This window comes from Carcharodon carcharias, chromosome 15 (assembly GCF_017639515.1).
Source record: "Carcharodon carcharias isolate sCarCar2 chromosome 15, sCarCar2.pri, whole genome shotgun sequence".
Lineage (NCBI taxonomy): Eukaryota > Metazoa > Chordata > Chondrichthyes > Lamniformes > Lamnidae > Carcharodon > Carcharodon carcharias.
The window spans coordinates 26,698,487-26,762,585 of record NC_054481.1 but is presented as its reverse complement, the minus strand read 5'-3'; the positions used below and the strand labels follow the sequence as shown (position 1 = coordinate 26,762,585).

At 42.3% G+C, this 64,099-nt stretch overlaps 1 protein-coding gene across 4 annotated transcripts; it reads right to left on the bottom strand.

The window, feature by feature from the left end:
- Positions 1 to 4,239: 4,239 nt before the first annotated feature.
- On the bottom strand, positions 4,240 to 54,320 carry ccz1 (CCZ1 homolog, vacuolar protein trafficking and biogenesis associated). 4 transcript variants are annotated; one of them, XM_041206547.1, is made up of 17 exons: positions 54,201 to 54,320; positions 46,964 to 47,046; positions 42,811 to 42,904; positions 42,011 to 42,108; positions 40,409 to 40,502; positions 39,580 to 39,657; positions 38,602 to 38,649; positions 38,415 to 38,498; positions 35,060 to 35,235; positions 33,241 to 33,322; positions 31,960 to 32,021; positions 27,709 to 27,820; positions 24,549 to 24,582; positions 23,815 to 23,932; positions 16,210 to 16,368; positions 15,979 to 16,106; positions 4,240 to 5,673 (listed from the first exon to the last, which is right to left on the bottom strand). In XM_041206547.1, exons 2-17 carry the CDS (start codon positions 46,975 to 46,977, stop codon positions 5,618 to 5,620), a joined length of 1,437 nt encoding a protein of 478 aa, XP_041062481.1. In that variant the 5' UTR covers positions 46,978 to 47,046; positions 54,201 to 54,320; the 3' UTR covers positions 4,240 to 5,617. The 4 variants fall into 4 exon arrangements, with proteins under 4 accessions (XP_041062481.1, XP_041062483.1, XP_041062482.1 ...); XM_041206549.1 differs by having other exon boundaries at positions 42,816 to 42,904; positions 54,201 to 54,305; XM_041206548.1 differs by lacking the exon at positions 46,964 to 47,046 and having other exon boundaries at positions 54,201 to 54,305.
- Between the last annotated feature and the right edge of the window lie 9,779 nt (positions 54,321 to 64,099).

Genomic DNA, 64,099 nt, shown 5'->3' with positions numbered 1-64,099 from the left:
AAGGTGTGTTGTGATCAATAACTATTTGTTCTCAAATCTCTTCACAGCCTCATCGCTTTCCTTTTCTGCAAACTCCTCCAGCTCTACAATCTTCAGAGATATCTGTCCTCCCACAGTTCTGTCTTCTTGTGCATCTCCGATTTTAATCTCTTCACCATTGGCAGTCATGGTTTTAGCTGCCTTGGCCTTAAGCTCTCACTAAATCTATTCATCTCTCTCCCTCCTCCTATAAGACAGTCCTTTAAAACTTACCTCCTTGACCATACTTTTGGTTACCTGTCTTAATATCTCATGAGGCTCAGTTTCACATTTTATTTGATAACGTTCATTTTTTATAGGTGTTATATAAATACAAGTTGTTGTTGATAGATTGCAATTGTTTGTCACTATAGAAAGGTTCATTTATTGCAAAATAAAATATTTGAGGATTGACAGGAACATCAAACTGAAGGTACCTCATTGTCTTCACTCTTCCCCCTCCCCCCACCCACCTCACTCTCCCGCTTGCCCAACACAAATGGGGCCTGAGAGGGGTTAAAATTTGAAAATTTACCTCCCAGCTCCTTAATATACAGAAGCTATTGACAGTGCGATGTAACACTAACCTCACATCACTGCACCTCCTTCAGCCTAGGAGCACAGCCATAGCAGGAGCAGCCCACTAATCAGCAGAGAGCCAGATTCGTCTTCTAAAATTAGTTTTGTTAGAATAACTTGTGGCCTATGAAGAACAGGAGTGCTCTCCTCAGATAGTTCAAGGGGCCCTTGGGCCCTCCAGTTCCCCCCACCTGCCCTGATCTGCCTTTGAACTCATGCACACTATAGTGTTCAATCTCTATTCAAGATGGCATACAAAGCTCAGATTTATTAATATGATAGAAGTTTTAAAAATCTGTTTTTTTAAATTTCTCCTTGTGACTATCAATTATTTTTCATTTCACTAAGTTCTACAATACATTTTATTACACATTCATTTTAGAGCATTCATGTTGCCCAGACTGTTGTAATACAGAAATGAACACTAGAGATCACTCTTACTACTTAGATACCAAAAAGGAGTACCATTTTTGGGACTGATCTATAATTAAGTCAACTTCCTCTTAATTCACAAGATCAAAAGTTAAACAGGTGACAAAGACCATTTGGCATTCTAACTTGGCAATTGAGAAAAAAAAAAGTCACACTGTATTCACACACCCCCCACCTCCCCCCACCAACTCATTCTGTATTAGAGTATCTATTGCTTCCACACCGTCTAAAAATTAGAACCAAACCTTCCAGTAGTGCAATTAGGAAACACTTCTAAATATAGAGGGTGGTAGAACTTTGGAACTCTTCCACAAACAGCAATTGATGCTGGATCAAGTGCTACTTTTAAATCTGAGACTAATATGTTTGATTAATAAAAATCTACCAAGTCAGTGCAGTCTCGATGGGCCAAAGGGCTTCTTCTGCACTGTGTTATTCTGTGATATGGGACAAAGTCAGGTGTATGGAATTAGATCACAGATCAGTCATGGTCGAGTTAAACTCCTACAACATACCTTCAAGATATGGGTGAGAGACTGAGAAAAATAGTGGAAATCCATGAATGTCAGTTCAGATTCATGCCTGGAAAAGCACCCCCAATGCCATTTTCATTTTGAGACGTAATATAGAAATATCGGGAAGGTCAATGCAGCATGAAGATTATTCATCAATCTAGAGGCTTACGACTGGGTGCCTAGGAAGGTAGAATAGAGATGTGCTAGAATTTGTAAAGTCTCTTGAGAAGTATGCACAGCCATTACAGGACATGTACATGGAGTGCCAGACAAGGGTAAAAAGCAATGTGCGGAGTGTGAGAATTTGCAAGTTAAAATTGGATTCCATCAAGAATTGGCACTGAGCCCCTTCCTCCTCCTGAAATGAAAGTTCTAACTGAGCAACTGAGACAGGAAGTGCCAAGGTCAATGATGTTTGCAGATGACATTGAGTTAAGTGATGGGTATGATGGGAACATTACTGAAGAAAGTTACTAGAAGACTTGGGTACGAAGATGAATAGACCTAAATATCCATTATATGGACTGTCAGTGAGCCTAGGGAAAAGATTGGAGATAAGGTATGAAGTTTAAGGGTGAAACCTGGAGAAAGTGAGTAGCTTCAAGTACCTGGAGTTGGTGACAAAAGATGAAAGTATGGCAATGGAAATTACCGTATATTGTGGCTTATAAATTTACCTGGCATATAAGACCAGAAACTGAACTGGACTAGCCACATACTGTGGCTACAAGAGCAGGTCAGAGGCTAGGAATCCTGCAGCAAGTAACACACCTCCTGACTCCCCAAAGCCTTTCCACCATCTATAAGGCACAAGTCAGAAGTGTGATGGAATACTCTCCGCTTGCTTGGATGAGCATGGCTTCAACAACACTCAAGAAGCTTGACACCATCCAGGACACAGCAGCCCGCTTAATTGGTACCTCATCCACAAACATTCACTCCCTCCACCACCGACGCACAGTGACAGCAGTGTATACCATCTACAAGATGCACTGCAGGAACTCACCAAGGTTCCTTAGACAGCACCTTCCAAACACATGACTGCTACCATCTAGAAGTACAAGATGAGCAGACACATGAGACCACCACCTGAAAGACCCCTCACTTGGAAATATATCGCCGTTCCTTCACTGTCACTGGATCAAAATCCTGGAACCCCCTTCCTAACAGCACTGTGGGTGTACCTACGTCAGGTGGACTGCGGCAGTTTAAGGCGGCAGCTCACCATCACCTTCTCAAGGGCAATTAGGGATAGGCAATAAAATGCTGGCTTAGCCAGCAGCACCCATATCTCATGAATAAATAATAAAAACATTTTTCCAAACCTAAAAATCAAGTTTTTGCACCTACTCAGCATATAAGTTGACCCCCTTTTCAGCCATGATATGCTATACTCACATTAGTAGTCTGCCTCAATTTTTCTCCTCACAAATGCATGTTTTACTTACTGGTATCTTATAACTGGGTGTAGGGGATCAAGCTCTTTGTGTCATTAGCAAAATGGCAACCACCAACACCCATGCCAGGGTTCAGTTATATACACGGCGTGTAAGTATATTTATTATACAACATATCACCTGCTGGATCATGAGCACATACAGTGTCCTGAAATACAAGCAAAGATTTACTTTATGAAAGGACTGCAGCAAGAGAATTACATAGAATTTACAGCACATAAACAAGTGCATTCAACCTGATTAGTCCATTCCTGATTTTATGATCCGCACGTGTCTACCTCTTCATCTCGCCCTATCAACATATGCTCTTCTGCTGAAACATAGCTTTTTGAAAGACAACTTTTGGGCTTCTTTCATGGCTGTGGGGGGTGTCCCTGGTGTGCCAGTCTATTATCTAACCCTTAAAGGAAAATTTACTGAGTACTGAACTTTTTGTCAAAGCTAACCAATACAAATGTGCATAATGCACAGACTTTACACAATACTTATGGAGTATAGAACTGTCAGAGCTGTAATTTTTTTGGAGGCCTCATCTGCCCTCTTAGGTGGATGTAAAAGATTCCAAGGCACCATTTTGAAGAAAAGCAGGGTAGTTTTCCCTGGTGTCCTGACCAATATTTATCTGGCAACCAACATCACTTAAGAAACAAATTTAGCTGGTCATTGCTGTTTGTGGGATGTCGTTGTGTGTAAACTGGACGATTCCTACATTATAATTGTGACTGCACTTCTAAAGTACTTCGTTGTAATGTACTTTGAGACATCATGAGGCTGTGAAAGGCACTATAAAAACAAAAAGTTCTGTCCGTTATTCTATTCAAATTATCTGATAATGCACTTTTTAAGCACTGAATTAACATTTTGCTCTGATATTTCCACTGTATAACTCTAATTGTTAATACCAAATGTTTGAATTATAATATATATTTATAAATGCAAGTTTGTTCTTTTATATAACTTTGATTAAACCTGATAGTATCATTAAATTGTCCTGCTTGCAAGTTCAGTAAAGTCCATTGAGCAGAAATTCAATTGTAATTTACAAACTGCAATCAATAACCATAAAACCAGAAGCATCAGCAGATGAGGATATAAAATCTCACTGCAAGTGAAATCAAACTCAGCGCTGATTTTATTTCCCAGAAGCTAAACGGTGTCACATTAAAATTAATTTTCTCTCTGGTATCTTGAATTTGCACAACTTTAGGTACAGTGTAGAAACACAACAGAGTCTTGTGTTAGAGCAGATAGATTTTATTTTATTTTTTAAAAAATATGCATAATTACATGGATAGATCAGCACCTTTTCTCAGAAAACCCGTTTTGTTTTAAGTTGAAGTAGCAGGAAAAACGAGGTGGCAGAATTCTTGAACACTAAAATACAGCCGGGTATACGCCTGTACTTGTCTGATGTGAAAAATGTAAGTTTGAGGTACAAAAGTTGTGCTAACTTTTTTTCTAACAAAAAATTGAGAATTTACAGCATGCAACATACAAGATCAGACATCTAAAGAGGTAACATTTGAGGATTAGACCGCATTTTGAAGATAAGGTATTGCAATTAGGACTAGGAGGTTATGTAAATTTGTAACTAGCGCTGAGGAAGGGGAGGCAAAATCCTACGAGCGTGACTTAACTGGGCACCACTAAGACCAACACAAGAGAAGCCATCGATATGTGACAATGGATCATTCCTTTTCCATTATCTTAAAAGAGGCTCCATTGTGTTAGGTTAGCTGTCCATTCCATGTACAAAATGTTTACATAATGCAAATATTTCCTGCGTCTAGTTTCTGAAACAATTTCTTTAATAAAAGGTATAACTACAAATGTAGGATCTATGTCCAAGTGACAGTTTCATTACTTAACTCGATTTTCTTAAAAAATAAATGAATTCTTCAAATTATAATTACACTTTGCTCCAAGCGTTCATGTCCGCAAATATTACAGAGTATGTAGTCTTACTCGAAGGCCAAGTTACACAGTACATAGCTGTATTCTAACCTTTATGACAATAACCCACATTTCGTATTGCTGAGCCAGAACACTCCTTCATAAATACAGCTTTTACTTCAGGCATAAACCCACAATTTTAAAGTGTAAAAAAGGCCCATATTATATAGGAAGATCATTTGCCTTACATTAGAGAATATAATTTTCTACAAAATATCCAATGATCAACCCTCCTAACTGAGGGTTAATATATAAATAAAGCAAAAATACACAGACACAATTGGAAAGAAGTTAAAATCTCACTCAAATGTTACTGTTAATTTATTTTTTTTTTACAATACAGGCTTGCCATATATTACAGACTGGAATGATAAAGTTGACATCCTTTTAATTCAGTTATCATAAATATTTAAAATCTAATTATCTTACATTCCATGGAACTTTCCTATAACAGTGACTGCTCTCTGTGAGTTGAGGTGGGGCTTTGCCTTTTGAGGACAAGCAGCATCAGTGAGGATGCTGGACTAGCCATTGGCAGAGTGGAGCATGAGTTACTTGCTGCATACGGCATCGTACGGTTACTTCCTGTGCTGGCAGGGTCACCAATGCTCACCCACATGTCTGTGCCACACCCGAAACCACAATGGGCGGTGAGCTTGATGGTTAATCTAAGAAGAAGATGTTGTTAAACTGCATTGTGCAGAGTTTCTTAACTTCCTCTGGAGGGAGACAAACAGTTGGAAAAAGAACAAGGTAATTGTTAGACATGTTTGGGATTTCATCATTACCAATGCCATCCTCCCACAGTTAGAACCTTCCAGCACCTCATTTAAAAACTGCCCAGCAGTGCTCAAACTGCTTAAATAGCACCAAACTTCACCATTCTCTGCAGCCTGATGCATCCCTGATCTGTGTGCACTTCTGGAACATGGCTGCAAAAGGAGGCCATTCAGCTACTTCATAGAATCATAGTACAGTTACAGAAGGCCATTTGATCCATCATGTCTGTGCTGGCTCCCTGAAGGAGCAATTCACTAGAGACATGACCTGCCCTTTCTCCTTGCAGCCCTATATGCTTTTCATTTTCAGGTAATAATCCAATTCGCTCTTGAATGCCTTGATTAAACCTGCCTCCACCACACTCCCAGGCAGTGCATTCCAGATCCTAACCACTCGTTGTGTGAAAAAGTTTTCCTCATGCCACCATTGCTTCTTTTGCCCATTACCTTAAATCTGCACCGTCTGGTTCTTGACCCTTCCACCAGTTGGAACAGTTTCTCCCTATCTACTCTGTCCAGACCCCTCATGACTTTGAATATCTCTATCAAATCTCCTCTAACCTTCTCTTGTCCAAGGAAAACCATCACAGCTTCTCCAAATTTCTAACAAACTGAAGACCTGTTCTTCGTTGAATCAGGTCTCCATTATCACATCATATTTCCGCATGGCTATCTGAGCCTACAACTCACCCATCTTATTTACCACACATTCACATTCACGCACGGTGACCTTAATTTAGACTTTATTACTCTCTCCCTTATGCAGGACCTACCTACCACCTTACTATTTCCTACTGTGGGGTTCTCTGTCTCTCCCAGTATTTGTGCACCTCGGTATTCCTCTCTAGTATTACCTCCTGGTGCCAAGTTAGTTTAAACCTTCCCCAAAAGGACGAGCAGATCACCCTGCAAGGAAATTGACCCCGGGGCTCTGTTTGGGTGCAACATATCCAGCCTGTACAGGTCCCATCTCCCCCACAGCTGGTCCTAATGTCCTAGGAACCTAAAGCCTGGTACCAGGGTCACAAATTTACTGAATGGCTGCACAGCACCCTGAGTATGGGGTGGGGTAGGTGGGTGAATCTGTGGGTGGTCTTGGTCCACTCCTGCACCATCTCTCTTACCATACATTCATTTGCTTTATCTTCCTCTTTCAGTACTCATTTGCGCATGATGTTGGAAGCAGTTCCAAAAATGCTACTTTTGAGTCCAGGTTGCTAATTTCCTACCTAGCTGCCTAAATTCTGACTGAAGGGCCACATCCTACTTTCTACTTACATTGTTGGTACCGATGTGGTTCCCGACTGCTGACTGTTCACCCTCCCCCACTCAGGATGCCCAGCAGCCGTTCAGTGAACCAGTGACCCTGGCACCAGGAAGGTGACAAACCATCCTGGGTTCACATCTGCGGCTGCAGAAACACCTGTCTGCTCCCCTAACTATCGAATCTCCTATCACTATTGCTCTTTCAGGCTTCTTATTGCCCCCCTGTATGGCTGAGCCAGCCTTGGTGCCATGGATTTGGCTCTGACCAAGTCCCAGAAGGTGAACCATCACTCTCCTCAGTATTCAGAACTGAATACTGGTTGGAGAGCGAGATGAACTCAGGGGATTCCTGCACTATCTGCCTGTCTGCCTGCTAGGTGGTCACCCATTCCCTTTCTCCCTGCAGACTCTTAAGCTGCAGAGTGACAACATCTATAAATGTGCTACCTGTTCCACTATTTTGTTAGATCATGGCTGATCTGTATGCGTTTCTCAGTTTGACTTGAGCTAGAGTTTCAACTGCAACCATCACACCACTGAACATGTTCTAAATCAGAACACCAGGTTCTGGTAGTATCAACAACTCGACAGGTATGTACATTAGTGGGAACAGTGATGAGAACGTTAACCTGTGGCTCCCAGGCCTTTCAGCCCCTCTAACTTGTTCCACAATTCAACTGGTTCATGGCTGATCTGTACTTTAACTCTACCCATCCTTGGTTCTGTGATCCTGAATACCCATGGCAGCATCAATCTCAGTTTTCAAATTTTCACTTGAACCCTGGCCTCAAAAGCTTTTTGGGGAGAGAGTGTTCCAGATTTCTGCTACCTTTTTTGTGAGGAAGTACGTCATGACTTCACCCCTAAAATGTCTAATTTTAAGATTATGCCACACCTTGTTCTGGGCTTCCCTCACCAGAGGAAATAGTTCCTCTCTGTCTGCCTCATCCAATCCTTCGATCATTTTAAACACCTCAATTAGATCATCCTCTAATCATTGACACTCCAGGGATTACTAGTCCAGTCTATGCAACTTGTCACCAAAAATTAATATTTTTAACCTCGGTATCATTTCATTCCCATTCATAATTGGAATAGGATGGATTCTCTTCCTCCTCCTGGGTGTAGTACATTGCCGTGAACTAGTCTGGCAGTGGGATGGGAACCTGAGGGAAAATTCAGAGTGCGGAGGAGAAAAACTGGCAGTGGGAAGTAGTGAAGTTTAACTGATAATGAGGATATATCAGATAGTTGCATCAAGGTAGATAGAATATTTGGGAGAGTTTGATAGAATTAGAGAAGGCAACAGTAGGTCAGTAGATTGAGTCAGAATAAGGGGGAAAGTAAAAAAGCCTAAATCAGGGTTGATGTGGATGTGTGTGAATGCACGGAGTGTGATTAATGAGATTGGTGAACTGCAGGCACAGATTGACAAATAGAATTATGATATTTTGCTATAACAGAGACCTGGTTCAAAGAAGGGCAGGACTGAGCGATAAATATTCCTGGGTACAAGATATTTAGGAGAGACAGGAAAGGAAGAAAAGGGGGAGGGAGTGGGAGTGGCAATATTGATTGAAGATGGCATTACAGTACTGGAGAGAGAGGATGTTCAAGAGGGCTCAAGGACAGAATCTCTCAGTATAGAGGTATGGAATGGGAAAGGTGCAATACATTGATTGGTGTAGTACATAGACCATCAACTAGTGGAAGGAATGTGGAGAAGCAAATTTGCAAATAAATTACGGAGAGGTGCAAGAGTTATAGAGCAATCATAATGGGTGACTTCAATTATGTAAATATAGATTGGGATAGGAATAGTACAAAAGGACAAGAGGGGCGAGAGTTCCTGGAATGTGTTCAAGATAATTTTCTACAGCAGTATGTTTCCAGTCCAACGAGAGGACATGCACTTTTGAACCTGGTTCTGGGGAATGAGTTGGCCCAAGTGGATCAAATATCCAAGTGGGAGAGTCTCTAGGGGACAGTGACCATTGTTTTATGAGGTTTAGGTTAATCATGGAAAAGGACAGGGAACAATCCAGAGCAGGGATAATTTATTGGGGGAAAGCCAACTTCGATGGGATGAGAATGCATTTGAGTCGAGTGAGTTGGAATCAAATGATGGCAGAAAAGACGGTGGCTGAACAACAGGCCACCTTCAAAGAAAAAGTATTGCAGGCAATGTCAAGGTATATTCCCTTGAAGGGAAAAGGTAGGACAAATAAATCCAGAACACCCTGATGACGAGAGAGATAGAGGTTAAGATAAAAAGGAGGAACAGTGCATACGACAGATGTCAGGTAGAAAATACAATGGAGAATCAGGCTGAATACAGAAGGACCAAAGGGGAAGTGAAGAATCTAATAAGAAAGCAAAGAGGGACCATGAAAAGAGGCTGGCAGCAAACATAAAATAATTCCAAGGTCTACTATAAGCATGTAAATAATAAAAGGGTAGTAAAAGAGAGAGTAGGGCCAATTAGGGATAAAAAAGGGGACTTGCATGTGGAGGCTGGAGAAATAGCGGAGGTATGGAATGAGTACTTTGCATCTGTCTTTATAAAGGAAGAACTTGCTACCCAGGCCGAGGTGAGAGAGGAAGTAACCGGTATACTAGAAGAACTTACAATCGAGAGGAAGGTGGTGTTGGAAAGGCTATCTTTATTTAAAATAGATAAGGTACCAGGACCGGATGAGATGCAACCAAGGGTACTGAGGAAGTGAGAGTGGAAATTGCAGAGGCACTAGTGATAATCTTTCAGTCTTCCTTAGACACAGGGATGGTGCCAGAGGCCTGGAGAATTGTGAATGTTACACCCTTGTGCAAAAAGAGGTGCAAGGATAAAGCCTGCAACTACAAGCCAGTCAGTTTGATCCCAGTGGAAGAGAAACTTCTGGATAAAAATCAATAATCACTTAGACAAGTGGAAGATAATTAGGAAAGCCAGCATGGATTCATTAAGGCAAAATCATCTTTAACTAACTTGTTGCAGTTTTATGAGGTGGTAACAGGGAAGCTTGATAAAGGAAACGCTGTTGATGTGGCGTATGTGGATTTTCAATAGGCATTTGGTACAGCGCCACACAACAGACTTGTGAGAAAAATTCTAGCTCATGGAATAAAAGAAAAAGTAAACACTTCAATAAGAAATTGGCTGAGTGACAGGAAACAGAGAGTAGTGATAAATGGTTATTTTTCAGACTGGAGGAAGGTTTGTAGTGGAGTTCCCCTGGGGTCAGTGTTGGGACCCTTGCTCTTCCCGATATATATTAATGACCAAGGCTGTGGTGTGCAGGGCATGATTTCAAAATTTTGCAAATGATATGAAGACGGGAAATGTTGTCAGGTGTGATGGGGATAGTCTTAAACTTCAAAAGGACATAGACATGTTGATGGATTGGGCAGACAAGTGGCAGATGAAATTCAATGCAGAGTGTGAGGTGATTTGTTTTGGCAGGAAAGATATGGTGAGACAGTATAAAATAAAGTGAGAAACTCTAAAGGATATGTAGGAACAGAGGGACCTCAGTGTATACGTACATAGGTCATTGAAGATGGGAGGGCATGTTACAAGAGCAGTTAATAAAGCATATGGTATCTTAGGTTTTATAAGTTGGGGCATTGAGTACAAGAGTAAGGAGGTCATGTTGAACTTGTATAAGACACTAGTTAGGTCTCATCCAGTTCTGGGCACCATACTTGAGGAAGGATGTGAAGACATTGGAGAGAGTACACAGGAGATTCACAAGAATGATTCCCAGGATGAAGAATTGTAGCTATGAAGATAGATTAGAGAGGTTGGGACTGTTTTCCTTGGAGAAAAGAAGGCTGAGAGGAGACTGAAGGGTGTGGACAGGTAATTAATGAGAAATGATTCCCACTCAAGGGAGCATCAAGAACTAGAGGGCACAGATTCAAAATAATTGGCAAAAGGAGTAAATGTGAGATGAGGAAACTTTTTTTTCACCCAGAGGGTGGTTGGAGTCTGGAACAAGCTTCCTGAAAGGGTGGTGGAGGCAGGTTCGATCAAGGTATTCAAAAGAGAATTGGACTGATATCAGAAAAGAGAGAATGTGCAAGGTTATGGGGATAAGGCAAGGGAGTGGGATTAGGTGGAATGCTCTTTCAGAGAGCCAGTGCAGTCTCAAAGGGCCATATAGCCTCCTTCTGCATTGTAAAGATACTGTGATACCATGAATACAAAGCATGGAGAAGAATCAGGTGGAGAAGGTCATGTGCTATAAGGGAGCAAAGATTCCACCCCCCATCCCGACCCCAGTTAAATTAGTGGCTGAAAAATAGTCCAAGCTCCCTGACAAGTATGATCCTTCCAACCTGAATTTCCTCTATTTATTATACAATTACAACTATATAAACCTGCATTTATAAAGCACCTTTAATGTAGTAAAATGCCCCAAAGTATTAGGAAGCAAATTTGGACACAAAGCCACATGAGATGTTGGGACAGGTGATCAAAAGCTTGGTTAAAGAGGTAGATTTTAGGCATTATCTTAAAGGAGGGAGAGGCAGAGAGATTTTCAGAGGAAATTGCAGAGCTCAAGTCCAAATTTATTCCTGGTTTTCTCAACAGAAAAAACAGCAAGGTTAAAAAAAAATACAAGTCATGAAGCACGAATGTTGAGTTGTGAGCACACTGTGGTGTTTTAAGAAACCAAAACCAAGAAATGATACAATCTCGGTATGCATCCATAGTTAATGCAGGAGTCTGCCATTTCACTTAGTCCTTGTTACCTGAAACCTACCCTATATGTAAATGACAAACACAATCTGCACATACCAAAGGACAGCCAATTTCCTCTCAAGCGATTGACTCAGGCCAAGTCCCATTTATCCATCACCCCTGTGCTCGCTGACCTACATTAACTCCAGCAATGCATCAATCTCTAAAATTCTCATCCTTATTTTCAGATCCCTCCATGGCCTCGCCACTTCCTACCTCTGTCATCTCTTCCAGCCCCATAAGATCTCTGTACTCCTCCAACTATGGCTTCTTGCGCATCCTGACCGTTCCACCACTGGCGGCCATTCCTTCAGCTCCCTAGGCCCTAAGCTCTGGAATTCCTTCCCTGAACCTCTCTGTATCGCTACTCTCTTCTACCTCTTGCTGCCCTAATACCGCCTTATGTGGTTTGATGCCAAATTTTGTTTGTAGGTCCTTGGGATGTTTTGCTATGTTAAAGGCACTATATAAATGCAAGTTGCCATTATCTAAAAAGAATAATATTTAATCAATCATTTTGCCTGAGGTACATTTACATTTAAGTAGCTAAGTAAAATTAAACCTGCAAAGTCTCAATAGAAGCACATAAAAGCTCAGTCTGTGTACAAACAAAAAGGTTAAGATCTCAGTTTCTGGCTTGCATCAGATATGTTCCAATGTGGGCTACACTTGAAATGCTGGGCCTTCTCTGCTTTTAAATGTAAGGATAATCTATAAACACAAAAGATGTACTATGGCCAATAGCCCTTTAATAAGACCATAAGATGTAGGAGCAGAAGTAGGCCATTCGGCCCATCAAGTCCACTCCGCCATTCAATTAGATCATGGCTGATCTATTAATCCTCAACTCCGCTTTCCTGCCTTTTCCCCATAACCCTTGATTCCATTACTGATTAAAAATCTGTCTATCTCAGCCTTGAATATACTTAATGACCCAGCTTCTACTGCCCTCTGCGGTAAAGAATTCCATAGATTCACTACCCTCTGAGAGAAGAAATTCCTCCTCATCTCTGTCTTAAATGAACGACCCCTGACTCTGAGATTAAGTTCTGGTCCTAGACTCTCCCACAAGAGGAAACAACCTCTCATCATCTACCCTGTCAAGCCCCCTAAGAATCTTATATGTTTTAATAAGATCACCTCTCGTTCTTCTAAACTCCAATGAGTACAGGCCCAAAATACTCAACCTCTCCTCATAAGAAAATCCCTCCATACCCAGGATCAACCTAGTGAACCTTATACTGGCATTGGAGGCAGTCCTTACATCTTTCCTTAGATAAGGGGAGCAAAACTGTTCACAGTATTCTAGGTGTGGTCTAACTAGTGTCTTGTATTGTTTTAGCAAGACTTCCCTATTTTTATACTCCTTTTCCTGTGAAATAAAGGCCAATATTCCATTTGCCTTCCCTATTACCTGCTGAACCTGTATGCTAGCTTTTTGTGATTCATGTACGAGGACCCCCAAATCCCTCTGTGCTGCAGCTTTCTGCAGTCTTTCTCCAATTAAATAATATTCAGCTTCTCTATTTTTCCTGCCAAAGTACACAACCTCACATTTTCCTACATTATATTCCATCTGCCAAGTTTTTGCCCGCTCACTTAAACTGTCTATATCCCTCTGTAGACTCTGTTGTCCTCACCACTTGCCTTACCCCCTATTTCTGTATCATCCACAAACTTGGCGATAGTACATTCATTTCCCTCATCCAAGTCAGTAATATTAATTGTAAATAATTGTGGCCCCAGCACCGATTCCTGTGGCACTCCACTAGTTACAGGTTGCCATCCTGAAAATGTCCCCCTTATCCCAACTCCCTGTCTTCTATTAGTTAGCCAATCCTCTATTCATGCTAATATACTACCCCCCAAACCATGGGCTCTTATTAAGTAGCCTTATGTGTGGTAATTTATCAAACGCCTTTTGGAAATCCAAATATATTACATTTACTGGTTCCCCTTTATTGTTGCCCCCTCAAAGAATTCTAATAAATTTGTTAAGCATGATTTCCCCTTCATGAAGCCATGCTAACTCTGCTTGATTAGATTATGTATTTCTAAATGCTCTGCTATTACATCCTTTATAACGGACTCCAACATTTTCCCAATGACAGATGTTAAGCTAACTGGCCTATTTTTTGTCTCCTTCCCTTTTTGAATAAGGGTGTTACATTGGCCGTTCTCCAATCCTCTGGGACTTTTCCAGAATCTAAGGAATCTTGGAAGATTACTACCGGTGCATCCACTATCTCTGTAGCTACTTCCTTTAATATCCTAGGATGCAACCCATCTGGTCCAGGGGACCTATTGGCCTTTAACCCCATTAGTTTCCCTAGTTCTTTTTCTCCAGTGATAGTTATTGTATTTATTTCCTTCCCCTCCCCACCCTTTTGCCCCTTGATTATTTAATATTTCTGGAATGCTATTACATCTTCTACCATGAAGACTGATTTAAAGTATTTATTCAACTCCTCTCCCATTTCTTGGTTCCCCAGCCTCATTCTCCAAGGGGCCTATTTTCACTTTGGCCCCTCTCTTCCTTTTCATATGTTTAAAGAAGCTCTTACTGTCTGTTTTTATATTCCTTGCTAGTTTATCCTCAAAGTTTATTTTCTGGTCATCTTTTGTTTGTTTTTAAAATTTTCCCAATCCTCTGGCTTACCTCTAATCTTTGCCACATTGCATCCTTTTTTCTTTCAATTTGATACTATCCTCAACTTTCTGGTTAACCATGGTTAGTTTATTCCCTTTCTAGAATCCTCCTTCCTCACTGGGATGTATCTTTGTTGTGAGTCTGAAACTATTTTCTTAAACGTCTGCCATTGTTCATCAACCGTCTTTTCTGCTAAACTCCTTTCCCAGTCCACTCCAGCCAATCCTGCCCTCATTCCTTTGTAATAAGCTTATTTAAGTTTAGCACAGTTGTTTCTGACCCAAGTTTCTCACTCTCAAACTGAATGCTAAATTCTACAGGATCTTTTATTCTGATATCATTTATTAAACCTGCCTCATTACACATTACCAGATCGAAAATAGCTTATTTCCACTGCCTGCTCAGTCGTACCTCTGGTGACCATTAGGTTATGGTCACTGCCCGTGATGCTACAATACAAAAACTTCACATGGAATTTACAGCACAGAAACAGGCTGTTCTGCCTACCTGGTCCATGCTGCTATTTACAAGAGTCTCCTCCAACTCCTCTTCATCTCATTACCAACATTTCCTTCTATTTCTTTCTCCTTCATGTGTTTATTTAGCATCCCCTTAAAATCATCTATACTATACACCTCAACCGCTCCTTGTGGTAGCAGGTTCCATATTTAAAAAATTTTGTTCATGGGATGCGACTGTTGCTGGCAAGCTGTTGCCCATCCCTAGTTTCCCTTGAGAAGGTGGTGGTGAGCTGCCTTCTTGAACCGCTCCAGTCCGTGTGGTGAATCTACACCCACAGTGCTGTTAGGGAGGGTTTTGATCCAGCGACAGTGAAGGAACAACAATATGCGATAGTTCCAAGCCAGTATGGTGTGTGACTTAGAGGGAAACTTGCAGGTAGTGGTGTCCTCATGCACCTGCTGCCCTTGTCCTTCTAAGTGGTGGTGGTCGTAGGTTTGGAAGGTGCTGTTGAAGGAGACTTGGCAAATTGCTACAGTGCAACCTTGTAGATGGTACACATTGCTAGCACTATGCATCAATGTGAAGTGAGTGAATGTTTGAGGTAGAATATAGGGTGCCAGTCAAGCAGGTTCCTTTTGTCTTGGGTGCTGTCAAGCTTCTTGAGTGTTCTGGGAGCTGCATTCATCCAGGCCAGTGGACAGTATTCCATCACACTCCTGACTTGTGCCTTGTAGATGGTGGACAGGCTTTGAGGAGTCAGGAGTTGAATTACTCACTGCAGAATTCCCAGCCTCTGACCTGCTCTTGTAGTCACAGTATTCTTACCACTCTCTGGGTAAAGAAGTTTCTCCTGTATTCTCTATTAGATTTTTAAGGACTATCTTATAATTATGGCCCCTCGTCTCAGTCTTCCCTCACAAGTTGAAATATCTTCTTTAATTTACCCTATCAAACCCTTTCATAATTTTAAAGACCTCTATCAGGTCATCCTTCTCTTTTCTAGAGAAAAGAATCCCAACCTGTTCAGTCTTTCTTGATAGTTATCACCTCTCAATTTTGGTATAATCTTTGTAAATCTAGGGAGGATTAGAAAGCTCAGTTCTAAGAACACTGTCCTGCTCACCATTAACTTCGATCAGATTTGCGTTCTTCTGATTCAAGATTACATAAAGTTCCCGCTGGTCAGATTTTTTGCCAACAACCCAATAGTCTGTCATCGCCTTCACAATGATCTCTTCATCCTCGTCAGCTCTGTGTAAATTATAATGTGCAAGTTAAGCACAAATAAATAAAGCCCACCATGAATAACTGCTCACCTTTGAAAAGTGTTACTTTAAGAAAATCAACGGAGTACCTTGAGAAATCACTGTTAATGTCCCCCAGGATTTTCATTAGGTCAGGATGGACCGATGTCAGGGACATGCTGGCTGTTTTACGCATGTGGATGGTTGTTTTCTCAGCCAGGTTCATGTGATTGAAATAAATAAATTTGAAGTGGGGTTCCTTTTCAGGTCTGCAAAATAAGGAAATGTATCAGAGTTTTATTGATGCCATTTTTCCCTACTTAATTTAAGTATAACCCTCCTCCCCCTCACAATTATTTAGAGAGTAATTCCAAAAATATTCTTTTAATAAGGAAGTTGATGAATGTTAAATGTTATTTTTTCATATATAAGACAGTGAAGAACCTGGGAGACAAACTTCAGAAATGCTCCATAGAGCCACCTAATGACCAGATGCTGCAACTGCTTTGTGACAACCGATATAGTAAAATTGAATGGGAAATGTTGACAGAGAAGTTTAAAACGGTGACAGAAAAGTGTCATCACAAACTGTGATAATAGGAAGTCCGCATGTTATACCCAAGCTTTGTAATACATTGATGGAATTTCTTGCCACTATCAATTTCCTCATTCCCTGCTGGTCAAGTCTACGCTCTCGATTTCTTAATTTGTAATTTTTTCATAATTTTCTTAAATCATATTATGCAAACCCTGTTCCCCTTTCAGTACTGACGATGGTGATCTGCTCTGTTCGGGAAAAGTTGAAGGCTGTCACTGTTCTGCCCATCCTACTTACAGCCCATAGAGTGCTAATACTGGAGAGTGAATGAAAAAGTGATAGAGGCCAATGGAAATAAATGAGATGCAACACATCATGTGCAGAATGTCCTGTGTTACATATGGGACATCCCTCACAGTGCCCTATGTTGTAGGGTGAAGAGAAAACATGTTGAGGAGAGAACCCCACTGAGGTGGGGTTGGAAGAGAAGAGAGACCCTGTTGACAGGCAGCAAGGGAAAGAAGTAGACAATTTCTGCTGTTTGTGGGTGGGACATGGTTCACCACCAGCACAGCTCAAAGGTTGGAGGATGGTGGAGTGATAACTGCTGTCTGACTTAGCTGGACATAGTGATAAAACAATGCCTCCTCCAAGTCACTGTGGGTAACACCATAGTTCTATAATAGTATTGCAAAAGGATACAGTATCAAGTTTATTTTGGGTCTTTTTCGGGTTGGCAAGATGTGACGAGTGGAGTGCCACAGTGAGCAGTGCTGGGGCCTCAACTATTTACAATCATTGGAAGAAGGGACTGAATGTATGGTTGCTAAATTTGCTGATGACACAAAGACAGGTAGGAAAGTAAGTTGTGAGGAGGGCATAACAAGTTTGCAAAGAGATATAAATAGATTAAATGAGTGGGCAAAAATTTGGCAGATGGAGTATAATGAGGGAAAGTGTGAACTTGTCCATTTTGGCAGGAAGAATAGAAAAGCAGCCTGTTATTTAAATGGAGAGAGATTGCAGAACTCTGAGGTACAGAAGGATCTGGATGTCCTGGTACATGAATCAGGAAAAGTTAACGTGCAGGTACAGCAAGTGATTAGGAAGGCAAATGGAACCTTGTTGTTTATTGCAAGGGAATGGAATATAAAAGTAAGGATGTTTTGCTACAATAAAAACAGAAAAAGCTGGAAAAACTCAGCAGGTCTGGCAGCATCTGTGGAGAGAAAAATAGAGTTAACGTTTTGAGTCCATATGACTCTTCGTCAGAGGCAAAGAAGTAGAAATGTGATGGACTTTAAGAGGGGATGGAGCAGGTGGAGCAAGATAGGAGGTCAGGGATAGGTGGGAGCTAAGGAGAAATTTGACATATATGTCATGAACACAGGCCAAAGGGAATGTTAATGGTAGCATTAAAGAATAAAGAAAGTGCTGATAGTGACAAAAATAAAGATAAGATAGCAGAATGTGTTAATAACAGAACAAGGGCCAGCACGCTGTAAAAGCAAAACATAAGAACAAATGGCAGATGTGGGGGGACGAAGGGGGGGGTTAGAGAAAAATAATAAAGAAAATGTATATACATGTAAATAATGTAGATTAAAAAAATCTCTTCCATTTAAATCAATTTTTAATACAATTTTAAAATTATTTTTACCCCAAACCCCTCCCCCACCAACACAGGGCCATCTGTCATGTGTTCTTATGGCTTTACTTTCACAGAGTGCTGACCCTTGTTCTGTGATTAATACATTCTATCTTACCTTTATGCCACTATCAGCACCTTCTTTAGTCTTTAACGCTACCATTAACACTCCCTTTGACCTGTGTTCCAAGACATCTTTGTCAAAATTCTCCTTAACTGCCACCTACCTCTGACCTTCTATTTTTCTCCACCTGCTCCAACCCCTCTTAAACAGTATAAACTCCATCACATTTCTACTTCTCCTTACTGCTGAATGGACTTGGAACGTTAAATCTGTTTCTCTCTCCACAGATGCTGCCAAACCTGCTGAGTTTTTCCAGCATTTTCTGTTTTTATTTCACATTTCCAGCATCCACAGTACTTTGCTTTTATTTTGATGTTTTGCTACAGTTGTACAGGGTGTTGGTGAGGCCACATCTAGAGTACTGTGTCGTTTTGGCCTCTTTAAGGATATAAATGCAATAGTTCAGAGAAGATTCACTCAACTGATACCTTGGATGGGGATGGTGGGGGGATATTTTAAGAGGAAAGGTTGGACAGGCTGGGCCTGTATCCATTGGAATTTAGAAGAATGAGAGGGGATCTTATTAAAACAAAAGATACTAAGGGGACTTGACAGGGTGGATACTGAAAGGATGTTTCCCCTTTTGGAAGAGACTCAAGCTTGGGGACACAACTTAAAAATTAGGAATCTTCTATTTAAGACCATAAGACATAGGAGCAGAAATTAGGTCATTCGGCCCATCGAGTCTGCTCTGCCATTTAATCATGGCTGATAAATTTCTCAACCCCATTCTCCCACCTTCTCCCCGTAATCTTTGATCCCCTTACCAATCAAGAACCTATCTATCTTGGTCTTAAATACACTCAATGACCTGGCCTCCACAGCCTTCTGTGGCAATGAATGCCATAGATTCACCACTCTCTGGCTAAAGAAGTTTCTCCTCATCTCTGTTCTAAAAGGTCATCCCTTTACTCTGAGGCTGTGCCCTCAGGTCCTAGTCTCTCCTACTAATGGAAACATCTTCCCCACATCCACTCTATCCAGGACTTTCAGTATTCTGTAAGTTTCGATCAGATCCCCCCTCATCCTTCTAAACTCCATCGAGTATAGACCCAGAGTCCTCAAACGTTCCTCATATGTTAAGCCTTTCATTCCTGGAATCATTCTTGTGAACCTCCTCTGGACCCTGTCCAGGGCCAGCACATCCTTCCTGAGATACGGGGCCCAAAATTGCTCACAATATTCTAAATGTGGTCTGACCAGAGCCTTATAAAGCCTCAGCAGCACATCCCTGCTTTTATATTCTCGTCCTCTCGGAATAAATGCCAACATTGCATTTGCCTTCCTAACTACCAACTCAACCTGCAAGTTAACCTTAAGAGAATCCTGGACTAGGGCTCCCAAGTCCCTTTGCACTCCAGATTTCTGAATTCTCTCCCCATTTAGAAAATAGTCTATGCCTCTATACTTCCTACCAAAGTGCATGATCTCACTCTTCCCCACGTTGTATTCCATCTGCCACTTCTTTGCCCATTCTCCTAACCTGTCCAAATCCTTCTGCAGCCTCCCCGCCTCCTCAATACTACCTGTCCCTCCACCTATCTTTGTATCATCTGCAAACTTAGCCAGGATGCCCTCAGTTTCTTCATCGAGATCATTAATGTATAATTAGTAATTAATAGCACATTTAAGATGGAGATGAGAAGAATTTTTTTCTCTCAGAGGTCTCTGAAACTCTCTTAATATTTTTAGAGAAGAGATAGATTGACTCCCTTGTTAGTCAAGAATCTAAGGTTAATGGCGGGGGGGGGGTAGGTGGAATGTGGAGTTGAGGCCACAATCAGATTAGCCATGATCCTATTGAACAGCAGAGCAGGCTTGAGGGGGCCGAATGGCTACTCCTGCTGCTAATTTGTACGCTCATATGTAACTTAGCAAAGGACCAACAAGCCATACCAATGCATTAAAGGTAACTACATAAAATAAGCTCTCTACCAATTGTAGGGCACTTAAAATTGTGTGTTACATAAAAGTATTAGACTCAGCAGCTATAACTTGATGCAATCATCAAAATGCCTAGCATCCATTTCATACTCATTTACAATGCAGTTAAAAATTAATTAACAAGATGGCTGATCCTGGATATTGAGTAACAAGAGGCATATCCTATTAAATTATTTCTTTTGGTGATCACGAACAACTGCTCGCAGACTGAGCCATAAGGTCCTTGTTCAGTGATATGCTGCTAGTTTGTGCCATCAATTCTTTCTCACACTAATGCAAGTACTTTATTGTATTGAGCATCATCAGAAGACATGAGCAGCATTAAAGTTTTAGGTGCAGTTAATCAGTAGGAAGGGTCCGTGGTTCCCTAACATAACCTCTCAAAAGTCTGATAAAACAACAGGATTTAACGATTCAGGAGGAAAGACTGCACGAAAGGTCTAAAATCGAAACATCGCACAGTGAGCCTTAAAGCTGTAGAGCCCAATTAATTAATCTACAGCCTAACGAGTACATTTAGGGCAATTTAAAATCAAGTTTTGAAGATGCAATTTAAAAATAAAAATTGATTTCCCTGATAGCTAACTGGATGAATGCACTGTGAGCAAACTGTGTGAAAACAGCTGATCTCAGCCAGAGTAACAGCGTCACAATTATATAGAATTACAGATTACAACAGGGAAATGAGCCATTCCGACAATGCAATTCACCCTCAGCGTGAGCAGTAGCTCTAATCTTATGGAGAAGGAAATGGAGGATTATACGGATAGAGTTAGACGAGGAAGATTAGGAGTGCCTCAAGTGCAGCACTCCGAATGAGCTGAATGGCCTATTTCTGTGCTGTAAAGTCTATGCAAATCTATGTAATTCTATATACAACTCTCGCAAGACCACAGTTGGAGCACCGCGTGTAATTTACACAATGGGAGGGATATTGAGGCAATAGAGACGGTATAGCGCAGAGTCACCAAGATGCCGCCTGATGTGACGAAATGTAAACATGAACAACCGAGGGGACTAAGGGATGCTTTGATAGAGATGCTTAAAATTATGACAGGATGGAGCAAGGTTTTAAAAAAAAAGAAAAACTTGTATTTATAAAGTGCCTTTCATGACCTCAGGGCATTTCAAAGTGCTTTACAGCCAATGAAGTACGTTTTTAAGCATAGTCATTGTTACAACATGAAAACCAATATTTCAAAACAGGCTGTTCCCCATAGTGAGGGGTTTAGAAGATGGGGACATTGGTACAAGTTTAAATGTAAGAGATTTAGGTCAGAGAGAAAGAGAAAGTTCTAATACAGAGGGCTGTAAGGATGTGGAATACTTTAATGGAATAAGTGACCGAAGCTGAGATCAGATCAACATTTAAAAATAGATTTATGGAGATTATTGAAGGAAAAAATTAAATAAAGGAATATGGCAGCAAGACAGGCACAGGAAAAAAGAACTTGTATTTATACAGCACCTTTCATGACCTTGGAACATCCCAAAGCACCTGCCAGCCAATGAAGTACTTTTGAAGTGTAGGCAGTAATGTAATGTAGGAAACATGGCAGCCATTTTGTGCATAGCAAGCTCCCACAAACGTCAGTGTGTTAATGAAAAAAATAATCTGTTGTAGTGATGTTGGTTAAGGGATAAATATTGGCTAGGATGTGAGGGAGAACACACCTGCTCTTATTCAACATAGTGCCGTGGGATCTTCTATGCCCACATGAGAAGGCAGATGGGAGCTCAGTTTAGCATGATATCTGTAAAATGGCACCTGACAGTGCAGCACTTCTCAGTACTGCACCAGAGTGTAAGGCTAGATTATATGATCAAGTCTACGCAACAGGGTTTAAACCCACAACCTTCTGACTCAGAGGTGAGGGTGCTACCCACTGAGCCACTTAGAATGGCCTTTAACATGTGGACCTGATCAGTGTGCACCAGCCAATACTCCATCACATCCGAGCCTGACCATAGCTTCGCACACAACAGTGTGGTCACTACATATCAATCTAGAGCAGAAATGCTGGCTCATTTTTCTCCTCTTTCAATCCAATTATACTGCAGCAGGATTAAAATTCCCCCACCTCAGCAAAATGTTTAAGTATGTTCATTATAAATTACATAGAATGTACTGCACAGAAACGGGCCTTACAGCCCAACTGGTCAGTGCTGCCATTTAATCCACATGGGACTCTGCCTATCCTTCATCATTTCACCCCACAGTTTAACCTTCTATTCCTTTCTCGTTCATATGTTAATCCAGATTCCCCTTAAATGCATCTATGCTAATTGCCTCAACCACTTCTTGTGATAGTGAGTTCTATATTCTCACCTCTCGCTGGGTAACAGAGTTTCTCCTGAATTCCATACTGGATTTATTAGCAATATATTTTATTTATGACCCTAATTCTGTTCTCATCTACAAGTAGAAACATAGAATCATAGAACAGTTATAGCACAGGAGGTAGCCTTTTGGCCCACTGAGTCTATGCTGGCACCCTGTGAGGCCAACTTACCTAGTTCCACTTCCTAGACTTTTCCCTGTAACCCTGCAATTTCTCTCTCTTCGGGTAATTATTCAATTCTCTTTTGAGTGCCTTGATTGAATCTGCTTCCACTGCCCTCTCAGGTAGTGCATTAGATCCTAACCACTCACTGTGTAAAGAGGCTTCCCCTTATGTTGCCATTGTTTGTTTTTCCCATCACCTTAGATCAGTGCCTTTGGTCCTTTCATGAGTGGGAACACATTCTCCCTATCTACTCATAATTTTGAACGTGTCTATCAAATCTCCTCTCAACCTTCTCTTCTCCAAGATGACCAGCTCCAGCTTCTTCAATCTATCAATGTAACTGAGGTTCCTCATCCGTGGAATTATTCGTGTGAATCTTTTCTGCACTCTCTCTAATGCCTTGACATCCTTCCCAATAATTAATTAATAATAATAATTCATAATATTAAAGACTTCTATCACGTCCCCTTCAGATCTGCTCAGACCCTCTGTCCTTGGTCACTATCTTTTTTGAATGCATTTACCGAACTAGCTTTTACCAATCTCAATGTTCATTTAGTCAATCAGCAAATCATTTGATTTCTCTCCCCCGACCTGTTCTGGTGAAAGGCCACAAGAGCTGAAATGTTAACTCTGTTTTTCTCTCCACAGATGCTGCCAGACCTGCTGAGTATTTCCAGCATTTTCTGTTTTCACTCCTGTCCCCACCCTTGCTTCAATTACATCTCCTTCACTGTGTAATTACATTTGCCATTCTTAGTAGTAATGCTAAAAACATTTCTAAACATTATGTTCTATCCCCACCCCCATTCATTGGTCCCATAGATGCTCATTTTCTGCAGATCTCTGAATGACGTCCCTTTTGGTTGAAGTATTCTAGTTCCTCATAAGTGCACACATTCCTTTTCACCTCACAGTGCTCTGCTTTACCACCAGATGTCTGTTTATACTCACGCTGCCAGCCTCTTGTTTGTATTGAACTGTTCACAGATGTCTGAAGCTAGAAGTGTGAGCTGAGGTCCCACAAGGTTGTCCAGCTTCTGGCAAAATTCTCGAGTCAGCTCCACTGAGGCTAAGGAGAAACATAAACCATTAATATTAACATCACCATTACAATAGCAGAAGAGTGAGAAACCATCTAACAAAATGGGGGTTGCACAAGAGGCCAGAATTGGAGGAACGCAGATATCTCGGAGGAGATTACAGAGATAGGGAGGGGAGTGAGGTCATGGAGGGATTTGAACACAAGGATAAAAATTTTTAAATTTGAAACATTGTTGGACTCAGAGCCAGAATAGATCAGCAAGCAACAGGAGTGATGGGAGAGTAAGATGTCAAATGAGTCTTTAAAGTATTTTCTCAACAAATTCCATTGATTGCCTCACATTAGTCTGTCACTACAACCTAGATAAATGAACATGGATGAATGTTACACTTGAATTTTTAGAGTTGGATTTAAAAGAGAGTGACCAACGTATTAAATGGAAACCTGGCTAGGATAGAGGCAGAAATCCTGGAAACGTTTAAAAAATAAATGAAATGCTGCAATGGGTGAAGAGTTGTGTCTAACTGGATGAATGAATCAAGCTGGTGTTCCACATCCAAATTTACCTTGCAATCTTTAATGGGATAGACTATGAATATTGGAAATTAAAACAGGTTTCAAACAATGAAATAAAGCAACTCACCATTAATCAGAAAACAAACCACTGCACTCATAGCCTGGAAACATAAACAGAGCATGTAAGCATCTAAAAGCTGAAACATAAAACATTATAAATATTACACAGCTGTGATTATAACATATAAATAATCCTCAAATCAGTGGTAATTAACCTAAACCTAAACACAGACTATAATACAATATGTGCTTTGATATGCTGAATGCAATAACTCCCATTATCATAGCCAAGTTAGAATCAATTATTCTATTCTTTAAGAACTAAACCTCTGTTTGTGATGAGCTTTACAATGCACAATTTAATTCATGCACAGATTCAGGAAAAGTTGACAGGTATACTGTAGGATTTACAAGAAAACTCTAGGATATACAGTGAGTTATGCAGAGAAGAATCTAGAATCACAGTGGGAGATGGAGTGAAGACTAACAGGTGCACTTTGGGAAAAGCAGTGAAAACTCTGATGGATACACTATGGATATGAAGTGAAGAATCTGACACTTATGGATGGAGGGATATGGATTGAGACTCTGAGATACACTGTGGGATATGCAGTGAGAAATCTGATACACTGTGGGACGTAGAGTGAAGAATTTGATAGATAAACTGTGGGATCTGAAGGAGATCATGGTCATGCTTATCACTGGTTTTCCCAACATTACCCATTATCCCATTTATACAGCAAATTATATAACAACCTTAGTTTGTGTTCAAATATTGACTTTAAACGATTTGATGCCTCCAACTGTTGACCTTTGTGGGAGTGCCAAAACACATCAACTGAAGTGGTTTTAATTAATTATACAGTGACACACAAACAATAGAGCAAAACTCATGATCGGAAACGTAGCTATGAAGACCTCCAGAACCCATTCGGAGTCTCAAATAAACTGCATATTCATCGTGCAACAGACCATCAAATGCTTCACTGCATCTGGGCATTGCAGAAATAGATTTGAGGAGTTAAACATAATGATGAACAAAAATATTCACATGAAAGAAGAGTGAAATTTACTTAACCATCTTGAGGACAGTTGGTCATGCAGGCATTGTTTTGAGGTGCATATGGCAATGAGCCAACTTCTGAACTAATGTTTTCAATGTGCCAAATGAGCAGTGATCAAAATTCTTTACAAATTCAACGTGTTATAAAACAAGAGGAAAATATCAAACTCATGACCACAGCCAACATTCCTCTCAAAGTATTTGATGTAATTTATGAACAATGCAAAGGTCTTGCATTTCTATAGCATCTTTCACAACCTCAGGATGTCCCAAAGCCCTTTACAGCCAATGAAGTATTTTTTGAAGTGTAGTCACTGCTGTAATGTAGAAATTGCAGCAGCCAATTTGCATGCAGTAAACTGCCACAAACAGCACAGAGATAATGACCAAAGAATCTGTATTCAGCGACCTAAACCTTCACTTTGGAGGTCAGGCATAAAAACCAGTGACTGTTCAATGACGGTAGACAGTGCCACCAGTCTCTGATCAACCTTGAGTCTTGGATGAAGGTTAAGCAATATGGGTAATCCCAATGGCTTCGGGTGGCGATCTCCATGGGGAAGGAAGCATGATCCTTAATGGAGAATGAGCTAATCCTCGAATTGGCCAACTGCCTCAGCAACCTAAAGGGAATGATGCAGTCCCAGTACAGAACAAATCAATGATAGAGACACTATGGAGCATCCTAATCCCAACCCCAGGGTTTATATCATTGCATTAAAGCGGTGAGCAGAAAAATCTTGGGGCTACAATGAAAGTCAACCCAATAATGGTGATGGTGATAGCCTACCAGCAACTCTGGTCTCTTATAGGAAAGATCTTGGATGTAGATCATAACCTCCACTGAACTGTCCTATTCACTTGTTATAGGCCAGGTTAAGATTCCTGTCTGAGGCCACATGTCTCCAGGTTTCATTTGTACATCTAGAATTTTCTTGGTCTCTTTATCTAGGACAATCTAATGAGCTGGATCAAGCCAAAACAGATCAGTTACCATTGTGCTCAAACAACTGCATCACCAAAGAACTTTTCCCAGTTCTCTGAGCAATACAGCTATCAATTAGCATTAATCAAACAGGCGCAGTGACACAGGCTGGCAACAAGTTGGTAGCATTTTCGTGTTTTGGCCATGTCACAAACTATTGACGGTAGGGCTCAATTACACAACTTTCTATTTACCTGCAAACCCAGGGTTGTTTTAAGTCCCTTGTTAATTATTTAGGACTTGCCATATTACACAAGAACAAAACTAATGTGACTGCAGATGCTGGACTTTAATAGCAGCCAAAGCTCAATGGGTAACACTCTGTCCTCTGGAGTCAGAAGGTTGACATATGCACTTCAGCATCGAGGGGGTGCTGCACTGTTAGAGATGCTGTCTTTCGGTTGAGATGTTAAACTCAAATTCCATCTGTGTCATCCCCTTGAGGATGTAAAAGATTCCCAAGGTGCTATTCAAAGAAGAGCTGGACAGTGCAAGGGCCAATATTTATCCCTTAATCTGTTTCAGTGATGTAAATTATCTGATCATTAGCACTGACCTAGCTGACATTGGGAAAGAGCTGACACTGATGTGTGCCACATTTTAAAAAATATTTTATTTATTCGTTCATGATGCGGGTGTCACTGTTTAGGCTAGCAGTTATTGCCCATCCCTAATTGCCTTTGTTCAGTGGGCATTTAAAAGTCAACTGTGAGTCTGGAGTCACACAAAGGCCAGACCAGGTAAAGACGGCAGATTTCCTTCCCTAAAGGACATTAGTGAACCAGGTGGGTTTTTATGACAATCGGCAATGGTTTCATGGTCACCATCAGACTTTTAATTCCAGATTTTTATTGAATTCAAATTTCACCATCTGTCATGGTGGGATTCGAACCCCAGTCCCCAGAGCATTACCCTGGGTCTCTGGATTACTAGTCTAGTGACAACACCACAATGCCACCCCAAATTACAAGAACGACTACACTTCAAAAAGTGCTTCACTAGTTGGACAACACTTTGGGATGATCTGTTTTGTTGATATGCATTTAGAAAGAGAAAGGTTTCCTCCTTTATGCTTGTTTACTAATCTTCTTTTATTCAAATATTGTTTGTGGTGTGAGAACGTCTCCTGCTATATATCTGTATGAAGCTTGTGTATGTTATGTTGAAAACAGATTTCACCTTGTAGACAATCAAGTGCAATTCTTCATAGGCACTGTCAGTATTCACAAAGATCTTGGGAAACCGAACTGCAAGTTCGGGATTGTTGATGTCGTACGGGCCAGTGAGAAACCTGAGGAAAAACAAAATATCCGGGGGATTAGAATCCTTTTACGAGAATTACATCTGTGACAGAGTGACTGCTGCCCCAACACATCTGCCTTCTGCTAACAGTGTGGCAAGTCTGCATTTCCAACAGTGGAATTTGCCTGGCCATGCGGGAATATCAGCTCATAGGTCAGCTTTATGCCAAAATAAATTCAGTGGCAGGCACGAATAAACCCAACACTTTATTCTTTTTGGATTACGTGTTGAGAATAAAATACTAAGGATGCTGGAAATGAGAAATAAAAACAGAAAATGCTGGGAAACACTCAGCAGGTCTAAAGAAAGGTCACCAATCTGAAATGTTAATTCTGTTTCACTCTCTCTCTTGCCAGATCCTGTATTATTTTTATGTTTTACTTTTAATTAAAAGGATTGCGCTGAATGTGGAGTGCTGAGCCCAGATTTACCTAACAGTCAGGAGAGCTGGTACAAGCAAAGTGTTCGATCTCAATGACATCCAGGCCCAGCTTCCTGCAGCTTTACAAATCAATGACTTCTCAAATGAAACTGCCCCTATGAATAATAGCCTCAGGTCCCAGAATATGTGCCTTTTTCAAAGACCAAATCTCCATTCTAAGTGGAATACCAGGACACTGGCACCAACCGAGCTGCACAAATAAAGGAGCCTTTAGGCGATTGGTCTCAAGATCGATTCTCCATACCAATCATGCAGCACACTCCAAGAATGCTCGTATATTTGTGAGATAGCTCAAACTGTGGCTTCAGAGTCCATTGTAGCTGTCTGTACTGACCCTCAGTAATGTAACCAACTGAAGTTGGGAATGGATCCCATTTTTATTCCCAGGATGTGGGTGCCACTGGCTGGACCAGCATTTATTTCCCATCCCCAAGTGCCCTTGAGAGGGGGGGGCGGTGAGCTGCCTTCTCTGAACCGCTGCAGTCCATGTGGTATAGGTACACACACAGTGCTTTTAGGGAGGGAGTTCCAGGATTTTGATCCAGCAACAATGAAGGAATGGCGATATATTTCCAAGTTAGGATGGGGTGTGGCTTGGAGCAGATTTTGCAGGTGGTGGTGTTGCCACGCATCCTCTGCTCTAGTCCATCTAGATGGGAGCGGCCGTGGGATTGGGAAGGTGCTGCTTAAGGAGCCTGCCCCTCCATTCACTACAACCAGAGTCTGAGCTTATTTTGTTTGTGCGGAGCAGGTTTGTGAAAACCTGTACTGCCTGGCCCTCCACCCCCACCCCCTGCCCTCACACAAGATAGAGAGATCAATGTGCCAAGTTTTACACAAACAACAACCTCTAGTTTTCACAGGAGCATTCTGTGCCAATGCAATTAACTGCTCACCAGATTAGTTTGGACTTGTGATGCATTTCCGAATGGCTGACAGAGGGTGCAGTTCGCCACTGGAACCAAAGAGTGGGGTTTCAGAAGTAATAGAAAGCCAAGTGCATTTACTCAGAAATGATGTCAATGCTTAATTAATGTTCACTCCTTTGGTCATTTAGTTCTAAACATCACGCATACCCACCTCTGCCTAATAGGGCCAGGCTGCCAAACCCCACACTGTTACAAATCCTATTCCACTATGTCCATTCATTGTATGCAGTTACACCCACACATTGCTGTGGTCCAGCCTTGAACGAATGGTGCAAGTTTGTCCACATTGCGAGTTTCCATTCATTTTTCCATTCCCTCTCACTCACCTACTGCAAAAAAAAAAATCACCCCACCTTCACATAGCAGCACTCAGGCTCAGCGTTTACCTTACTTTTGAAATTCCCTCCCTCCTCCTTAATCTTTGCAAGGCAGGAGATTCTAGATCTGAGACATTTCCAGAGGAGCTTTGGCTCCGAGGCTATTCCACCATCATGGGAACTTGGATAATCTGCAAAACTCCCAGCTATTAGACACACCAGCTCATACTGGGAAGCAACCTACATACTCTGCACCCAAATACTAAGGCTCAAAATCAGGTCTAACAACAAGGAATGCTTTTTGTTTGTTGATGGGATATGGATGTTGCTGGCTGGACCAGCATTTATTACGCAACCCTAAATGCCCTTGAGAAAATGGTGCTGAGCTGCCTTCTTGAACTACTGCAGTCCATGTGATGTAGGTGCATCCACAATGCTGTTAGGGAGGGAATTCTAGGATTCTGACCTCGTGGCAGCCAAGGAACGGCTTGGATGGTGTCAAGCTTCTAGTGTTGCTGGAGCTGGACTCAGCCAGGCCAATGGAGAGTATGTCATCACACTCCTGACTTGTGCCTTGTAGATGGTGGACAGGCTTTGGGGAGTCTCAGCGCAGGATTCCCAGCATCTGACCTTCTCTTGTAGCCACCATATTTATATCGCTGGTCGAGTTAGTTTCTGATCAATGGTGATCCCAGGATGTTGATGGTGGGGGATTCAGCGATGGTAACACCATTGAATGTCAAGGGGAAGTGGCTAGATTCTTTCCTGTTATTGGAGATGGTCACTGATTGGCACTTGTGTGAAAAGAAAGACATGCATTTATATGGCACCTTTCACAACCACCAGATGGCCCAAAGAGCTTTAAAGCCAATTTGTATATAGCAAACTCCCACAAACAACAATGTGACAATGGCCAGATAATTTGTTTTTGTAATGTTGATGGAGGGATAAATTTTGAAGGACACCGAGGAGATCTCCCCTGCTCTTTTTTAAAATAGTGCCATGGGATCTTTTACATTCACCTGAATGACAATACATTCGACTCGCTCGATAGTGCATTGGAGCGTCAGCCTTGATTTTCGTGCTCAAGTCCTGGGGTGGGACTTGAACACAAGCTTCTGGCTCAGATGAGAGTGCACCCAACAGAGCCATGGCTGATGCACAGAACTTGGATGAAGACCTCGATGGGGCAGCATATAGGGGATTGCTGAGAGTATTGGCTAGACTGCCAGACAGCCTCCTCCCATGCAGGAGTCCAGTTCCAAATTGACAGATGGAATGGCACGGACCCTCCCTTCTCCACGCCTCTACTCTGCCTCCCTGCAGAACCAGAAACTCGGCCACTGCTGTCCCCATGCCTGATGTAGCCCTTGCGTGGAGTGGTCCCTGTCAGGATGCAGCAACACGTTCTGGCAAATCTAGCAGCTCACCACAACACTTCCAAAAAACACTCCAGAGTACTACCAAACACTTTGCAACAGCAGAGGCTAGCGCAAATGTTAATTAACAGAGAAACTTGTCAAGGGATGAAAACTAGCCCAGGCTGACCAGGCACAAGCTCTTCCATTTGAAGCATTTCCCCAGTGTTCTAACGACCCCCAGGGGCCACTATCCCTTTAGATCGGACCTGCCTCAATGGCAGGAGAGGAACGTACGAGGCTGGCAATGCACAACCTATCGGCAGGGAGACTCCAGTGGCCAGCATGGCGAGGCTGGCTGTTGAAGTTCAGCTCCCAGGTTGAGGGGAAGTGGTGAAGGTGGTCATTTGGGTGCCAATAGTACATACTCTGAGCTCTGACGGTTTACCAATCCATATCTCACCAGGACCAGCGCGCATTTCAATCTCAAACCCCAGCTGTCTCCGTTCAGGTCAGGTGGTAAAACCTGCTAGCTTAGCAACAGCAGACTGCTCCAATGCTCTCCCAGCCGGCCTCCCGCCTGCCAATCCCCAAGGAGCTTTGTGGGAGCATTAATCAGACAAAATGACATCGAACCACTTAAGGGAGGACCTAAGCTCAGTCAAGAGGTAAGTTTTAAGGAGCATCTTAAAGGGAGAAAGTGAGGTAGAGAGACAAAGAGGTTTGGGGTGGGAATTCCAGAGCTTGGGCTTAGGCTTCTGAAGGCATGGCCACCATTGGTGGCACAATAAAAACTGGGGACATGCAAGAGGCTAGAATTGAAGGAACACAGAGATCTCAGAAGGTTGCAGAGGCTGGATGAGGTTGCTTAGACAGGGAGAGGTGAGGCCATGAGGTATTTGAAAACTAAACGGGTGCTGGTGATAAGTGAGGATGGTTTAAGTAGTGGGGCCGGAAGGTGCCCGCTAAAGTGTTGTTTGATTAGGGACGTTTTGAGTGCAAGATTACAGGGGAAGTACCACAAGTTATACACCAGGCTCCTGATATAATGAATCATCAATAATTGTCATAGAAGGTTATACCTGCCATAATGGTTGAGACTCACAGTTATTCCACCTCGTCCTGGGGATTCACGACCAATTAGCTAAAGGCAAAGGAGAAAACAAGTTCATTACCATTTGAGTTATTAACAGAAAACATCTCCATTAACATAATTTATTTGCAAGTAAGTAAATTATATACATTGCGACCAATAACTGCTTGACTGTAGGGGTTCAGATTAATAAATTGCCCTTTCACCTCTGGGTTCAGAGATCAATCTCAGACTGAATGACACATCACAGAAGGAGGCTATTTGGCCGATCGTGTCTGGGCCAGCTCTTTGAAAGAGTTATCCAATTTGTCCCACTCCCTCTGGCTCTTTTCCCATAATCCTGCAAAGTTCTCCCCTTCCAAATATTTATCCAATTCCCTTTTGAAAGTCACTATTGAATCTGCTTCCACTGTCCTTTCAGGCAGCAATTTCCAGATCACAATAAAGTGTTGTATTAAACAAATTCTCATCGTATCTCTGGTTCTTTTGCTGATTACCTTCAACATGTGACATTTGGTTACCAATCTACCTGCCAGCAGAAACAGTTTCTCAGTTACTCTATTAGGGCCTTGATAGAATCAAAGTCTCTTTAACAGCCAAAGGTGCTGCATGTTAGAAACTCGAGCGATCTTAATCCAGGACCTTGTGGCTGGGGCTAGGGAGGGTGGTGGGTAGTAGGGATTACAGTACCAGACTGCTCTGACTGGACCTGATTACCCCCCAAGACCCCTCTCCACAGAGGTATCAGGACAACTGGTGCAGGGAATCCAATGTTGGGGGTGAGGCGCCTCAATGAGCCAGAGCAGATAACTGTGTCTAATTGTGGTATTCGGAGCCCTCAATAACTTCTTAAAAGAAAGCACAGCAATCCACTTCCCATCGCAATAAGCACAAAAATTCATGGGTTTTTTAAAAAAAAACACAAAAGCTTCTTGTTAATAAAAGATATAAAAGGGTGCTGCATCTCACAGGAACAGGTGGGCATTCAGCTCCGCAAACTTGCTCTGCCATAAAATTAGATTATGGCTGATCTGTAGCTTAACTCCATCTCCCAGCCCATTCCAAAACCCTTGCCCAACAAAAATCAATTTATCTAGTGAGATTCTTAACTGATCTCCTCAGCAGAGAGAGTGTCCAGAATTCCACTACCCTTTGTGTGAAGAGCTACTTCCTGGCATCACCCCTGAACGGCCTGGCTCTAATTTTAACGTTAAACTTTAATGTCGTACTTCTTGAGCGTAGGGACAGATTAAAGACATTTTGCGAATACCTCAGGCTCCAGTTGCCTTGGGAACAGTGATGTTGTGAGATACTTGTACAGGATTCGCATATCGTCCTGCTCCAACCCACTCCTGAAATAAAACACAAACTTGCATTTATATAGCACCTTTCCCAACGTGCTTTACAGGCAGTGAATGACCAAAGTGTAGTCATTGTTGTATTATGGGAAATGCAGCAGCCAAGTTGCGTGCAGCAAGCTCCCACAAACAGCAATCTGTTAATGACTGGATAATCGGTTTTAGTGATATGGATTGAGGCATAAATATTGGCCAAGACACTGAGGATAACTCCCCTGTTCTTCAAAAAGTGTTATGAGATCTTTTATGTCCATCTGATGGGGCGGACAGGGCCTCAGTTTAATGCCTCATTGAAAAGATGGCACCTCCGACACTGCAGCACTTCCTCAGTACTGCAGTGAAAGGGGCCCATCATGCAGCTCTGCACAACACAGCAGCAATGAACACTGCTCCGTTTCAGACTGCTCTTCAGCTGCCCAGTTCCCCCAACCGGAGTTTCCTGGCAGATAATGAAGGAAATAGTGCCAAATTCCATACGACCAACAACCCTGTTCCCCTGGGTCTTAGTGTCCGCCTCTAACCTGTGCCTAGACCTGTGGATCCAGAAATGCCCCCCTGAGGAAATCATGACCTCACAGCATAACATGTATGTCACTGTTGCGTATCCATTTTTCTTTCTGATGTCTCTAATTAAGAATGTCAACTATGAGTATTGCTGATAAAAGACTCATGTTGCCAAAGCTTCTCATCTTGCACCCACCAGGACAATTTGCAAGAATACCTAATTGTAAAGGGAACAATTTATAATTTAATATTTATAATTTAAACAAAGACCAGCAGTTAACTGTCAGTTATCAGTTAACTGGCACATTCTCCAGAGTCTACTTGTCAACCAAACTGCACTCTCTCCTCATGCAGTATAAATTGTTGTTCCCTTTATAATTTGGTATTCTTGCAAATTGTCCTGATTGAGTGCAAGGCAAAAATCTTCAACATCTGCCTTTTTTCAGCAATACTCATTCTGTACTACCAGATGACTAGGCACTGGGCAATGTGGCATGGACATTCTGCACATGTTCTGTCAAAAATGCATAAAATCTCACCGAAACATTTACAATTCTTAACAAATTGGATAGAATACATGTTGAGAGGATGTTTCCCCTGGCTGTAGAGTCCAGACCTAGGACTCTCAGTATCAGAATAAGGGGTCAGCCATTTAGGACTGAAATGAAAAGGGGTTTCTTCACTTAGCGGGTTGAAAATCTTTAGAATTCTCTACGCCATAGAGCTGTGGATGCTCAGTCATTGAGTATATTCAGGTCAGATTTTGATAGATTTTTGGGTAGTAAGGGGATTAAGAGATATGGGGATAGTGTGAGAAGATGGACTTGAGGTAGAAGATCAGCCATGATCTTACTGAATGGTGGAGCGGGCTCAAGGAGTTGTGGCCTACTACAGTTTGTATTTCCAATAAAGAGAGTAGCCTTGCAAACATAAAAAAGTCTTTCAAACACATGCTTGTTCAGCAGGGTGTATCATTCTTGCCTCTGAGTCAAAAGGTTCTGGGTTCAAATCCCACTCGAGACTTGAGCACAAAATTCAAGCTGAGACTCTCAGTGGAATAGTAAGCGCTGCACTGTTGGATGTGCTGTATTTCGGATAAGACATTAAATCTGGAGCCTGTCTGACCTCTCAGTTGCATGATCTAGTTGCTTGCTAACTTTTGCGTTTCTGCATTCACTACTGTTCCCAGTCAAAGCAAACTCTAGTATCAAGTAGCAATGGACTTACCAGATGAGTTGATCGTTGTACAGAAATGCTGTGTACTTAACGAGATCTAGGCTTTCCTCCATTCTGTTGACAAATGACTGAATCTTCAGGTAGGTCATCTTATCCAGAGGGAAGAAACTGATTCCGCCAAACACGTCCAGCAGGTCACATGAATGTAAGTGCAACGTTTGCAAGTACTGTGGGAGAAATATCAAAACAGTCTTTATCTTAATTTTTTTTCCCCCAAGAGAGCAAATAAAAGTGATCTCCCTGACTCAAACAAAGGGACAGGAGGAGGCCATTCAGTTTCTTGAACCTCTTCCTTAGCAACAGAAGTAGGTTATTCACTGCTTTTGAATTGTAGTCACTGTTGGAGTGTAGGAAATGCAGCTGTCAAATTGTGCACAACAAGCTCCCATAAACAATAATGTGATGGTGACCAGATCACCTGGGGTGTTTTTTTTTTTAAAAATGTGATGTCGGTTGGGTTACAAATATTGATTGGCCATGGCACTGGGGAGAACTCCCCTGCTTTTCTCTGAAAGAGCTCTGTGGGGTCTTTAACATCCACCTGAAAAAGCAAACAGCAAATCTGAAAGACAGCACCTCTGGCAGTGCAGCACTCCCAGAGTACTGCACTAGAATATAACCACTTTCGCCCAAGAGCTACCTTACCCACAGACTGACTGTGTTTACTAATGCAGTTAGAGACTGTGTAGGTTTTACAATCCCAGTAGTCACTAACCTAATTAACAAAACCTCAGCAGATGCTCAATGAAAAATAAATTGGGATTATCTCATATACACCTGTGCTTGATTTTCTGAATGATTTTCAAAACCGCAGCTCAAAAGTTATCAAGTTTGAGACACACAAAATAAACCCATTCTTGACAAGATTTTATATCAATACGTACTTGAGACTAAAAAAGTTGAGGAAATCATTTTAAATTATCTTGCTGTCACTTCAAATGAATTATTTAACTGCAACATTATACAGGCTTCATTACAAAGTTTGTTGTCAAAGGCAGCTGTCACAAGGCTCATTTGTCCCACTGCATAGTATAAATCAGGCAGTCGTCTAACAGTGATGTTCAGTTTAGAATGTACATGAACTAGACAAATAATGCAACTACAAAATATGTTTGAACAGATCAGTGTAAAACAGAATAACGTAACTTAACCCCAAACTGGTCATTAAATTATTATGGCAATGGGGTTAGATCACAGTGACATTTAGCCAGCAGTGAGCTCCATGTTTAAACTAATCCGTTATGTATTATTCAGGCCATGAGGAGCACGGTGCAATAAGAATTTCAGAGACCAGGGGTGGGGATTAGAGGAAACATAAGTGCACACACATTGAAGTTTAGATCTATTTGAGCATGAAAACCACACAGGGATGCTAAAATAAATGCTTTTAACAGTCTAGCAGCAGATGTTTAAAAGTTGGAGGACTTTGTAAAGTGCTTCACACAATACTGTGTGAAGAGGGGAGGGGAATGCAGAGGGGGTTGGCTGGGGGAGAAGATGGTTGATAGGTTTGAGGTGCTGCCTCAGACACAGTAGGCAGAACTTTCCTGTGGGCTTTGGGACACTGATGTTGGAACCAATTAGGGGTCCCGAGCCTGCACTCGCCAGCAGCCAGACCCAGGGAGCTATTTATTTGGAGGCAGCCTGCTAATTGGCCATCTCTGCACTCACAGTCTTATTAAGGATGACGGACAGTCTGTTTGTTTTCCTGCACTGGCTTTGACTGCCTGAGAGTGTCGAAGAGAAACCTCCCTGAGTATTTCTTCCCTTAGGGTACCTGGATCTTTTTTACAAGGGTTATAAGGATGAATTGGGTATCGTCCAGTCAAGAGGGAATACCAGGATTATATTCCCTTCTGTATAGAAGATAACGGATGATCTAATTAAAGGGTTTAAGATGGTTAAAGGATCTGATAGGACATATAGAAAGAAACATCTCCTCTAGTGAGGGTAGGGTAGGGTGGGGTGGGGTGGGGGTCCAGACAAGGGACCATAACTTTAAAATTAGAGTTTAACTGTTCAGGGATCACGTCAAGAAGCACTTCTTTACACAAAGGGTAGTGGAAATCTAGAACTCTCCCCCAAAAGCTGAGGGTCCTGTGGCGGGGGTGGGGGTTCGAGTGAAAGTTTCAAAGCTGAGATTAATAGACTTTTATTGGGTTAAGGGTATTAAGGGTCATGGAACCATAACAGGTAAATGTAGTTAAGCTACAGATTAACCATAATCTAACTGAATGACGGATCTGGCTAGAGAGGCTGAATGGCCTCCTCCTGTTCCTATGTTCACATAAATGCACCTTCCAGTACAGGTTGGGATGGTGGAGAGGGGCCAGGAGCAGAAATCACTGGATAGTGATTAAGCAAAGGCAGATTCTCACTATTCTCAGCCATGGAGCACTGATCAGAATTGTAATCATCTTAAAAACCTCAATTACAATAAACCTTAATCTTTTCTACTTCAGGGAATACAAGCTGGGTCTATGCAACCTGACCTCACAATTTAACCCTTTTAGCTCCAGTGTCATTCTGATGAATTCGCACTGTATCTTCTTTAAGGTCAAATACAACATACTTGGGGGAAGTGGGGGATGCGAAGAGGACCAAGAACGGCTGTAAAGCAACCCACAGTCAAACAGCCCACTAACCCTGGCCTGCCAGTGGGGAAGTTGGCAGGAGGCAGCTGATGGAAGACACAGCCAGAAAGAGTCAGCACCTTCAGGACAGGAGGAGAGGAAAGGGCAACAAGATTAACAAAAACAAATCATGGGTCCTTACAGCACAGGAGGCCATTCAGTCCACCATGCCTATGCTGGATCTTTGGATGAGCTGTCCAATTAGCACCATTCCCCTGCTCTTTCCCCATAGTAATTCAAATTTCTCCTTTTCAAGTACGTATCCAATTTCCATTTGAAAGTTACTATCGAATCTGCTTCCACCACCCTTTGAGGCAGTGCGTTCCAGATCACAACAACTCACTGCGTAAAAAAAAAGTGCTCCTCATCTCCCCTCTGATTTTTTTGCCAATTATCCCAAATCCGTGACCTCTGGTTACTGGCCCTTCTGCCAGAGGAAATAAATTATCCCTACCTACTTTATCAAAGCGAACTCATTATTTTGATCACCTCTATTAAGTTTCCTCCTTAAACTTCTCTGCTCCAAGGAGAACAATCCCAGCTTCTCCAGTCTCTCCACATAGCTGAATTCCCTCATTCCTGGAACCATTTCAGTAAATTTCTTCTGCCCCCTCTCCAAGGCCTTGACCTCCTTCCCAAAGTGTGGCGCCCAGAACTGAATGCAATACACCAGCTCAAGCCTTGCCAGTGATTTAAACATTTAAGAGCCCTACCCTGTAGAAAAACTTCTGGATTCTCTGTTGCAGATGGTCAATGCCTCCAGCCTCCATGGATTTTGCGAAGGTGCCATTGAAGAGCTGAACATGCGGGAAAACCAGAAGCGAACGTTAAGCTGGGAAAATTGGGCAGTAAAGAAAACAGGAAGGAGAAAATGCGTAAGAAATAGCCGATCCACATCACCTTGTACATACAGTAGCACTGCTGGATCACTGCTCCATACACCGTGTCCTGAAATACAGTAGAAGCAAGATTTACTAATTAAAGGAAGAGAATTAGATAGGATTTACAGTGCAGAAATAGGCCATTTGGCCCAACTAGTCTATGCCAGTGTTTATGTTCCACTTGAGCCTCCTCCCAGCCCTCTTCATCCCATCCTATCAACATTTCCTGCTATTCTTTTCTCCTCATGTGTTTTACCGTCTTCACCTCAAATGAATGTATGCTATTCACCTCAACTATGCCTTGAGGTAGCGAGTTCCACATTCTCACAACTCACTGGGTAAAGAAGTTTTTTCCTGAATTTCCTACTGGATTTATTAGCAATTACTTATATTTATGGTGCCTAGTGTTGGTCTTCCCACTAGTGGAAACATCTTCCTTACATCTACCCTATCAAATCCTTTCATAATTAAAAAGACCTCTTTCATGTGACCTCTTATCTAGAAAAAAGGACAGTTTTTACAGCCTTTTCATGTTTGCAATGTCTTAGTGACACAGGAACAGGAAGAGGCCATTCAACCCTTTTCAGCCTATTCCACCATTCAGTTCTATGATGGCTGCTGTCAATTTTTAAAATGACAATAGCCTTTACTATGCGTTTTGTTGAAATTTATGAGAGAAGTGATTGACAATGAACATCCATAGACCTTTGCAGCACAGTTGGAGGCCATTTGACTCATCATGGTTGTACCTTCTTAGAAAGAGCCATACAATTAGTCTTACCCCCCATAGCCCTGCAAATTTCCTTCTGTCTCTTACAAGTTGCTAACCATAAAGGTGGTAATTCTGGGATGAGGTTATTTTTCTGGTCATCGCTGCTATCCATCACTACTATTCATAGCCATTTGTTTTTTCACGGATGATGTGATACCCAGTGAAGATTTCCTAGTGACATCTAACCCTAGGACCAGACTAGATCATGAGCAGACACTGACTAACCAATAACTCATCCTCCTGGTATTCCAGAACACGAGTTCCATCCTTGTTCATCTTTTCAATCATAGGATTTGACACCACCTGGACACAGCAACAGAAAGAGCAACAGTTGTGAACAGACAGAAACACCTCCAGCTTCTAATAGGGGAGGGGGAAGAGGTGAGGGGAGGAGGAGAAGGCGGCTGGTGGGATAGGTAGGGAAAACAGTTATTAAAGTGACACCAAGCAATCAAAACATGAGCTCTATGCATCAATATCCTCCAACCACCAGTGGGAAGCCAGCACTGAACAGTGTGTCTTCCTCAGGGAGAATTGAAGAAAAGAACTTGCGCACAGCCCCCACAAACCCGAGAGATAACCAGATAATTTGCTTTACTGATGTCGGTTGAGGGATAGGTCAGGACACCAGGGAGAACTCCCTGCTCTTCTTTGAATAGTGGCTATGGGAATCTTTTACATGCACCTGAAGATTCAACCGGGGTCTCAGTTTAATGTATCATCCGAAAGGCGGCGCCTCTGACAATGCAGCAATCCCTCAGTGCAGCACATCGTCAGTGTTGGCATTGTCAGCCTGGATAATGGATTCAAAACTCTGGAGTGGAATTTGGACCCACAACCTTCTGGACCAAGAGGTGGGAATGCTGCCTAAGTGTCAGAGGTGAGATCTGGGGAGAGATTCAGCTGCAGGCTGCATTCATCCAGCTTTGGAAGAGGCAGGGTCAGGGTGTAACAGGTACATTTGAAAAATACAGTACCCATAGCTTCACAAGCAAAACAACAGTCCTAGGTGACACGCACAATCTACATGACTTCTGCCTATAGTAATGTGTACCATAACCATCCAGAAATTCTCCTCTGCTTCATGAAAAAACTGTCTGTTCTTCTGTGTATGCAAAGACTTTGCAGGCTTGGTGGGACAGAAAGTCCTGTAAACGGCAGGGAAGAAACACTTAGGTTAGTTCGGAGTCCATCTCTGTAAACCTGTGAGCTAACACAGTGAGGTTCTCTCAGATTGCAGGTAACATACGATCTACTCTCACTCGTGAACAGCTTATAACGCTTGCAAAACATCAGGATAAATGAGGAGATCAAGCCACTGAACAAAGGAATGAACAAACTTGTATTTCTATAGTGCCTTTCACAACATTGGGACATCCCAAAGTGCTTCACAGCCAATGAGCCACTCTTTGAAGTATAGTCGCTGTTGTAATATAGGAACTGTGGCAGCCAATTCAAGCACAGCAAGCTCCCACAACAGCAATAAGATGATAGATTATGTCTTTCAGTGATGTTGGTCAAGAGATAAATATTGGCCAGGACACCAGCTAGATAGTTCCATGAGACTGTTAACATCCACCTGAGCAGGCAGATGGGGCCATGGTTTAACGTGTTACTTACAATAAGTGCTTGACATGGAAGAATGAGTTAAAAGCTAGTCATTTACCTCAACCATGTTTATTCTCAAGACAACTCTTCAAACTCACCCAATCCCTTCCACAATGGAATGTTACAGCTCTATCCAGTTATAGGTGAGCCAATTCTGATCACCTGTTCTAACAATGCAAATATCTTAACAATGTAATTACTATACAATGTAATTGTCAGTCAACAGGAAGATTGTCATTGGACCCTGACAATGTAATTACTGATACCTTGACAGAATGTTCTATCCACCTCTGACAATGCAGCCGACCCTCGCTACTGCACGGGGAGTGTCAGTCTGGATTATGTGATCTAATGTCCGGACTGGGGATTTAAACCCATGACCTCCTGACTCGGGAAATGATATCACTCGGCCACAAAATGCAGCAAGTGGTCACATTAAAAAGCATGGAATGAGAGGCCATCCAGTTTAGGAGGCCAGGTATAATTGGCCCCACTAATGTTCTCGGAGAACACTCTTGTTATTAATACTCTCTCATCCCCAGATCTAGTCAGAATGACTTCACACAGTTCACCCTTCCTTGCATCTCCATGATTTAACCCTGACCTGCTGCCCTCCAGAGAAGATCCTCCTTATCTGAGAAGTAACCATAAGATCCCATGTGTTATCTGAACATTTCGATTCTACATTTATAATTTCCGGTCTCATTCCCAACCAGATACCTATGCAGCTCATGTTGCCACGAAACCACTTTCGCTGGGGATTCTGTTCCACACCCGCTGCTCAGCAGTTTATCTAACCCCTCGAACGACTCGTAAATTTGAAACTGCTTTTCTCTGACCTCTGTCCCTGTGAAACTGCTGCATTATTCACCTCTCACAACATTGAAAAGAAACCTGGATGATAACACGTCTCACAACAGGACAAGCCAATGACACAGAGACATTTCTTCCCTCGCATCAACAGGGCATCACGCATGCACCTAGTGGAAAGGCTGCATTGTGAAATCAGCGCTGTTTTGTTAAAACCGTTCTGCTCAAAGATCCTTACCGTGTAAACTGCACGATTGCCTCACACAGTCCAACATTCCTAATCTTTTCATTCTTATCAACCTCACTGGGATGGTAAAACAGGATCTTCTTTTCTTCCTAGAAGGTAAATCGCAGATTGGTTAGTGATTCACAATGACCCACCTCATCGTTAAACAATAACAGCTTGCATTTATGTAGCACCTTGAATGTAGTGAAACATCCCAAGGTGCCTCACAGGAGTCATCAAATAAAATTTGATACTGAACCACATAAGGAAATATTAGGACAGGTGACCAAAGAAGTGGGTTATAAGAAATGTCTTAATTGAGGGGAGAGAGGTGGAGAGGTTTAGAGAAGGAATTTCAGAGCTTAGGGCTTTGGCAGCGGAAGCCACCAATGGTGCTATAATTAAAATCAGGGCTTCTCAAGATGCCAGAATTAGAGGAGTACAGAGATCTCGGAGGGTATTAAGGCTGGAGGGGATTACAGTGATAGGGAGAGGGTGAGGTCACGGAGGGGATTTAAAAACAAAGACGAGAATTTTAAAATTATACTGCTGCTTAACTGGGAGCCGACTTAGATCAGCGAGCACAGGGGTGATAGGTGAACGGGACTTGGTGCGAGTTGGGACATGGGCAGCCAAGTCAGACTTGATACATTCACAGATTAGAGCAATACGCCAATATTTTGTAATCAGGCAATCAAGGTAGGGATTCTGATGGTGCACTGACTGTTACATCAGCCTCAAAACTGGTACTGACGGAGCATAGCACGAGTCAGCAAATACAATCAATTATACTCAGGTTGCTGTTCACCTACCTCACCTTCTCTTGGTCCAAACTTTGGATTGTAAATGAAAAAGCTCAACAGCGATGGGGGAAATTGCTTTTCATGTGAAGTTGTCATCCTGGGGCTGAAGAGAAACAAGATGACAGCAGGATGTAAGGTTCCATTCATCCAAATCCCTACTAGGAATTCAATCCTGTCTGTATCAGGATCCGATAAGCTGCTAAGTCAATGTAAATCTACAAACTCGTACAAAAATTCCAGAGTTATTGTGAAGTGTTTGCACTGGCATCAATATGCCATAGAGAAACAAACTGATGCTTAAGCCTTCCAATCACATTCAAAAGTGCTGATAGGATTTTCCAATGATATCATTAATCTGCCACCTCAAACTCTTCTCACCATCAATAACAGACCAGTGGCCAACAGTTTGGAAGGCTACTAACTATTGATGCAGAGCCGGGTGGTTCAAATCGACTATTAAAGTTTCCCAGACACCTCGTTGCTCAGTGACAACACAGGTCATAGATCAGTTAAAAGTTGATACAATACAGTTACATGCACAGAATTGAAAAGCAGACAAGTTATGTTAAACTTATTTAGAACTTTGGTTAGACCACAGTTGGAATTACTGTGCACGGTTCTGGGCTTAGACACTGGAGAAGGTGCAAAATAGATTTACCAGAACTATTCTGGAACTGGGAGATTATCCTCTGGGACATTTCTCTCTAGGGAAAAGGAGTCTAAGGGGTAATCTGTCTGACAGAGTCTTTAAGAATATGAAAGGGTTTGATAGGGTAGGTGTAGAGAAGACATTTCCACTTGTGGGGTAGATTGATAGTCACTAATAAATCATACAATGAATTCAGGAGAAATCTCTTTAGCCAGCGAGTGAGAATGTGGAACTCCCTACCACAGGGAATGGTTGAAGTGAAAAGCATTGATGAATTTAAGGGGAAGCTAGATAAACACATGAGAAAGGAATAGAAAGATATGATGACAGTGAGATGATGAGGTGTGGGAGGAGGCTCATGTAAAGCATGAACACCCATAGGTGCAAACATCTTCTCCATGTCTCCCCTATCAAAGTCCATCATCATTTTATAGACTTCATCTTTCCTAGAGAAAAAAACCCCTAGCCTCTCCAATTTTTCCTGATAGTTATAACCTCTACATAATAGTGTCATCATTGTAAATCGTTTTGCACTTTTCCCAATGCTTCCATATCCCTTTCATGATATGGGGGAGAATTTTCTCCATCAGGCGGGCAGTTCGAGAGCAGGCGTGGAGCCAATCGCCACCCGCAATTGGCTGCGTGCCACCATTTTGCATGGGCAGGTCAATTAAGGCCAGGCCAGCGTGACGCCTACCTGCAAGTGTTCAGCACTACCTGTGTGGATGAGAGAAGAGGGGAGCGCCTAATAGTGCAGAAGTCTCTCTGAGGCACGGAGCTGCCTTGGGGAGATTAATTTGATAAAACATTGTAAAAAGAGGATTATTCACACATGTCCCCTCATGTGACACTGTCACATGAGCTGGGATATGTTTATGAATTTTAATTAAAAAATGTTATTTAATTTATAAACCCTTCGTGAAACCTCATCCTGCCCGTGGATGAGGTTTCATGAGAAATGCGAAGGCCGCCTGGGCTCTTCATCTGCCCGCCGACCTTAAGGTTGGATGGGCAGCCCTGACAATCACTTTAATGAGGTAATTAATGGCCTTAACAGGCCTTTGACAGGTTGGCGGGCACGCAGCTGACTCTGGTGTCTGCCCGCCGAACTGAAAATTGGAATGACGCTCGGTGGCATTGGGACACACGCCCGACGCCACCGTGCATCATTTTATGCATTGGCGTGCAGGGCCAGGGCCCTGCACGGAAGATTCAGTCCATGGAAACCAGAATTGTGCACAGTGTCGTCAGACCAAGGTTCAATACAAGCTTAACTTGACTTCCCTGCTTTTCAATTCTGTCTCTCCACAAATGAACCCCAAGGTTGGGTTTGCTTTTTTTTAAAAAAAAAAGTCCTTATTAATCAACATCTTTACAATTTTAATCTCTCCACCATTGGTGGCTATGCATTCAGCTGCCTGGGCCCTAAGCTCCGGAATACCCTCTCTACATCTCTCAGCCTCTCTATCTCTCCCTCTCTTCCTTTAAGACATCCTTACAGCTTACCTCTTTGACCCAGCTTTTGGTCATCTGACCTAATGTCTTATAGCGCTCGGTATTAGACTTTATTTTATAATGTTCTTATTATAATGTTCTTATGAAGCGCCTTGGAATGTTTTACTATATTAAAGACGCTATATAAATAAGTTGTTGCTGCATTGCTACTTCTAATGGTTGTGGTGCTGGAGGTCAGTCATCTCAGCTCCAGGACATCACTGCAGGAGTTCCTCAGGGCAGTGTCCTTGGCCCAATCATCTTCAGCTGCTTCATCAATGACCTTCCTTCCATCATAAGGTCAGAAGTGGGGATATTCGTTGATAATTGCATGATATTCAGCACCGTTCACGACTCCTCAGATACTGAAGCACTCCACATCCAAATGCAGCAAGACCTGGACAATATCCAGGCTTGGGCTGACAAGTGGCAAGTAGCATCCGTGCCACATAAGTGTCTCCAACAAGAGAGAATCCAACCATTGCCCCTTGATGTTCAATGGCATTACCATCACTGAAACCCCCACTATCAACATCCTGGGGGGGGTTACCATTGACCAGACACTGAACTGGATTAGCTATATAAACATTGTGGCTATAAGAGCAGATCAGAGACTAGGAATCATGTGATAAGTAACCCACAGCTCCCACAACACTCAAGAAGCTTGACACCATCCAGGTCAAAGCAGCCCACTTGATTGGCACCACATCTACAAACATTCCTTCTCTCTGCCGCCGACGCACAGTAGCAGCAGTGTGTTCCATCTACAAGATGCACTGCAGGAACTCACCAAAGCTCCTTTGACAACACCTTCCAGACCCACAACCACTACCATCTAGAAGGACAAGGGCAGCAGATACATGGGAACTTCTGGAAATTTCCCTCCAAGCCACTCACCATCCTGACTTGGAAATAAATCGCCGTTCCTTCACTGTCGCTGGGTCATAATCCTGGAACTCCCTTCCTAACAGCACTGTGGGTGTACCTACACCACATGGACTGCAGAGGTTCAAGAAGGCAGCTCAGCACCACCTTCTCAGGGCAATTAGGATGGGCAATAAATGCTGGCCCAGCCAGCGAAGCCACATCCCATGGATAGATTAAAAAAAATCTTTTAGTGATTTGTGGATCTGTGCCTCCAGATCCCTTTACCCCATTTAGATACTTATACAGGAAGTATATGGCCTCCTTATTCTTTTGCTATATATAAACTTAATCACCTGTTCTTATGCTGTTTTGTAGGAATAAACAGAATACACTTAAAGACTTGCTGCTTTATATATTATTAATCGTGTGCAATTATTATAAATTCCACCGAAAATCACTTCAGACAACATTTGTACCGTATATTGGTTTACAAACCTTAATGCTACATGTATCTAGTTTCAGCTCATCAGCCTAGTTTCCCAATGACACTATTTATTAAGAGTGAGGAAAAGATCCAGATGTGAAAGTGCATTCATAAATTCCAGCTCTTTGATTCGATCACTTTGCACCTAGTGTCATCTTATACTCAAACCAATCTCAGGATTGAACCTTAGTATTTAAAATATTTGTAGTTTTAACAACATTTTCCTATCCCCACTACTCTCCAACTAATACCTAGTAGCTCATCAGGGATTGAGCTAGAATTTAATGTTCTCATCCTCCAGTCCTTGTCTCACTCTCTCCCCATCTCTGTAATCTCTTCCAGCCCCACAACCCTCTGAGAGATCTACTCTCCTCCAATTCTGGCCTCTTGTGCGTCCCCGATTTTAATCGCTTCAGCTGCCAAGGCCCTAAGTTCTGGAATTCCAACCCTAAACCTCACCGCCTCTCTCTCCTCCTTTTATGATGTTCCTTAAATTACACTGATTATGTTCCAGAGAAGTGTTTTATGATGTTGAAAGGGGGGGTGGGGGGCTATATAAATGCAAGTTGTTGTATTCAAGGATTGAGGCAGCGGGGCCTACTCTCCCCTCTACATTTTAGTTCTGTGCTCTTCATGTGAATAGAAGAATAACTGGTTTCTACAATTACCTTGTCATCAACATTAGCAATGGATTCTAGCAGTTTCTCTGTCCTGGTTCTGAAGTACATTACGCAAAGTCTCAGGCAGCCATCTGCCGAAAGAAAGAGAGAAATGTCAGAACAATGGTTCCACTTTCCAATGCTTCTCAATCTCAAAGTCCTGCTTGGTTTTAGCTTGGACTTACTCAGGTAATGAGGGGCCTACCACTAACCACTTCGGAGAGAGCCAGTGGCATTGATGGAAGGGTAACAGGACGATCTGAAATGGTTGAAGCGAGGGGAGGCAAGACTAAACTGGGAGATAATAAAACTGTCAACACAATCAAGGCTACCCCATGTTCTTACAACAAGGAGCAGGTGTCAGCCATGGCTCTACGGGTAGCCCTCTCATCTTGGGAGTCAGAAGGTCATGAGTTCAAGACCCACTGCAGAGACTTGAGCACAAAATCTAGGCTGACAATCCAGTGCAGTACTGAAGGAGTGTTGCAGTTTCGGAAGTGCCATCTTTTGGATGAGACGTTAAACTGACAGCCGTCTGCCCTCTCAGATAAAGGTAAACGATCCCACGGCAGTATTTAGAAGAGCTGGGAAGTTATTCCAGGCGTCCTGTCCAATCCTCAACCAACATCACTTAAAAAATAAATTTACCTGGTTGTTATCTCACTACTGTTTGTGGGAGCTTGCTGTACATGAATTGGCTCCTTCAATTCCTACATTACAACAGTGACTAGACTTCAAAAGCACTTCATTGGCTGTAAAGCTCTTTGCGATGACCTGAGGCTGTGAAAGGCTATAAAAATACAAGTCTGTCTTTGTTCTTTAAAAACACAGCTATAGAAATAAAGGCAAATATGTTTTAGTGCGCATGTTGACGTTAACACAAATTGCTCGCAGCACTAGACGGTGTATCATCTTTTAGAGACATCAAGAGAAAATGAGAACAGAACAGGGAACAAAAGGATGACTGGATTCTGATTCCGTCCTCTGTGGTTATTGTTAACAAAATTTAACACAGGGAAGAGAGCTATGGATGGTTTGTCTGGGATTTAAATCTATGGGTTTTTTTTCCATTGCTTCCCAAATTACTGACTGAAGAATTGGAAAGATTAAAAGCAGGGAGGGGATTTCTCAAAACTCTGCAACAGTTGAGCTGAGGCATGGGTGGGATCCTAGCTCACAAAGGGTGATTGCTAATGCTGGAGAGGTTGGGTGCTCAAAAGAGACAAAGGATGATCCATGGAGGAATTTAAATACAAATGTGACAACAAGGTGCAAGGAACTGAACTGTCCCAAATAGCCAGCAAGATGAACATGTTACAAATGGTGTCTTTGTAATTGAGCTCTAAGCTAATGGAAACAGAATTACCTGGAAAAACTCAGCAGGTCTGGCAGCATCGGCGGAGAAGAAAAGAGTTGACGTTTCGGGTCCTCATGACCCTTCAACAGAGTTTTTCCAGGTAATTCTGTTTTTGTTTTGGATTTCCAGCATCCGCAGTTTTTTGTTTTTATCTAAGCTAATGGAAAATGGTTAGCATTTAGTTGATTTATTTTAGGAAGGAGATTAACATTTTGGGCTGAGCAACGTGCAAAACATCTGTCATAAAGTTTTTCTCTCGGACAGATTTTGGGGGTGAGATAATGAAATTTTCACAGTATAATATTTTGTATTTTGAAAGCTTAGATTTATAAATCTCTATATTTCCTACATTATGGCACTGACTACATTTCAAAAACACTTAATTGGCTGTAAAGCACTTTGGGTCATCCTGAGATCATGAAAGATGCTATAGAAATACAATCTTTCATCATATCCCTTCCTATCTCCGTAGTCTCTTCGAGCCCTAAACACTTCGAAATCGCTGCGTTCCTCTAATTCTGGCTTCTTCCATATCTCCAATTTTAATTGGTCTACCATTGGTGGCTGTGCTTTCAGTTGCCTGGCCCTAAGCTCTGGAACTCCCCCCCTAATTTTCTCTCTCCTCCTTTAAGACACACCTTAAAACCAAAACAAAAACAGAATTACCTGGAAAAACTCGGCAGGTCTGGCAGCATCGGCGGAGAAGAAAAGAGTCGACGTTTCGAGTCCTCATGACCCTTCAGCAGTTCTGCTGAAGGCCCTAAGCTCTGGAACTCCCCCCCTAATTTTCTCTCTCCTCCTTTAAGACACACCTTAAAACCAAAACAAAAACAGAATTACCTGGAAAAACTCGGCAGGTCTGGCAGCATCGGCGGAGAAGAAAAGAGTCGACGTTTCGAGTCCTCATGACCCTTCAGCAGTTCTGCTGAAGGGTCATGAGGACTCGAAACGTCAACTCTTTTCTTCTCCGTCGATGCTGCCAGACCTGCTGAGTTTTTCCAGGTAATTCTGTTTTTGTTTTGGATTTCCAGCATCTGCAGTTTTTTGTTTTTAACTCCTTAAAACCAACCTTACTGGTCACCTGTCATCATGTCAAATTTTGTTTATCATGCTCCTGTGAATCATCTTGGGGCTTTACTACATTAAAGGTGCTATATAAATGCAAGTTGTTGTTATACCTCACCACTTCTCCCCAAACACTTCACAGCCTTTGGATTACAGTTAAAATGCAGCTAATTTGCATACAGCAAGCCCTCAATAGCAGCAGATAACTGAATGAGCTATTAATTTGTTTTTGGTAATATTGGTTGAGGGGAGAATGTTGGCGGAGAATGCTGGCCAGGACAATTGCCCCGCTCTTATTCAAAAAAGTAGCTGTGGGGTCTTTTGAGTCAACTTCAGAGGGCAGACAGGACATCATTTAACATTTCATCTTAAAGACAGTACCTTTGACAGTGGTAACAAAATATAATTAAAAGGACATTGTTGACCCTGCACAATAATTTACTAGGTTCGCAATCCAACAGCATGCAAGGACAAGGTGATATAATCAAGCTATTGGTCTTCCCTCTCATGTAAAGCATAGCTTTAAATAATCTCCAAAGCTCGATCACCAAAGTGAATGAATAAGCAAAACAAAAACAGAATTACCTGGAAAAACTCAGCAGGTCTGGCAGCATCGGCGGAGAAGAAAAGAGTTGACGTTTCGAGTCCTCATGACCCTTCGACAGAACTCGAGAATGGAGTGCAGTAAGTTCAGAGAGAGACAGGTTAGAATGGGTGAGAGGAGCAGAGAAATTGAGATGACTAATGTCGCACCGACAGTTCTCAATGAAAAGATCGAGAGAAGGTAAGAATCCAGAGGGAGGGGTCCAGGTGGAGGGAGAATATTGGAGATAGGTAAAAGGATCCGTTGAACTGGGAGAGGACTCCTGCCCAAAGAAGTGAGCCCGGAGACGAAGACGGCGGAAGAAGAGTTCAGTATCATGCCGAGCCCGAAATTCATTGAGGTGAGGGCGTAAGGTTATGAAACTAAGTCCTTTGCTGAGCACTGAACGTTCAGCATCGGAGAGGGGAAGGTCAGGGGGTATAGTGAATACACAGCTGGGGTTGGGATTGGAAGAAAGGGTGGGGATGGAGGGACAGGCAGGGGTGGTGTTGATGAGTTGTTGGAGCTTGCGTTCCTTAGCACTTGAGAGAAAGAGAAAAAGTTTCTTGTTGAGGCGTCGGATGAGCCGAAGGATAAAATGAAACTGGGGGCACGCGCAGCTTTGAAAAAGGGGTACAGCGGTGCTGCTGGAGGGAGAGGTCGAGTGTGTTCATATGGCGGCGCATGGCACTGAGTGTGGATTTCAGAATGTGACGGGAACAGCAGTCCGAGAAACGTTTTATGTCCCGGAGATACCTGTAATCCTGGGTGGGTTCGAAACATGAGGGGTGGAATTTCAGTTGAAATCCACGTGGGGTAAGTCGGAGACGGAGACAGTCACTGAGAAAGGAGATATGGCTGTGAAAGCGGGTTTTAGTAAACACCTTGTCAAACACTAGGAGGGAAATGGAAAGCAAGGAAGGTGAGCAAGACAACAGAGAGATACGGAAATCTTGTCGCAGAGAGGAACAGAACTTCTTCAAGGAGGTAGGCATTTCTTGAAGAGCAGTGGCAATCAATTAAACACATAGTTCTGTCGAAGGGTCATGAGGACTCGAAACGTCAACTCTTTTCTTCTCCGCCGATGCTGCCAGAACTGCTGAGTTTTTCCAGGTAATTCTGTTTATGTTTTGGATTTCCAGCATCCGCAGTTTTTTTGTTTTTATTTATGAATGAATAAGCAGTTAATCTGTTATTGGTAGTAACGTTTGAGGGAAGAATGTTGGCCAGGACACTGGAAGAATTTGTTACAACTGTACAAGGCACTGGAGACTGCACCTAGAGTGCTGCATACAGTTCTGGTTCTTTTAATAAAGGAGGGATTTCCTTGCTTTGGAGGTAGCTCAGAGTGGGTTCACGAGGTTGACTTCTGGGATGAAGGGGTTGTCTTATGAGGAAAGGTTGAACAGGCTGGGCCTATACTCATTGGAGTTTAGAAGAATGAGAGGTGATCTTATTGAAATGTGCAAGATTCTCATCACCACTTTCTTAAGGACAATAAGGATTGGGCAATAAATGCTGGCCTAGCCAGCGACACCCTCACCCGAGAATGAATTAAAAAAAACTGAAGGGGTTTGACAGAGTAGATGCTGAGAGGATGTTTCCCCTCGTGGGGGAACCTAGAACCGGGGGCAGTTTCAAAATAAGAGGTCTCCCAATTAAGACAGAGATGAAGAGGAATTTCCTCTTTCAGAGGGTTATGAATCTTTGGAATTCTCCAACCCGGAGAGCTGTAGCTGCTGTGTCATTGCATATAGTCAAGGCTGAGATAGACATATTCTTGAACTATAGGGGAATAAAGGATTATGAGGGCAGACATGAATATAGGGTTGAAACCAAGATCAGATCAGCCACAATCTTACTGAAAGGTGGAGCAGACTCGAAGGGTGTATGACCTACTCCTGCTCATATTTCTTATGTTCTTAACTTACCCCCTCTCTCTTCTTCCACAAGTGCCAGGGATGAGTCCACCTCAGCTGCAGAATAGGTCTCAGTTTAACACCTCATCTGACAATGCTGCACTCCCACAGCATTGCACTGGGCAGTGTCGAGTCAGGCTGTGTAGGGATCTCAATGTAGAATTGCTTGGCACAAGGAGCTGGGCCAGGTCAAGAGGGAAGGCAGGTGGTGGTGCAGGCAACGTGTGTACGGGACTTAGACTAGGAGAGGATTTGCCTGCAGAGTGTTGGCTCAGTTAAGGGTAACTGAAAGCTGGACATGCAGGTTCCAGTGAGATCCTGTATCTTGGCTCAGCGGAACACCTTTGAATGGGAAAATTAGATACAAATATAAGACATGGATTGTAGCTGCATATGGGTTGAACTGAGAATTTTAAGTCCATACTGAACATAATGAAACTGATTCTAAACATAGCCTGTCCACTGTGACTCTTAGAACTGCTTTGAATTAATAGGTTACATCAGAGGCTGCATTAAAAGATTGTTGCTTGGTTGCAGATGCAGTAATTACAAACAGGTTACACCCTGGGCTGAAATATTTTTCAGAACCAATCCATTCTAATTGTGTTGCTGAACTATACAAATCAGGGTAGAACCAGGTCTGATCTTCAGCGTATGCTGAATTAAATGGCCTAAGCCAAGGGCAATAGTGTCAATGTTATGATCGGTTTCAGTGACCTCGGACTTGGGAAGTGGGAGAAAAGAAACAACCAGGACTCCTGCTCCTGATCGCTATCCTGTCACAGGTGTCCGGGCAGTACAAATTCAGACTGCCTCTAAACATCAAACATGGTGCCCAGCTAATAAGGAATAAAAAGGCTTGTATTTATATGGCACCTTTCATGACCTCACAGCCTATGAAGTACTCTTTTGAAGCGTAGTCACTGTTGTGATGCAGGAAACAATTTGCACACAGCAAGATCCCACAAATAGCAATGTGATAACGACCAGATAATCTGTTTTAATGATATTGTTTGAGAGATAAATATTGGCCAGGACACCAGGGAGAAAAGGCCCCTGCTCTTTGAATTAATGGCTGAGAGATCTCTAACATCCAACTAGGAAGGCAGAGGGGCCCTCAGTTTTACATCTCATCCGAAAGATGGCACCTCCAACACTGCACTGGGAGTGTCAGCCTAGGTTATCATGCTTGGGTCTCTGCACTGGGACTTAATCCTACAACCTTCCGACTCAGAGGAGAGAGTGCTACCCACTAAAGTGCACTGAGAGATTTGAGCCCATTCCTATATTGTGCAATCAGAAATAGAGCCCCTCCTAATCTGGTTATCTATTTCATTGCTGTTTGTGGGAGTTTGCCGTGTACAAAATTGCTACAATGTTTACACTACAACAGTGACTGCATTCCAAAACATAAAGAATTAGCTGTGAAGCACTTTGGGATGTTTGCGAAAGGTACAATATAAATGCAAGCTCTTCCTTTCAAACTAAAGCAGACCAAGGAGGCAAAGATTTGGCACAATTGGAAAAATGAATACATCTCCATGCAATTAATAACACACTTGCATTTATATAGCACCTTTAACATTGAAAAAATGTCCCAAGGCACTTCACAGGAGCGATCATCTGGCAAAAACGTACATTACCATAACATAGATCACTCTGGGGCACGCACGAACAAGTTCAAGGTTAACAGGGGCACCATTAAGCATGTTCAAAAGTACCAGGGCTAGTCACAAACAACCTGAAGGTGTTAAGAACAAGAACAACCTGCTTATCTGGACAAGTTCAAAACTGCTTCTTCAAAAGAGCCCAGCTCAGCTATTAAATCATACATATTTATCGAAAACAAGTAATTCACAAAAGGTTCTTTTCATAAAACAAAATTAAAAAGCACTTCTTAAAACAACCTTTCTCCAAGTTGTGTTTTTGTTTGTAGGCCTCGCTTGGTACGAGGCTAAATTTGGAAACCCAAACCCAGCTGCTGCTGTGTGCGCCCTAGTTGGAAATATGAGACTCTTACAGCAACAATATATTAGTTTTAAAATGTAAAATTATATATAAATAAAACGGAACATCTTACTGACACACACACAAAGAAACCCAACAGCAAAATATACTAGGCCCCATGCTTCCAGCGGGCTAAATTTATCAGCTCTCCCAGTGACGATGTCTGTTGCCTGGGACACGGCCTCCAGATGGATCAGTCAGAAAGCTGAGGCCTAGAACGCTACACAAACCAATCACACCATTCCCACATTAAAAGCTTCAATAACGTATGATTTTTTTTTTTACAATAAATTAAAATATTTAAAGGAAAAATACCGTTTTTTGTTTGTTTGTCACTGGATGTGTAGTCTAAATTCCCGCAGCATTTCCCTTCCTCAGTACTGGAAGGTGTTTGTGGAACTCTATAGCACCACATACTGGTTAGGGGCACATTTTTGTTTCTCAAAAGACTTGTTCACATATATATACATATATAAATATATATATATATAAAAATCCCTGTTTTTAAAATTGGTTTTGTTTTTGGAAATAAAAAATTGTTTGAAAATTGTACAAAAATAAAAGTGCTTCAGTTTCCCTTCAAGTGCATTCCCCCAATGAAGTAAAGACTGACATATATACGTATACTGCACCTTTCACAACCTCCCAAAGCAACAAATTTACATTTCCACAGCAGCTTTGACAACGTCAGAATCTCCAAAAAGAGCTTTAAAGTCAATGAGTTTCTATGGAAGTTTAGTCACTGCTGTAATTTAGGAAATGAAACAGCCAATTTGCACACAGCAGGCTCCCACAAACAACAATATGATAATGACTAGATAATCTGTTTTTGTGATTTTGGTTGAGGGATAAATATTGACCAGGATGGGGAGAACTCCCCTGCTCTTTTTTGAAATAGTGGCCATGGGATCACTTACATCCACCTGAGAGAGCAGATTTAACATTTCATTTAAAAGATAGCACCTTTGATATGCAATCACCAAGGCTTGTTCGAAAGCACCTTCTAAAACCACAACCACTACCACCTAGAAGGACTAAGGCAGCAAATAGGTGGGAACAGCACCACCTGGAAGTTCCCCTCCAAGTCACTCACCATCCTGACTTGGAAATATATCAGCCGTTCCTTCATTGTCACTGGTTCAAAATCCTGGAACTCCCTTCCTAAAGGCAACTTGGGTGTACCTACACCACATGGACTGCAGCGGTTCAAGAAGGCAGCTCATCACCACCTTCTCAAGGGCAACTAGGGATGGGCAGTAAATGCTAGCCCAGCAGGCAAAGCCCACATCCTGTGAATGAAAAAAATACTCAGATTATTAGCCTGGAAGGAGCTGGGGTAAGACTTGAACCCATGCTCTTTGGACTCAGTGCAAAGAGCACAATCAGCTGAGCCGAGGGTTTTACCTAGAGTGAAGAGGAGGTCCTATGGCTCATTATTGCAGCTTTATTATCCTGCCTCCTTTGTTTCTCTCGAAAGCTCTGAATTCAGTTTCCATACTGTTCCATCGATGAGCCTGCCCAATGGTGCAAAATGATTTTGTCATGACCCTAGACATTCGAGGCAGAAGCTTTTAAATTAGTAGGTGAAGGAGGGGTGTAAAACTGTCTCCATTAGATCACCACTCCCTGTACAACTGCTTTCCTTTCAATTGATTTCAGCCATCACAAAGCAAAATTGGACGGTGTTTTAGCAGGCACTGATCCAATACCACTGGTTTTATGTCCTTCTCCACCCACCGAAATGGAATGTACCACTCAAGATATTCCACAGCAGAGGGTATCGCTGGGCCTGTCCTTAGCTGATATCCACATGCATAAAGATTAGATAGATGGCAATCAGACAAAGATACTTCAGGCTGATTTCTGGCTTCAACTTTGAACAATGCTTTCACTCAATAGGTGTTAGAATAAGGATAAACTAATTACAGCGATTAAATATTAACACTGTCTTCTCCATAGCACATATCTTTAACCAATAAGAGATGTTCAAAATGGCAGATACTGCCAGTTGACATCAAACAGTGACACCTGTACAATACTCCTGGAACAAGGCAAAACAACAGCAGAGATGAAAAGTGATGAGCGAAACTGAAGAACTTGGCCGGAGGTAAATTCATTTAAATTAGAAGATTTAGTAAATAAAATTCCATTTCATGCCAATATTGCTTTCCATTGAAGACAGAAATGTTTCAAGTCAACTTTTTTTTTCAATAATGTCCACTCAAGTAGCACAATTTTAGTTTCTCTGTTGACAGTGCCATGTAAAAAAACTTCTTAATTTAAATTTTGAAAGCTGTTCCCCATATGTTGTATCAGCATCATGATTATGGTTCACATATCAAATCATGGTTATTCTTCTCCCTTCCCCAGGTTATCTTTCTTTGGATTTCGTAACTTAGCAAATATGCTTCCTGGTGGGTAAATGCTGCTTGATGTGACCAGGAAGACCTCAAGTTCAATCCCTGAGTCCACTGATCTAAGCAGTCACTGCAACTGGTCTCAATGAGCCCAGACTGAGGAAAGCGAAGATCAGTCTGATTGCAATCCAACTAATCTTGTTGGAGAACTTGATCATCTATATTATTGATCTCAAGTGATATCAACCACAAGGTTTTACTGGCAATAGTTAACTTGCTTGTGCCTGAAAAGATAGCTACATTTCAGTGAGACATTTGATACGTGACCTTGAATTTCAGATGAAGCTTCAACTTAGCCAGAGGTTTGATACCTGGACTTTCCCTCCAGTTCTTGGAATCTGTCTGGCAGTTGGATGTTTGGAGGTAACATTTTTGACAACGCGGTTATTAGACCATCTCAAACCTGGAGCCAGCACTGAGACAAAACCAAAGCACTGTGTGGATCATAAATTCATAGAGTGGTTACAGCACAGAAAGAGGCCATGAGGCTCTTGAGCCCAAGTCAGCTCGCTGCAAGAGCAATGTAACTAGTCCCACTCTCCTGCCCTTTCCCCATAGCCCTGCATTTTTTTCCCCTTTAGCTGCTTATCCAATCCCAGAGCCAATTGGAAACCTGAAATAAAAACAGAAAATGCCAGAACCACTCAGCAGGTCAGGCATCATCTGTGGAGAGAGAAACAGAGTTAACATTTTAGATCAATGTGCATTGGAAGTCATTGACCTGAAACATTAACTCTGTCATTGGGGTGTTCACTTCCTCAGCCATTCCATGGTTTGATCTTCCCCATTTTCTGAAGCATGTTTTGGTTGATATTGAGTCTTTGACTGAACTATGGTTCTGAGTGCTCAGCTGTTTGGTGCTCTGAGTTCACCTGATCCCTGAGTTTTTAGACTGAAAGTTGGGATGTTGATCTGAGTTAAAAACTTAATGCTCGAGGTAATTTTTTTTGGCTCAGCAATACAACTAAGCCCTGTTGCCTGTGAAAGGCTACTTGGATGAAGACTGGGGAGTGGTGAGAGGTACCAAATTATTGGAGTTTACAGGCAATTAAACAGGGATCTAAACTTTAGTCTTGAACTTAAAATTGCTGGAATCTCTATAAATGATAATCACAGAATGCCCATCCGTCAAACAGATCTGGACATTTTGAGTGCAGGTTTTTTTTTATCTGTAATGAGCACATAGATAGATAAAACTTACATTTCCATACCACATTTCATGACCTCACAATGTCACAAAGCACTTTTCAGCCAATTAAGTACTTTTGAAGGGTAACAGCCACTTGATGCACAGCAAGCTCCCCAAAAAAGCAAAGGGACAAATTACCAAATTGAGGAATAAATAACGATGCCTGTGAAAATTCCCCTGCTCTTCTTTGTAATAGCGGCCATGGGAAATTTAACTTCCACTTGGATGGGGGTCAGTTAGCTTAGATGGCTGGAGTGTGAAGGGGAATGATGCCAATGGTGTGTGTTCAATCCCTATATCAGCTGTAGTAGTTCATTGAGGCCTGCCTCCTTGCCTTGCCCCATGCTTGATGTGGAGTGGTGCCCCTCAAGCAATCTAAACAATTGTCTCTCTCTAACAGCGAGAGATGCCTATGGTCCGTGGTGGACTATGGCTAATTAGCTATCCTCACTTAACTACATGAGAGGGCAGATGGCGTTTTGGCTTTACATCTCATCCAAAAGACAGCACCTCTGACACTTTCGCAGTACTATACTGAGAGTGAAGGCAAAAGCAGGAGCAAAATTCCAATTGTATATTTAGGATATGTTCTATAAGTATTCAGGAAACATGAAACAACAACTTACATCTATACAGTACCTTTAACATAGTAAAACAACTTATGGCACTTCACAGAAGTGTTATAAAGTCAAAAGCCAAATACTGCAGATGCTGGAAATGTGAAACAAAAACAGAAAATGCTGGAAGAGCTCAACAGGTCTAGCAGCATCTGTGGAGAGAGAAACAGAGCTCTGAAGAAGGGTCATACGGACTCAAAACGTTAACTCTGTTTCTCCCTCCACAGGTGCTGCTGGACCTGCTGAGTTTTTCCAGCATTTTCTGTTTTTGTTATAAAGTCAAATTTGACCCTGACGCACATAAAGAAATATCAGATCAGGTCATCAGAAATGTGATCATAGAGGTAAGTTTTAAGGATCGACTTAAAGAAGGAAAGAGGTAGAAAGACAGAGAGGTTTCAGGAGGGAAATTCACAGCTTAGGGCCCAGACAGCTGTTGGCACAGCTGCCAATGGGGAGCAAAGGAAATTGGAAATGAGTCAGAGGCTAGAATTGGAGGAGGGCATTGATTTCAGAGGGTTGTAGGACTGTAGAAGGTTACAGAGATAGGGAGGGGGTAAGACCATGGAGGGATTTGAATGTAATGTTGCAAATTTTAAAATCTCATCTATGTTCCCAGTTTACGGTATTTAGATATAATCAACTAATTTTTTTTAATTATTCATTCATGGGATGTGGGTTTCACTGGCTAGGCCAGCATTTATTGCCGATCCCTAATTGCCCTTGTTCAGGGAACATTTAAGAATCAACCACATTGCTGTGGGTCTGGAGTCATATGTAGACCAGACCAGGTAAGGACAGCAGATTTCCTTCTCTAAAGGACATTCATGAACCAGATGGGTTTTTAGGACAGTCAATAATGGCTTCATGGTCATCATTAGGCTTTTAATTCCAGACTTTTATTGAATTCAAATTCCACCATCTGCCATAGCAGGATTCAAACCCAGGTCCACAAAGCATTACCCTGGGTCTCTAGAATACTAGTCCAGTGACAATACCACTATGCCACCCAATACGAAGTAATGCAGTGCTTCCCCGTCAACAACTCACCACAATAATATTAAATAGCTTGCATTGCAACATCATAGAAGGAGGCCATTCAGTCCATTGTGCCTGTGCTGGTTCTTTTAAAAAGCAATTGTTGTTGGTCCCACATCCTCACCTTTTGTCCACAAATTTCCCATCCTCAAATACCTGTCCAGCTACCTACAACATGACTTGTGGAATCAGCTTTCACCACCTTTTCAGGTCCAGTGTCCCAGATCACAACAACTCTCTGAGTGAAAATAAGTTCTCTTCTGGATCTTTTTCCAACAATTTGGAATTGATAACCTATAGATATTGACCCACTCACCAGAAGAAATATTTTTTCTGTCTTTGCTGTAACAGAACATCTCAGAGCCGCAGGAAACGCTATATGAAAACACAACAATTTGAATGGACAAGCCAACTAAAGAAGTACTCTGCACACTTCGCTATTTTTGTAACATTTATCAAGAAATGATACAATTTAGTTGCTATTAAACCTCGGGGAAACACTTGTGAAGATGCCAAGGCACGGAAATGCAACATTAAAATGATTAAGAAAAGGTGCATTTTCCAGCTACCCCCATGGTTTCCATTTTCACAAGAACATGGGCTAGGATTTTACATCCCGTGGGCAGACGCGTATCCGACCCATCCGGCTGCGAAATAGCGTGAGACGATGTCGGGCGAGCGTTCCGACATCATCGCGCACTTGCAGGATATCTCGCTCTGCGGATGCACACGGCAGTTGGAAGCACGCCCGCCGACAATTAAGTGGGCAATTAAGCCCTTTAAGGAGGCACCTGAAAGCGATTTTTCGTGACCTGTCCACTTTTATGATTGGCGGACGGGCTAACCGGCCTTTACATTTTCATCCTGCCCTCGATCCCGGGCAGGATGAAACCTCCGTGGGGAAATGAAGCAAAGGGAGACAGCTGGGGACTGCTTTTATAATGAGGAATGCTTTCAGGTGCTTGAATGTGCTGCATGGACATGTTTTGCAGCATTTTTGTTGTCTTGTTTAATCTATGGAGGTCTGCAGCTCCCTGAGGCAGCTGTCTGCCTTCAGGGAGCTCAGTGGAAGCGCTCACCAGCACCCGCAGTGATGTTGGCGCCGCCATTTTCCTGCCCACCACCCCCCCCACTGGCAGTGCTGAGCCTTTCTCAGCATGTGTTTCACGCTGGCTGGCCGTTAATCGGCCAGCCAGTGTGAAATCGCAGTCGGGAGCCGATCGCAGTCAGGGGCCCATTTCCCCTCTGCTCCTGGGTGGGCAAGTGCAAAATTCAGGCCTTGGGATAATTGCATCCTCACTCTCGAATTTGGGATTATATCATTTACTTTGGTAATAAATCATTAAACACAGCGAAACCCCACAGGTCAGCAACTCGTGTAGTGAAACAGTATCGCCTGCATAAACTTTTAAAGGCAGCAAAACAGGTGAGAAACCAGTATTGTGGTTACAGATCCTTCCATCACCTTAATTGTTTGCAAGGCAAAACCGTGCTTTGAAACAGGCTCAATGTTATTAGAGAGCACAGTATCAAATGTACCTCTGAACGAAACCTGATAAGGAGGGTCATTCTTCCATGTAAAGGTTTTAATACTGCATTTTTTTTGTGTGATGACACTAGTGTTGGCTAGTAGACTATCAATAAATGTTTCTTGCACCTCTGTTTTTTTGTGAGAAGTTTCACTTTGATTTTCTTGCAGGCATAAATATTTGCAACGACCTTGGAAGCGATGATGTATGTCAGTATATTCCACAGTTTAGTGCACACAGGGATTCCAGGTGATAGACATGTCTCTTGCCTTTCAGCTCCAATCTGCAGACTTAACCAAGGATCCTGAGAGCCTGGGTGTGATGGAAACTAGAGGCAAGCCCAGTTGGAAGCCAAAATGCTGTCACAAGGTTGATGCAGATGTACAGATAGCTCAGGGATCTATTTTTATTTTAAAAGTTTGGAAGGAATTCTCCATTCCCTGTGAAATGCTGTCTTCAAGAGAAAGGATGAATAAGGAAAACTGGAGAGATTTTTTTAAATAAAAGCTTGCACTCCTGATTGCAAAATCTGCACTTTGACTCAGAATAGCGCAAAATTAATTTTAATTAGAAATTAACTTAAAATGTTTTTTGCCATTCAGAATAATGGAGATAGATATATTATAATACATCGAATCCTGTTTAACCATCACCCCCTTTTCTTGCTGACCTACATTGGCTCCCGGTCTAGTAAAGTGTTGATTTTAAAATTCTCACCCTTGTTTTCAAATATGTCCACAGCCTCACCACCCCCCCTATCTCTATAATCTCCTCCAGCCACACAATCCTCTGAGATCTCTGTGCTCCTCCAATTCCAGCCTCTTGCGCATCCTCAATTTTCTTTGCTTCAGCTTTGGTGGCCATACCTTCAGCAGTCTGGACCCTAAGCTCTTCCTAAATCTTCAGATACAGAAGCCTGGATTTTCGCTCCCAGGTTGGGTGCACAGTGTAGGGACATTTCTTGGCTCTGCGAACCTAAGCTTGGAAAAAGAGGCTCGGGAGTTGGATTTTTGTTCCGGGAGTGGAAGGTGGGGGTGGGTGGGTGGCAGTGGTGGGCTGGATTAGAAGTTAGGCCCATCACCCGTGGAATGAGTGTGGAGGGTACTGGGGGCAGAGGGCCTGCCTCTGTGCATCGGCACTGTGTGAAAGGGCGAATGAAGGCCAATAATAAAAAAAAATTCCTCTAGCCCTCACCCCTCAACCCCACACACTCCCCATGCCCCATCTCTGCCAACCCATGCCACCTCATGCCCCTGTACCTACCTGCCACGGACCCCCATACCAACCATCACCCCTGTGCTTGCTCACCTATAGTGGCTCCTGGTCTGTACCCATGGCAAGCAATTTTTTTTAATATTCCAGGCATTTTTTTTCTCCAAAATTTAAAGGACAGGTACTTTAAATGCCTTGACAGCTTGACAGTTCCTGTCGACAGTTGCTTTTGAGAGGCCCTCTTGACAGTCTTGAAGCTCCTCCTGACAGTTCGGACAGATCCTCTTGACAGTTAATTTTGGCAGGCCTGTTGACAGTTCCAATGAACTTGACAATAATGCATTTATTCACTTTATGTGCACTTTTTTTGCCTACTTTTAACAATTCCAAAGGGCACGTGACCTACCCCAAAAGGTACCTGGCCTCCATCAAAAGTCCTGGGACCAGATCCAAAGGGGTACCTTACCTCTCCAAAGGGTAAGGATAAAGGCTATCTAAACAAATCCAAAAAGTTCAGGTCTCCTCCTACCTGGTCTAATCTGCACACTCTGGTTTTCACACATCTGGCCTACCAAAGTCCCACTTTAGTGGAGGCAGATGATGATTTAAATGGGCAGCTGTCTCTGTAAACCGTGCACGCACGAACCCTGGCCAAACTCCATTTTCGCCCCTGCAAAAATAGGAACTGCCATGTTTGGGCATGGAACTTCCGATTTCTGGGTTTGTCTGCCATTTTTGCCATGATGGGGAGGCTCTGCACAGGCCAGAGGGTGAGGGGGTTGGGGGAAGTGCGAGGCCACATAGGGATTTGAAAACAAAGATGAGAATTTTAAAATTGAGGTGTTGACAGACCAGGAACCATTGTAGGTGAGCAAGCACAGGGGTGATGCATGAATGGGACATGGTGAAAGTTAGGACTTGGGCAGCAGAGTTTTAGATGGGAACAAGGAGGGTGGAAGGTGGGAGGCCAGCCCAGAAAGGATTGGAATAGTCAAGTATCTAGGTAACAAAGGCACAGATGAGGGCTTCAGTAGTTGATGAGTTGAGTAAGGGGCAGGTATAAGAGATAACCATGACAGCAATGAGAAATGTCATAGTTGACATAATTTGACAAAGAGCCAGCCAGAAAATATAAATGTTTTCTCATCAGCAGTGTTATAAACTCTGCAGCCAGTGCATGTGCTAGGGGACAGATTAGGGAAACAAAATAATGGATCCTAACACATAACAGCAGTGCTGAAAAGGGATTTTTTTTTTTGCTTTATTCATTCATGGGATGTGGGCATCACTGGCAAGACGAGAATTTGTTGCCTATCTCTAATTGCCCTAGAACTAGAGTGGCTTTCTAGGCCATTTCAGAGGACAGGTAAGATTCAACCACGTTGCTGTGGATCTGGAGTCACATGTAGGACAGACCACGTAAAGAGGACCAATTTCCTTCCCTAAGGGATGTTAATGAACCAGATGGGTTTTTACAACAATTAGCGATAGCTTCGTGGTCACCATCACTGAAGCTAACTTTATATTCCAGGTTTATTAATTGAATTTAAATTCCACCAGCTACCATGGTGGGATTTGAACCCATATGTCTCCAGAGCAATAGCCTGGGCTCTTGGATTACTAATCCAGTGACATTACCACTACACCACCATTTTCACTCAAATGAGTTTATGAAAATCACCCATAATTCCAAGTAATATATCTTTTCAAATAATTGCCAGCAATTTGGGTTAATTACTTTTAGCAAGATAGTTAGGCAATAAGGTAAAGTACAGAACAGGCTTCATGATACTTTAAAGAACTGGAGGATAAAGCGTGATGATAATGGTTTATTCGATGAGGTGTTGGTATCATATGTGGCACTGTGCATGTGTTACCACCTTCAGGAGAGGAGAGATAAGAAAAAGAAACAGAGGGAAATCCTAGGAACAGGATCAAGTCTTTCAGCCCTTCGAGCCTGCTACAAAGGCTAATTTGCAGTACAGAAAGAGGCCATTTGGCTAAACAGGCCCATGTTGGTGTACATGCTCCATTCAAGCTTCATCCCATCCCTCTTCATCTCTTCCTATCAATATATCCTTCTATTCCTTTCTCTCGCATGTGTTTATCCAGCTTTCCCTTAAATGCATCAATGCTATTCATCTCAACCACTCCCTGTGGTAATGAGTTCCACATTCTAACCACTCTCTGGGTAGAGAGGTTTCTCCTGAAT

Coding starts and splice junctions, on each gene's coding strand:
- ccz1 (XM_041206547.1), bottom strand. Junction 39,658..40,408: donor AGAATTTCTGGATGGTTATG/GTACACATTACT, acceptor TGCTGTGTCCAG/GTGGTGTCAAATCCTATGAT. Junction 33,323..35,059: donor TACAACGATCAACTCATCTG/GTAAGTCCATTG, acceptor GTTTTATTTCAG/GAGTGGGTTGGAGCAGGACG.